General features: G+C 40.6%; 1 long non-coding RNA gene across 1 annotated transcript; it reads left to right on the forward strand.

The window, feature by feature from the left end:
- Nucleotides 1–21,943: 21,943 nt before the first annotated feature.
- LOC124266920 lies at nt 21,944–24,034 on the forward strand. Its single transcript, XR_006895896.1, has 3 exons — nt 21,944–22,062; nt 23,296–23,297; nt 24,004–24,034. It is a non-coding gene; the product is annotated as an uncharacterized LOC124266920 (long non-coding RNA).
- The last annotated feature ends 33,845 nt before the right edge of the window (nt 24,035–57,879 follow it).

A 57,879-nucleotide genomic window follows, 5' to 3' on the forward strand; every position in this document is an offset into this window, starting at 1 on the left:
CGCTGGTAGTGTCGGAAGAAAGTTGTGATGAAGAATGATGATAAAGATGATGATGATGATGATGATGATGCAACTCAACCTGGACTGATCCTTTTAGGTCTCATAGCCTTCCTGGTTTTAATCTCCTGAACCTCAGTCTAATGCACATTTGCTCCGTTCTACAACACGTCGGTCCGAAGTTTCCACGTAAGTCAGTGTTTTTTGTATTTTTCAGTTCTTTCTTGTTAAAAATCTAATCCTCCTCTTACAAACGTTTACAGTATTGAGGATAGCTGTTCAAGACCTGAATCGATGCATCCTATTCATCAAGGCCCTTCCGAAACACAGAAGACAAAGAGTTGCCCTCCATTAATGCTTGTTTCAAGTGTTCACAGTTTCAACCTAATAATCAATTACAGTTGTCTGATTCTCACTATTTCCAACAAGCCTGAAATAGACGTCTTCGCCCACGCTGAACGTCTTGTGATGTTTAACGAACAATGACCTTAACGAAAATCTCACTTCAATTGGATACGGAGTTCAAGAGAAGGTTAGAGCTTCGTCGTGTCGAAAACTAATTATAATGATTACTTATTAGCAGTATGTATTTGTTATATTGAGAGGGGATTCAGGTCAGAGAAGTACGTCTGGCTTGTCGACAGCCTATGACATCTGGTTGGAATTAAGCCAAGAGCTATGTCTTACAACTGGCCTGCAGCTTGACATCTGAAAATTTCTAGGACTACCAGAATTTTCATTACTTTGTGTATGGTAGATGTACTGATATGTACCTATAGGTTCTCAAAAACATTTATCATTTAATGGATGGTAGACGTAACTGTTAGGGTTGAAGGAATAATATTTTGTGTATCTATTTATGTAAGCATTAATTGGGAGTGATTACAATGAAGCACACATGTGGTCTCACCTTAGGCAAGTCAGTTTGTTCAAAATTGCCTCTCTTCACCCAGCAGTAAAATGGGTACCCGGTGGGATAATTCATATGACTGTTAACTTTCTAGCACCTCACAGGCAGTTATTCGGGGTATAAGTGGCCATATTGTTATTGTTGTTATATGTCATTTTCAAATAATTACGATAAGAGTAACATATCAGTAATACATGACACAACTTAATGAAGTATATTTCACTTATGTATTCGATGACATTAACCATTTAAGTTTGTTATGTCTGCTGCACGTTCATAATCCAACCAGGACCATGTCGTGCTCGTGCTGAACGTGCGTTATCCAACCAACCAGGTGTTTATCGAGGCAATTAGCTCGTGTTGCACGTGCATTTTCCATCTAACCAGCAGAAGCGCATCGACGGTTCCTCGCCGTCAAATTTAGTTCGTGGTGCACGTGCTTCTTTATACAAAACGTGTATTTGTCAGTGAACTGCTTCAGAACACGTTTTTATAATGCGGGGGTGAACGCTTTTGAGGTGGACTATATTCATTCCCTGTTGTATATGCACTCTTGGCTATCTGTCAGGCTCCAATAGGTTCACATGTTGGCTTCACCCTACCGGGTACCCATTCCACCTGCCAAAGGGGACACGACTTGTTTGACGACGAAAGCCCTGGGAACTCTCAAACCTGTTCAGTGCGATCACGCATGCGCGACTCGCCGTCGCCTGCATGACTTCCACGTTTCGTAACCTGCATGTTTCGCTCAGAGCCAAGTCCAGAACCAACTTTTGCCAAGCAACCATGCAGTCCATCTGGGAACGATCTGAGCCCTTGCAATCAGATTTTACTTTCTGTCAATGTATCCAGGCATTTATTCCTTTATTCAAATATGTATTAAAGGACACTAGTCAATTCGAACATGCGCACATCACAATGAAACTGAAATATACACCGTGTCGATTACCGTCAGTGAAATGACCTTAACGAAGGTTGGTTGTCACTATTTGTAATAATCAGGAATTTGGCACGTTTCGAGAATTCTGTATTTTTCTTCAGTGTGAAAGGGTAGCTTCTGTTTCTGCAGCCACACATACTTCGACTCTTATCATCGTTCGTGTTGCATGTGGGGCGGTGGGGTAGCATAGTGGTTAAAACGTTCGCTCATCACGCCGAAAACCCGGGTTCGATTCCCTACATGTGTACAATGTGAAGCCCATTTCTGGTGTCCCCCGCCGTGATATTGCTGGAATATTGCTAAAAGCGGCGTAAAACCATACTCAATCAATCAATCGTGTTGCATGTCCCTCCTGCGGACACGTACACTTAGATGTGGTCCCCGGAATATAGATATGCCTTCAGTTGCGTAAAAACATGTCTCACGATCTCACGAGTATTTATATAGAAACCCTGAAATCTGTTGAATATTTAGATATCCTCAAACCTCTCAGAGCTGAGAATGTGGCGAGCCAAGTCTGAGGTGAGGGGTAGAGTGAAATGGAGGTGATTGGTTTATTAAATATACACTAAACGCCAAAAGAAACGTTTCCCTCCTTCTTTAATGACGGAGGTACCTGTTTTCAGCTGGCGTTGTGATGCGTGGACGTCCACTTCTTGGTCTGTCTAAGGTGATCCCAGTCTGTCCGAAGCCCTGAATAAGTCTTATAACCGTGATACGGTGGCACCCGAGGGCGTTGGCAAAATCATTGTATGTAAATGTAAATACTGCTTGAATATTGCTGCGTTTTGGCGATTGATATCGCTATGTATAAACAGAAAATGTAAAAATGTTACTTTGCAAGCAAAAATGTTAACAAAGATCATTTTTGATGTTCCTAAACATTTTTTCACAATATCAAATACACGTTTTACTTGTTTTCACTCATGCAAATCAGCAGAAAATGTTTTAAAAGACTGAAGTCATAGCAATGATTAGTTTACAATTCTGCACACTCTACAACAGTTGTTTCTTGATTTAATAGTTGAAAAATGGTGACTTTAAATGTATTATCATTGTCCCAAAGCAGAATTTTATTTCAACCTTTCTTTTGGACGTCGAAATCACTATTATTTCGGCATGGACGAATATAGGACAATTTAACTCGATGCATTTCACCAAAATATGAATGCATTTGAGAATTTGTTTTCTTGATTTGCATAAAGCTGTGTTGTTAAGCTTTCTTGTAAACTGAAACCTTCGCAAATATCTTTGATAGTTTTTCAGTAATTCATAAAGGTAGGAGGGTAACGTTTCTTTTGCCGTCTAGTGTACTATGCTTACAGACTCCAGAGACAGGCACCCCAGTACACGAACCTTTAAGACCCACACACCCCAACACAAACCACCCATGCAACGCATTGGCGACACACCACCCCTGAACACCTCCCGCCCAACACTTCTTCCAGTTGGGGCGGTGGGGTAGCCTAGTGGCCGCTTTTAGCAATATTCCAGCAATATCACGGCGGGGGACACCAGAAAATGGGCTTCACACATTGTACGCATGTGGGGAATCGAACCCGGGTCTTCGGCGTGACGAGCGAACGCCTTAGCCACTAGGCTACCCCACCGCCCCTCATTCTGTTGGAAGACTGTCTAATATTTCTTCCCATTTAAATTGACCATTGGTTTCATTAAAACAAAATAAGTATTGTGATTTCTGAAAATATTTACTATTAACTTATTTGGAAATATTAAAGGCGAAAATAGGATAGGCAACTATGTTTCCAATTTATCTTGTCATATATTCAAACATTGCTCTTTTAAGAACTTATGTAAGAAAATCAACATATTTTTTTACTATTGGAACATTGAATCCTCCATATTTAGCAGTGGTGGTAGCAACATTTGTTTTTAAGTCTATCATTCTTACTCTTCCAAATAAAATCAAAGCATTTCTTCTGAAATAATTGAATCATAGCATCTGGTGGGCTTGGTATAGATGAGAAAAGATGATTAATTTTGAACTAATCAAACTAGACGTGGTTTCTCCACAATAGGTTTTCTCCAGTTCATGACAAGCAAACATCCACAGGTATGTGATCGTGTAGAGTAATCAGCTTGAGGAGGTTACTTCACCCTATCAGCCACGCTTTCCCAAAATGACATAACAACTTCTTACAACCAAAGTAAAAGTGTAATTCAATGTCCTGTGCAAGGAAGAGTTTGTAGGTTTCCAACACAGATTGGACGTGTTACCTTATCGATTCCAACCTTTAAGTGCAGAAAGCCTGTTCCGGAAACCTTGTTCCAGTGTCTCAGCTAGATATTTCGATGTGTTGGTATTGTAAGCCTCACATTCCCTGGGGTTCATTTGCCTCCGGATGGCGTCCCAAGTCGCCTGTGCAGGTATTCACTCCGGCTCCTTTGGTTTTTATAATAGGTTAAAATTGGTCTTCACAACCCATGCTTGTCGTAAGAGGCAACTAACAGGATGGGTGTTCAGGCTCGCTGACTTTGTCGACACCCGCCATCGTATTCCAAGTACGAAGATCGATGTTTGTGTTGTTGATCACTGGATTGTCTGGTCCAGACTCGATCGTTTACAGACCGCTGCCATATAGCTGGAATATTGCCCATTGCTGCATTAAACAACAAACAAACAAAATGACATTCACTGGAGTTGATTTGCCTACGGATAGCGTCTTCACTGTGCAGGTCTTCGTTCTGGTTTTACATTCTCAGTGTCCATGACTCAATTAGTGAGTGAGTGAGTGAGTATGGGTTTACGCCGCTTTTAGCAATATTCCAGCATTATCACGGCGGGGGACACCAGAAATGGGCTTCACACATTGTGCCCATGTGGGGATTCGAACCCGGGACTTCGGCGTGACGAGCGGACGTTTTAACCACCAGGCTACCCCACCGCCCGACTCAATTAGACGTGTCGGGATCGGATGATAATGGATTAGTTCGAACTCGGGTTTCACCCAGATTATGATTCTAGGTTTGTTGATTATCACATCTCTGCCATTATCCAACATCTCCCAGAAGTATCTCTTTTGGGTTCCTATAAAATTATGTTTGTTCGTGCGTTGTTAAATGCTGTTGAAACATTGTTTACTTGGCTGACACGACCTGTACCTAATCAATCATGACCCAGACACACCATTCTTTGGCGTTATGGGTTGCACTGCTGTACGAGTGGTATTGTTGGAATATTGCTAAAAGTGGCGTACAAACTTACTCACTCACTCTTTTTTGTGTAGCGCCGCAATCAACAATATTACTGCTATATACGGGCTACACAAAAATCCAGTCGGAACCAGACATTCCAGTGATTGACATGGTGAGCATCGGCCCATGTATGTGTACAGATGTATACAGTCAAACCAAGTCACTGAAACTGACCACCGAATCCATATCGCCTTTTACGACAAGCACTGGATTCTGAGGACCTGATTTCAAACTATTTCCTACGGCGGTGCTCCAGCTTTACCCCGCGTTACGAAATCAATGAAATACTATTGCTGTTAGCTTTAAATCAAACGACGACACAGCAAGAAGCACAAAAATTGCGCTTTGACAGGAAGCATTTGTGCATTATGTTTATGACACCCTTTATGAAGGTTGCTGCTCTCTAATTTATTTGGTGGATGACAAATATGCGCTAACCCATGACTGATTGTGATCATATATATTTACAAATAGACATCATGTTTCGACAACCATGATTTGTCAAGAAACAAAATGTAAATTCACTTCCCAGTGTGCATCAGTGATCTAAGGTCTTTCAATGGTCTCCTTTTTCCGTTTTATTTTTTACCATTTTCACAGAATTCGGAATTAATTGCTACTGAAACAGTTTGCTGTGAATTTCGAGATAAATTGGAACATACTGCCTGTTTGTTCTGTCTTGTTAAGTATAGGTTTTATATGTCAGCAGATATATCACTACAGCAACAACAGCGTTTTTAATGAACACAAGAAGTGCAGTGTCTGCTACTCCTCCATAGATTATTGTGATACAAATCTTTTTATTCACCAAACTTGACATGAAGTCAATTTGGACAAAATAAGAACTGACCTTTACGGTGTCTGTGACATCGTAAATACCATTCAGGACATAGTTTTTCGCGTTTTACTAGACACGCACCTTTCTTGCTACTCTTGCGAGATTCTCACAGATCACAAAGTATGCAGACCACTAACAATGATGTATGTTTGCTTCCTGTCTCTCGCCAACGTCAGTCTCTGTGTTGAAGACAGCTGTTCAGCAATACGTGGAATTTCAACAATCTTTGGCACAATGATGAACGTGCTGCTTTACGTGCACCCATTTGCCACTGATACAAAGTAATGCAGATTAGAAATTGCATCACCATTTTTTGTGGTGTGGGCTTGGCTAGTTCGTTTTGGATCGTTGTTGTTTTTTTTCGTTCTTTTACCTTTGTTTTTTTTAAACAAACAACTAATGGGTGGTGATGTTATTTTCTCTATTCTCCCACGTTATCTGTATTCCTAAGGTTTGTCTCACTTCACATTTCTTGACTCAAGTAGCCCACGGTTTCATATTGAATTGTGTTTATAGCATAACAAACACGCTTGATGCTGGGATCTTTGCTAGAGACACTGATCCCAGACACAAGACCAGCAGGTTTCAGCATTGTTCATTGTATCTGTCAAACATACAAGGTATTGCAGAACCGGATACGGCTAATCAAGGAATATCACATTCAGTAACTGCATTCTTAAACCATATCTCGGATAAGGGCAAACTTCAATAAATCGTAATCAAGAAATCAATGTATGGATACAAGTCTAATAGGTTTCAGCATTATAGACTGGATCTATTAAAATACGAGTTCCTACAGGCCGAAATATGTATTATCAAGGAATATGAGAAAAACGTGTAATATCTGCATTGTGAAATCCTGTCTCGTACTGAGAATATCTTTATTCATTCCGAATGATATTGAGAATAACCTTTTTTTAATCGCAATGGTACAAAAACCCGTTTCCTTGCTGTGACACCCATCGTCTACAGACAATCCCAGTGCGTGATGGTGTAGCAACAGCGACTACAGGTTCATCCGGGGACGCTTCAGTGGTTGCTAATTGTCTCGCAGTTGACGGAAATCTTGCTCAAGGAGTCTGATTTACAAACTTCCAACACGATTAAATTTTGCTTACTATACCATCAATGGAATTGCCCGTGTTAGTCCTCACAGAGGGGATTGTACTGCTAATAGGTTTATAGTTCGGTAAAGGTCCAGTTATAAAGGGGCAGGCAGGAAGGACTTCAGAATAAGTGTCACGTTCTATCAACTTGGAAACACGAGGGGGAATATTTTTTTCATTATTTTCTTAATTTATTTTTTGTTTTATAGTTGACTTTGTGCTGTCTTGAGCCTTCACTGCACGGAGTACTACTATAAAATCATTGTTTGAACTGATCGGATATTTGGGATCACGGGAAATGATCGTTTCAACACGAAATATGACAACCTCATCAGCAAACACGACTTTTTCTTAGAAATAGTTGTTTTAGGTCTTCATTTAGAGTTTAGGCTTTAATGCGTCAGTATTTTTTCAGTTATCGTCGAAAAATCAAACTGTACATTTCATATGGAGTTGTGTTGAAACTGTCCATTGCTTTGAATATTTACGTTGAAGTAACGGTCCTTGTAGTTGCATGGAGTTTAGAGCATGTTTTTCCGGACGGTCTTATTGCAAACCACACAGCGTTGTGTCATTGTGAATGTACAGTAACCATCTATCCCCATCAATAAATACTGTATATCATTGACACAGAGAACACTATGCCATAGTCTTGAGTTCATAGACATATTTTATTATATTCATTTATGTACTATTGCTAATGTTTGCCAAAACACCAGCGCTGTCAGGATTCACTCAACAGAGCAACTGCTACTTCAATGTTATTTTAATGACTGTATGTGTGACTTCATGCGGATATTTGATCAATTGAGTTTCAGGATTGCGACTGAAAAGCTATTAAATATTGTGATGGTAGTTTTGTTAAAGGTCATAGCCCGTGTTAGTATCACAGAGGAGATTGTGCAGCTGATAGGATTATTCTTCAGAACACGTGTCTTGTTCTTGTAACTTGGAAACACGAGAGGAAATATTTTTTTCCATTATTTTCTTAATTTATTTTTTGTTTTATAATTGACTTTGTGCTGTCCCGAACCTTTATTGCACGGAGTACTTCTATAAAATCATTGATCGGAGATTTGTTCGATCGAGCTTCTCAAATGCAACTTAAAGGCAATTTACATATCGTGATGGTTGTTTTGTGTGTGTTTTGTTAAAGGTCGTGGCTTGGTTTCATAGTTTTTAAGTTTAGTGATTGGCATTGATTCTCTGGTGTGTCAACATTAACACTCCACATGGGTTGTGGAAAGGAGGCCGAACGATAGATTAAGGGGAAAATGTGAAACTCTGAGAAGGGTAGTGGGGGAGATGTGGGGAAGTAGTAGTCATGTTCCCCAAAGCACTGGAAAAAAGTGTTACTGAGTGAGGATAATTTGGCTCCGGTCTTGAGAGTGACAATCTCATGTCAAGGGACACACTTCAGCTTAACTTGTCGAAACCACATAAGGAATCGAATCAATCGTCACACCCGCACCAACCCGTAACCCCCGAGATAATATCTGTTTTTAAATGTGCAATTATAAATATATTTTTGAACGTCTTTGGATAAGGTCAAGATGAAGGTCGCCTTTAACGACTCCTTTAAAAAACATTCCCATCTATCAATCACTAAAAAACTCTACTTTAATTATTCTACTCTTTAACCATGACATTTAGTCAAATCAATACTGTATTAAGAAACATGACATAACTTTCTCCAGATATCGATAGTGTATTCCCCTGTCCATATTTCAATTCACTTGGTATTACGGCCAGTCAAGCTAATGTCCAATTTCAAAAGGAATAAATTCAGGCAAAAAGTTTGGGGTTTATTGGTCTGATTTAGAATTCAAACCATATTTATTGATTGGAGTTGCTGGCGCATCTAATGATATATTAAGACACATGAATGAAGGCCTTGCTGTATATATCATCGACGGATTGAACCTCAGGGGACAAGAAATCCGACTGTGAGCAACTAGTACTGTGTGCTGGTTACTGTATCTAGACTAGGACACAAGGCTGGTCTGGGAACGTCTGGCATATGCCTAGTTAGTTAGAGAAAGTTATTTGATGTTTATCAACGGGGTTAACTCTTGCCTTGGTCAGATTCACGTTACATCTCACATTGCATGAAAACCAGCAGTCATGTGAAGATCAGTATCACCCTATATCCCAAGCCTCGGCCTGTTTTGGACGCTTGACCACTGTTGGACATTACCATCACTGACTTTGCCTGTACCGTAGTCACTGCTTTTATGATATATTGCCATTGTTTTTTTTTACCGCCACTATTTTTCGGAACTGCCATTGTAATTCCTCTTTTGTGTTTTCGATTGATTTGCACACTTACTAACAAATTACAATTGCCACATATATCGTATTGCTTTGGTGATGGTTATGAATCAACACGCAACAGTATAACAAGTAGTGAGATTACTAAGAATACATGTATTGTATTGTATTGTAAACTCAGCTTGATCTTTCTGCATCTGCATTTATTGAAGGTCAGTCTAAAAAATAAATGTAACTCGAAAGTCTAATGGTAAGTCATTTAAATAATTTTGATAATGATACAATAAGCTAAACGATCACTTAAAGAAATATTTTCAGTTATTTTGTCGCCTGCCGCTCTCTGGCTTGTTAAGGTGCGACACACTCTTGCTGTTATAACTTTACCGACCCATATATGTCTGTATGAACTTCATGTCACCTACGGTTTTAAGATATATTTATTCAGACGAAAAGTACATAAAACAGTAATTCTGTAAATGTAGATGAGTATCGACCAGTATTGACTTGTCCGTGTAAAGTCTGGCGTGAGATTACAGAAGTGGACACAAGACAATCAGACTCCAAATTGAATACATCTCTGTAAATATGGCTCAGCATTTTTCAGGATTTCTATCGAATGGCTAATTCTTGCGCACTGCCCCACAGGAAGTTGTATTTTTGTAAGAACTGAATATCTGAAGTGGAAACCATATCTATCCAGGGGCATCGCACCAGACTAATGTCGACACTGACAACGCAGGGCAGACAGCAGTATTCGTGTCAATATTTAATCAAATAAACCACAAAACCGAGTCTATAATCATGAGAAATCTCTGCTCTATTTTTCTCTGCCCATTTTCCCCCATCTACATCGTGAGCATGTGTTTAGTGAAGATCATACAAGCCAAAACGAGTACATGACTGAAATAATTCTACCCAACAACATATAACCAATCCCGAATGACATCGATTTGTCTTCAGGAATAAACTTTCTTCACAAGGTTCAAATGTCCGATACTAACTGATACTGTGATAACAAATAGGACGGACTTATCGAATAACAACACAAATCTGAGCTGCGATCAGACCTCACCTCCACAGCTAATAATTTCTGAAGCTGACCTTCAAGATTGTATGGTGGTGGAAGATGCTATGTAACGTCACTCAGTCACTCACTCTTTGACAAAGCGTCACGTGAGCATGTTTGTAACATCCCACGGTAACACAGTTCATCATGACGTATGCATCAGGATGGAGGCATGAAACCTAATCTACATCCTGCAAAACCTACGAGTGTTGTCCTTAATGGTTAATATTACACATGTCCACATTCTTTGAAACCAGAACAGTTCCAGTACAGATGAATTCAATCAGTTACCGATGCTGGTTCCAAAACTTGAGTGGGTTCTCCCTCTTCACGGGCTACCAGTCATAGAAAGGAAAAATCAATTCGTTCAATACACCACCACCGTGTGATTAGGGTTTGGTAACAAAAGATCTCGCAAAAAAAACAAAAAAAACCCCAAATATACAATTTCCTAGTGCTATTACAATCTCTTATTTCTTGTAAATGCATGGGGTGCTGAACTGAACTTGCAATTGAAAAAACAATTCTTCCTCCGTTCAAAAATTACATTAATTTTCTTTTTATCCCCCGCAACACGTTTTGCGGGGGGTATTAAAATGGACTCCGTCCGTGCTTGCGTGCGTGCGTCCGTCCGTGCACTTTTGTCTTTTCCGGAGCAGAACTCTAAAGCCGTTCACTATTTCTTCACCAAACTTGGCACATAGATAGATCTGGTGGTGTACTGGTGCCTTTTGGTAGTTTTGGAATTCTGAATAAAATATTTTTGGCGTTTCCATGGCAACAAGTTTGACTTAGACTGAAATTAGTGGTAGTGCTCTTTTCCGGAGCAGAACTCTAAAACCGTTCACTATTTCTTCACCAAACTTGGCACATAGATAGATTTGGTGGTGTACTGGTGCCTTTTGGTAGTTTTGGAATTCTGAATAAAATATTTTTGGCGTTTCCATGGCAACAAGTTTGACTCAGACTGAAATTAGTGGTAGTGCTCTTTTCCGGAGCAGAACTCTAAAACCGTTCACTATTTCTTCACCAAACTTGGCACATAGATAGATTTGGTGGTGTACTGGTGCCTTTTGGTAGTTTTGGAATTCTGAATAAAATATTTTTGGCGTTTCCATGGCAACAAGTTTGACTCAGACTGAAATTAGTGGTAGTGCTCTTTTCCCGAGCAGAACTCTAAAACCGTTCACTATTTCTTCACCAAACTTGGCACATAGATAGATCTGGTGGTGTACTGGTGCCTTTTGGTAGTTTTGGAATTCTGAATAAAATATTTTTGGCGTTTCCATGGCAACAAGTTTGACTCAGACTGAAATTAGTGGTAGTGCTCTTTTCCGGAGCAGAACTCTAAAACCGTTCACTATTTCTTCACCAAACTTGGCACATAGATAGATCTAGTGGTGTACTGGTGCCTTTTGGTAGTTTTGGAATTCTGAATAAAATATTTTTGGCGTTTCCATGGCAACAAGTTTGACTTAGACTGAAATTAGTGGTAGTGCTCTTTTCCGGAGCAGAACTCTAAAACCGTTCACTATTTCTTCACCAAACGTGGCACATAGATAGATTTAGTGGTGTACTGGTGCCTTTTGGTAGTTTTGGAATTCTGAATAAAATATTTTTGGCGTTTCCATGGCAACAAGTTTGACTTAGACTGAAATTAGTGGTAGTGCTATTTTCTGGAGCAGAACTTTAAAAACCTTTCAATACTCTCCTTCCACTTTTCTATATACACACTTACGTATTTGACATAATCATAACTGGTAGACATAATCATGAAGAGTATTTTGCCATTGCGGGGGATATTGATGACTTTGTCTTCTTGTTAAAGGTAAATTGTAATCCACTGGGTAAAGAACGCTGACAGGCAAATTACCAAAATGTAATGCAGGCCCCGGACTGAACATCGGTCGTTTTTTCAGAATTAATTATTTCTGGTGGAATATAACTTTTCTTCTTGCAGATACATTTCAAGGAGTAAGCGGCTTGTGTGTGTCACTTCAACACTCATTAAGCTGATAAAACATATAACTGAAATACTGTTGGAAGTTGTTGCCAACAGCGGGTAAGGGATTTTAGTTCCAGATCACTGCTTCAAAACAAACATCTTTTCTGTGAAAGTTAGTGCCGCCAATAAAGAAAGTTCATCCCACATTTTCAGAGCATCCATTTTATCAATGTTATTGGGTTTTTTGAAAATTTCGAGTTATTTTTGCAGTTTGTTTCTTGAACGTTTCGTCTTTTCAAGCAACCCCATTTCGTTAAAATGTTGCCAACCCAAGTCTAGTATTGAATTTGTGTCTATCGGTTGTAGTCAGTCAGATTCCATTACATTCCTCCTCAGAGCAAGATCTTGAAACACTCTCGCTTCTATAAGTTGACGAAACATGCAATGCGGATTATGCAGACAACTGATAAGTTTCGTTTTCTTTCAATATAGAATGATGTGATTACCCCTGCGACTGTAAACTTCAACAGATAACTCGACATAGAATGAAAATCAATATTTGTAATCAGCCAACGGCGTTTAAAACCAACATCATCGACGATGGATCTTTCTACATGGAGGAATTTAACGTCAAATATAATACCTTTCTATGTACAACGCTAATGTGTCGTTCAAGTCGATTTATGAAGCACAAACCACAATTCAACTCGGACTTTATACGGTGCAGAATCCAGCGATCAATATGACCAGTCAATTACCCCTTGGGATACATATGATGCTTGGTCTTCTCCGATACTGAAACCGTGCATTGGTGTATTCATAGTGTATAAGGGGCGGTGGGGTAGCCTAGTGGTTAAAGCGTTGGCTCGTCATGCCGAGGACCCGGGTTCGAATCCCCACATGGGTAAAATGTGTGAAGCCCATTTCTGGTGTCCCCCACCGTGATGTTGCTGGAATATTGCTAAAAGCGGCGTTAAACCAAAACTCAGTCAGTCAGTCATAGTGTATAAATAGGCGAATTAAAGAGTCTGTCGGACACGATAAGTGTCGCCTATAACGGTCGTTGGATTAATAGTTCTTCCTGGGAAATCCAGCCGGTACTCTTTGTCACAAGCGTCTCCATGAAGATTCAGGTTAGAATTGATCTTCAGCAAACCATGATTGCTGGATCCGATGGTCAGGTTCGTTGACCTGGTTGATGCATGTCACCGACTATTGCTTTGATCAATGCTCAATCACGGACCATGACCAACTAAACGTTGTTAAGAAGAATACTAGAAGGACTATTTATAACACAGCTCTGGCTATTATATACTTACATAATTCCGTTGGATTACAAACGGCCCGTCTGATAAGTTGACGATATACACGTTCAATACCGATAAGTTATTTGTAGCATTTTTTATTTGTTAATCCCCTCCTACCTCATACATACCCCTATACGCCAGACCTCTTACTCCCTGACCTCTACCCCTAGCCTCCTATACTTTTATTACACAAACAGTAATGGCTGTCCCGATACTTTATTGTGAGTGAATCAGTTAGTAAGTATGCAAAGGGTATGTGTGACGTTGACAAATTTGGGAAAATATATTTGACGAGAGGAGAGATTTAGAAATGATATCAATTAAATAGACGAAATCATACACGACATAAGATAGCAAAGATAGAATTGCAAGGTTACACACAGACTTCAATACGTTACTTTTCACTGAACTGACAGCTCACGTCTTTTTATGTCTAGATAAATACCCAGGACTAGAATGAAAATGCTGTTGTTTGGTAAACGCATAATTGACGTATTAGAATATAAAAAAGGAAAAAACTCCAAAGCTATGACAAGGAGTATCACACTAAACCTGTAACCACAAAGTAGAAACGCAAGGTTTAATTGGTTTCTGATGAAAACACGAATGGTTTTCCATCAGTCTGGAAACAGAAAAAAATAGTTTATTTTCTCCTTACTGAAAAATAGATTTGTTTAGCTGCAATACGTGAAGTTCAATACCGATCCATCAGCACCACGGTCTGTAGTCGCAGACACCTCCACAGACGCCATCTTCCTACCGGGTGCCACCACTCATTTCCCTAATGTTCTAATTATGACAATCTGTCTTTGAGGGTAGTTAATTCGGCTGAGTTGGCCAGACTTTTCACCGATAAATGTGGTGGAAAATATGACTGCATTATCCAGATTCCTTCATCCTAGCTTTGACCAAGAAACAATAACGAACTAAAAAGCGTCCAGCACAACCTACAGTATATTCCCAGACAAAATCGTCATTTATGGAAACTGTCTACTGTAATGATTCACCTGTCAAACAAGGAATGCCTTAAAAGGTGCGATGTGGTAGTGGCGATGGTGATGGCGGATGTTGGCTAAGCTCTTGATAGTGGTGGTGATGGTGGTCGCTATGATAGTTGGTGCCAACGGTTACAGGAGTAGTTTTGTGAGGGGTTGTGATGACTGACTGACTGAGTTTGGTTTTACGCCACTTTTAGCAATATTCCAGCAATATCACAGCGGGGGACACCAGAAACGGGCTTCACTCATTGTACCCATGTGGGGATTCGAACCCGGGTCTTCGGCATGACGAGCCAACGCTTTAACCACTAGACTACCCCACCGTTTTTTTTCTGGTTTCATTTTCTGTGTGGACCGCTCACTCTTTAAGATTTGCCCCGTTTTGGATCTGAAGTTTCTACTTGATTCAGTGTTTTCTTCTTTTTGTCAGTTGTTGTTATTTTAGTTAAGAATCTAATCCTCCCCTGGCAAACGTTTACAGTATGGTGGGTAGCTGTTCAAGACCTTCATCGCTGCATCCTATTCATGAAGGCACATCCAAAACTCCAAACAGAAAAAAAACTGTCCTCCATAAATCAATGACTTTCAAGTATTCCATTGTCGGTATTCTTCGTTCTCACAGTTTCAACCGAATAATCAATTAGAGTTGTCTAATTCTGTCTATTTCCATCCAGCCTGAAATAGACACGGCTTCGTCACTGCTGAACGTCTCCTGGCGTTTAAAGAACAACGACCTTCACGGAATTTTCACTTCAATGTGACGCCGAGTTTAAGAGAAGGTGAAGTCTTCGTCGCATCAAAAATTAATGATTATAACCATTAGTAGTTGGCCTATGTATTTGTTATAGCTGCGAGGGGATTTAGGTCAAATAGGTCTCACTTGTCGACAGCCTGCGACTTCTGATAGGAATTAGGACAAGATCTTTGTCGATTAGGGCGTTCCGATATTTCAACTGTGGAACACATCTTTACGGGACATTGGCATGGGACGTTGCTCATGTTCTCAGTCACTGATTTTCCTGAGCCAGAAACGAATATTCATTGTCAACGGAACGTAATACCTGATATAACTTGTTAACTTATAATTCATTTATGCATTTGATTACGTTATTCATCAATAAAGTTTGATTGACAAGTACACGTTGAGAATCTTATCTACTGCACGTCTGTATTCTAACCGGCCACGGACCGCCTCCGTGGTTAGAGCTTCCGCCCAGAGAGCGGAACGTCGCGAGTTCGATCCCCGACCGCGTCATACCAAAAGACGTTAAAATATGGTACTTGTTGGTCCCTGCCTGGCGCTCGGCATTAATGGGTACAACAAGGACTGGTCGGCTCGGAGTCAGTATAATGTGTCTGAGTAGGGTATTCATACTTCACTGCGGCATGGTATCTCAGTGGGCTAGCACTATAAAACCAGCTTAAGTCTGGGCTAGTACAAGCAACCGCACATACACATACACACGCATGCACGTCGTCATATGAGCGAAATATTCTCAAGTACGACGTTAAACCCAATTTCACCTCACCCCTAACCGGCCACAAGCATACAGACAGATACTGCCATGCCGCCGTCTATTGCTCATGCTGCACTTGGTGTGTATCGAGACAATTAGCTCGCGTTGGACGTGCATTTTGTTTGAAAAGTGCGTGGGGGTAAACGCCTCTGAGCTGCATGATATTCATGGAATGGTTATTGTCCCCCGCCGCAACGCGGAACGGGGGACTATGTATTCAACGGCGTCCTTCCGTACGTACGGACGGACGCCGCTGAATACATAGTCCCCGTTCCGCGTTCGTACGTACTTCCCGATTCTTGTTAGCGTGATATCTCATGAACTGTTGTACCCAATGTCTTCAAATTTGGTGACAGCCTACTTTGGGGGATTACAAAGACACCAGACGATTTGGGTGACCTTGACCTTATTTTCAAGGTCACCACGACACTGACCACTTTTCAAACTATTGTTAACGTGATATCTCATGCACTGATGTACCCAGTGCCTTCGAATTTGGTGACAGCCTACATTGGGGGATTACGCAGACACCAGTTTAGTTAGGTGACCTTGACCTTATTTTCAAGGTCTCCACGACACTTTGAACACTTTTCAAACTCTACTTGACACGGCATATCATGGACAGTTGTACCAAATGTCTTCAAATTTGGTGACAGCATACATTGGGGGATTACGCAGACACTAGTTGATTTTGGGTGACCTTGACCTTATCTTCAAGGTCACCACGACACTTTTCACACTTTTAACTCTTGTTAACGCGATATCTCATGGACTGTTGTACCCAATGTCTTCAAATTTGGTGACAGTTTACATTGGGGTATTACACAGTCACCAGTTTATTTGGGTTACCTTGACCTTATCTTCAAGGTCACCACGATACTTTGACCGCTTTTTAAAGGCGATATCTCATATGTTGACAGCCTACATTGGGTGATTATGCAGAGACCAGTCATTTCAGGCATCCTGTATGTGACCCAAAATATTTAAAAAGTAGTAAATATAGATATTCCATTCTTTAGCGGCGGGGGATATTGCCACATAAGTGGCAAACACTTCTTGTGATTTGCATTCTCAGTTTCCATCTTTCTAAGTCGTATTTTTTTATTTCGCCAAGCAACATGCAGTCCATCCGGGGACGATATGAGCTGCTTGCATTCAGATTTAACTTTCTGTCTATGTATCCAGGCATGCATTCATTCAAATATGTATTAAAGGACACTCGTCAAGTCAAACATGCGACTGTCACAAAGCGTTGATTTTTGTAATATTGAGGAGTTTTAATACTTTTGGAGAATCTTGGGTTTTTTTCACAATAATGGCGCATCTTCATTTTGAAAAGATAGTTTCTGATTCTGTAGGCCTCTGTTTATCATATTTCCTGTCCCCGAAATACAGTTATGCCTAAAGTTAAATGCAAGCACATATTGTTAGCTCAGGAGTTTTCAGAAACCCTGAAATCTGTAGAATATTTAGAAATCCTAAAACCTCTTAGAGCTGAGAATGTGGCGAGCCAAGGCTGAGCATCGACCCATGTGTCCATGTATCTGTATAGATACGTACAGACAGACCAAGTCATTGAAATTGACCATCCACTCCATATGGCATTTTACGACAAGCATTTGATTTTGAGGACCAGATCTCAAACTATTGCTCCAGTGAAATTAGCGATAAATCCAACTACAACAAAGCAAGAAGCACAAAAAACGCTCTTTGACACGAAGCCTTGTGGTTTGTTTTTATGACACCTTTTACAACAGTTGCTGCTCTTTAATTTATTTTGTCAATGACAAATATTTCCTCATCCATAATTGATTTTGATCGTATATTACAAATAGACATCATGTTTCGATAACGATTTGTGAAAATGTAAATCCACTTCCCAATGTGCATCAGTGATCTAAGGGCTTTCAATGGTCTCCTTATTTCGTTTTATTTTTTAATTCGGAATTAATTGCTACTGAAACAGTACGCTGTGAATTTCGAGATAAATTTGTTCTGTCTGTTAAGTATAGGTTTTATACGTCAACAGATATATCACTACAGCAACTACAGCGTTTTAATGAACACAAGAAGTACAGTGTCTGCAACTCCTCCATAGATTATTGTGAAATAAATCTTGTTATTCAGCAAACTTGACATGAAGTCAATTTGGTCAAATAAGAACTGACCTTTACGGTTTCTGTGACATCGTAAATACCACTCAGGACATAGTTTATCGCGTTTTACTAGACACGCACCTGTCTCGTGAGACTTGCCACTCTCGCGAGATTCTCACAAATCATGAAATATGCAGACTACTCACAATGATGTATGTTTGCTTCATGTCGCCTTCATTGGGATGTTTGAAGGACATCGTGTCCAGGCATCACTGAATCATCATTATCAGTCTCTTGCCAACGTCACTCTCTGTGGTGAAGACAATTGTTCAGCAATACGTCGAATTTCAACCTTCTTTAGCACAATGATGGACGTGCTGCTTTTACGTGCACCCATGTATCATTTATATAAAGTAAAGTATATAGAAAACATCACTGCACACCATTGTGGGGTGGGGGTTGGCTAGTTAGTTGGGTTTTTTAAAAAAAAGTTTGGCTTCCTTTTGTTTGTTTGGTTGGGGATTTTTTGTGTTGTTTTGGGGGTCTTTTTTGCTTTCGTTTATGAAAGATAAAATAATAATAATAATAGATAGTAATTAATGCAATCAATGGAATGGCCCGTGTTACCCTACATGCAGTAGATTGTGCTGCTAATAGGATTATAGTCTAGTAAACGCAGGGTTAGAGCGAGGACAGAGACGGGCTCCCAGAACATGTGGCACGTTCTATCAACATGGAAACAAGGAGAGGAAATATTTTTTCCTTTATATTCTCAATTTATTGATTTTTTTGGTCTCATAACTGACTTTTTAGTATCATGGTCATTTATTTACAGCTATACACATTTGAGACCTGATCGGAAATTTGATTCATTGAGCTTCTGGTTTGCGACTGAAAGACTAGTAATTACTGTGATGCTTGTTTTGCGTGTGTTTTGGTACGGGTCATGGCCTGGTGTCACTCACTGGGGTCAGTGAGTGACATAGATTCTCTGGCGTCAACGTTAAAAATATACATGAGCAGTGGAACTTTGCCAAGATATAGTTTGAGGATCAAATTTGAAATTCTGAGAAGGGTAGTGGGGAAAATGTGATCCAGAAAGCACAGGAAAACAGTGACGATCGGGGACACATCACATTGGCTTCACGTTTTGAAGCCACATGAGGAGTCGAATCCGTCGTCACTCGCGACTTATGCATATATGAATATTCACTTGAACTTCTCAGGATAAGCTCAAGATTAAGTGACTTTTAAAAAATCCGTTATAAAGCATTCAAAGTTTTCAATCACTGAGAAATTCTTCGCAATGATCCCACTCTTAAACTCTTCAATGACATGATTAGAAACGTTAACACTGTATAAAGAAACATGTCATAACTTTCTCTAGCTGTCGGTAGAGTTGAGTATTCCCTGTCTATATGTCAATTCCCCTGCTATTTCTGCCAGTCAAAATAATGCAGAATTTCAAATGGAATCAATTCAGAAAAACTACTTTGGGTTTTATTGGTCTAATTTAGAAACCATTCTGTGTGATTGGAATAAATGGCCTATAAAATATATTAAGACACATAAATGAAGTCCTTACTGTATATATCATCGACAGATTCATCCAAGAGAAACTACAAATCACACAGAACTGTTCTCATCGACTAACAACTCGTCTTTGAGGCATGCAAGACACAGATTGTCCGAGGTCAAAATATGTTCCGTTTTCTATCACATCCTTTACGGAGAGGGAGTAAAATTTTTATTGTACGATTTTTAACGTTTAACTCATCCGTGTAAATAGGTCCATGTAAGGTGTCTTTCTCGGTAAACAATTGACTTGTCCTTGCATGTGTTTGTGATGGGAGACACCTGTCTGAAGCATAGTTTCGCGAACACCTGATATAATCACTTCCTGACAGTGTTTCATAACACATGCTGGTGATCTTCATGCAATCTGATAGAAATATGTGTGATTTACCGGGTCTAGGCGCAGTTACTCAAAGTTCGCCGGGAAAAAGCTTAAATATTGTTGGAAATGGCTAAAAGCTGTACATTAACTTGCTCAAGTTCTGTGGATCGTGGCTCCCATTTTAATAGAGATCCAATAAACATCGTGTGGGATCTGATCGAGCGATATCCGGCGGTCTGTAAATAATCCAGTCTGGACCAGACAATCCAGTGATCAATATAATGAGCATCGAGCAACTGAGATACGATGACATATGTCAACCAAGCCAGCGGGCCTGCCCTCCTGACCCCGTTAGTCGCCTCTTACGACAAGCATGGTGTTCTAAACCGGATATTCACGGGTCCAAGATTATTAGGACAATAGTAACATGTGACCTTATTATCTCACAGACACAATAGATTAAGTATTCAGCGGTTACCTATAATATTAAATGAGCGAGTTTTGGGAATCGAAGCGGCCTCCAGCGTGACGGGCGAAAGCTTTAATTACCAGGTATTTGGTTTGTTGAGTTGATTACCGCTCATATTACAAAACATTGATTTGCCTGGTCCAAAATCGCTTTGATGAGGCTTGAATATTGTTGGATAAGCCTAAAACAACATTCACACAACAATTTTCTGTGAACCATGACTCCCATTTTACTGGTGATTGAACAACAATTGTGTTCGATCGGGTTTTTCACACATATGGTTTGACATAACAAGACATTGATATGTGTGGAACAACTGCCGGACACAAGAACTTGTATGTTGACTTGAAATTATTATGAACAATTACAAATATTATCAACAGTTACAAGAAAGAAACAGTAGCCCAAACACTGAGACTTGAGGTCCCAATACAACAATGAATAACCTTTGGTTGTTTGCTTCATGTTCAGCCATCTTCAAACATGGGTGTGTATTTTCTTTTGTCCTGCAGTCTGCCTGACCGTGCAACAGGAAGCGGAAGTCTGATAACAGACGCGCATGCCCTACATAGCAGCCTAAACTCCGGGTCATGGTGACCAAGAATCGTCACAAGATCCGTATTCCGACCAGTTTACAACTTTTACGATCGTTTAGTTTATTGCACGGTGCCAAGAATCGTGGTCTGTTTATCATTTTATTCAATAAGTGTAAAATTACCTTCTTGTTTCATTGTGGGCATCGAGCGAATACCAAGGAATGGAAGACTTAAATTAGACTGGACCTTAACATCCCACATATGGATTGGACATTCAGTGGTTTCCTAAAACAAGAACTGGGTAGAATTACACAAGCAGTTTATGTCTCTCTCCCTGCTGAAGGGTTGTCCTTTGGGAATACTGTAAATTGGAGGCATTACTTCCAGTTTGGATCAAGTCAATGACGACAGTCGCCATGTCGTGGGAAGGGATTGTGATTCTCAAAGGGTACAGTCGGATTGTGTTTGTCCAAATGGACGGCGTGCTCTGTGGTATATTAATATTTTTAAAGAACCTAACGGGTAACAACTGGTTTATATTTGTATCTACTGAGTAAAAAGTATTTTATTAATATTTAGTTAATATTTAACGTCACATCGGCAATATCTCGGCCATATCGTGACGAAAACAATTTATACAATAAAAAGTTAAATGAGAACATTTGACATTGAAATGGAAAATATGTACGTTATATAAACATGTCGACGAAGAACAGTAAAACAACTAGAATATCACAATTGCAACTAAACCTAGTGTGGAAAGTTAAAACTGATAGCACTATTTGGACAATACAATATAAAAACAGGCTATATATCGCCAACACCAGAAGGTAGATCACCATACCAGGGACAATGGGGACTTACAGTACCCTTGCTACCTGCATGGACCCTAGTTGGATTTACACCATCCCTTCAGCTGCTGGCGATTGTAAGAAACGTTAGCCAAAATTAAAGTTTAAATTGACTATAATTATATATTAAATTGACTATAATTTTATAATAATTTTACAAAACTTCAACCTTTGACCTTGAAACTCCTTCAAAACGAATGCCGATTTCCGGAAGTAATCTGGATTTTTATAGCCAGACGGTGCATGCTCCTTGCTGCCCAATTTCAACTGGAAGGTGGTTTCTGTCGCGTTGTGGCTATGCCTTTTTAATCCTTGTAAGAAATCTCATCAAAATTAACCTTTTTTGGTGAAGTCGATTTTTACTTGTGCAATTGTGTAAACTCGTGTTATCAACACTTTTGTTACATATTTTGAGGATTGTTTGAACACAACTTGTAATTAATAGATTTTAGAATAAAAGTGTCAATTATATCAAATCTTTCTTGTTGGTTGGTTCTACACCGAGATTTTTGACGGATTGATTAACGTATAGTTTTAACTTGGGAATCAGCACGCGACAGTAGCACAAGTAGTGAGAGTACAACTATTGAGAATACAAAGATTGAAAGTATAAACTCAGCTCCACCTTCATCTACATATTAAACCTCTACATCTAAAACATATTTTCAGTTATTTTGTCTCCCGTCATATAGCTGGAATATTGTTGAGTGCGGGCGTTCAACAAGAGCCAAATCTTTTGTCGCCTGTTGAAACAAACTTTAATCTAATAACTTTATCGACTCGCATATATCTGTATGGATTTCATGTAAGCTACCCGGAGAGCGGAAGGTCGCGGGTTCGATCCCCGACCGCGTCATACCAAAAGACGTTAAAATATGGTACTTGTTGGTCCCTGCCTGGCGCTCGGCATTAATGGGTACAGCAAGGACTGGTCGGCTCGGAGTCAGTATAATGTGTCTGAGTGGGGTATTCATGCTTCACTGCGGAATGGTATCTATGTGGGCTAGCACTATAAAACCAGCTTCAGTCTGGTCTAGTACAAGCGGGGCGGTGGGGTAGCCAAGTGGTTAAAGCGTTGGCTCGTCACGCCGAGGACCCGGGTTCGATTCCCCACATGGGCACAATGTGTTTAGCCCATTTCTGGTGTCCCCCGCCGTGATATTGCTGGAATATTGCTAAAAGCGGCGTAAAACTCAACTCAGTCAGTCAGTCAGTCCAGTACAAGCAGCCGCACCTACACATACACACGCATGCACGTCGTCATACGAGCAAAATATTCTCAAGCACGACGTTAAACCCAATTTCACCTCACCTCATGTAAGCTAAGATTTTAAGATGTATATTATTCAGACGAAATTACACAGAACTCAGTATTTCTGTAATCAGTATCGACTAGTATTGACTTGTCTGGCGTGGGATTACACAAGTGGACACAAGACATTCAGACTCTAAATTGATTACATTTCTGTAAATTCGGCTTAGGATTCTTTTCTATCAGGAATAGTTCTTACGCAATGCCGCAATGGAAGTCGTATTTTTTGTAAGAACTGAGTCCTCAAGTTGAAATAACATTCTATACAGAGGCATCGCACCTGACTAGTGAGTGAGTAAGTTAAACTTTTACATCGCATCGGCAATATTACAACCATATAGCGATGAAAACAAGGTTTAAAATATCTGTCGATAAAGGACAGTAAAACCAACTAAACTATCACAGATATATATTTAAAGCTAGTCATGAAATCTACAATACTTTAATTGACATTAAAATGGAATATATTATAAAAACGACGAAGGACAGTAAAACAACTAGAATATCACAATTATAACTAAAACTAGTATGGAAATCTTAAAACTAATAGCACTATTTGGACAATACAATATAAAAACAGGCTATAGATCGCCAACAACTGAAGGTAGATCACCATACTAGGGACCATGGGGACTTACAGTACCTTTGCTACCTGCATGGACCCTAATTGGATTTATGTCATCCCTTCAGCCGCTGGCGATTGTAGGAAAAGTTTAGCCGAATTTTAAAAGAACAAAAATACTACGATTAAAATTCCGATAAACTTAAATTTCACTTGGAAAGTGTTTGGACTTACGCACCCTCTCAGGAGGACAACAATTTTAAGAAGCTCAATCCCCTTTGAGGGTACAGCCACTAACAATCGCATATGCTAATTTATGCTACCGTGTTTAAAATACCATTTATCTATTTACAAACATATTATTCAAAATGTATCTAATAATTCCATTTCCTTTAAAAATTCAATGATTATATAATAATTTACGTTCAAAAGATCCTTAACTGTTTTAACATTGAAATGTGTATCCTTTGTGATGGAACGCACCTGCATAATTTCAGCACCGACAAATCTGGGCTGAAAGCAGTATCTGTGTACATATTGGAACGTAAGTCCCGAAACATTCAAAAGAAATTTATATTTACCAGCTGTTTTAAATGTAGTATTTTTGTCATTTAATTCAGGCTAAATTTTACTTCCATCGCAAGCGGCTGAAGGGATGATATAAATCCAGCTAGGGTCCATGCAGGTAGCAAATGTACTGTAAGTCCCCATGGTCCCTGGTATGGTGATCTACCTTCAGTTGTTGGCGATCTATAGCCAGTTTTTATATTGTATTGTCTAAATAGTGCTATTAGTTTTAAAACTTCCATACTAGTTTTAGTTATAACTGTGATATTCTAGTTGTTTTACTGTCCTTCGTCGACAGGTTTTTATAATATATTCCATTTCAATGTCAATTATGTTCTCGTCACGATATGGCTGAAATATTGCAGATGTGACGTTAAATATTAACTCACTCACTCTGTGTACATATTTACTCGTCTCAACGCCACAAAACTGCGTCTATAATCGTGAGAAATCTCTGTTGGAAGGTGTCCATCTTGTGACATAGACTACATTATGAGCATGTGTTTATGAATCCGTGAAATACTGATGACACCAGGTGTCCACAAGGATGGTGTTTGTTTTAATATATGGCATGCCGTATACGTCTTCTTACATTAGTTAGATGAAAATATATTGATATGTACGTCATAACGAGGACTAAATATCTGATATTGACGACAGAGAACAAATTGAAGTCAAGCATGTTGATCAAAAGCACTTTTTCCAGCACACCATTTTGAACGTAAATTTTATGAAGACTAATGACGGTTTCACGATAACGTTCCTACTTCCAACATATTGTTTGTTCTTTTGCGCTGCAACAGTTTTTTTTGTTTTTTTGTTGTTGTTTTTTTATTCATTCAAAATCAGTAGATACATGTATACAAAGCACATGATGCAACAACACTTGTACACCGTAGGAGAGAAATTCATATGGGTTGGCATTACACATATTGGGATCTTCATTAGGCTGGGAATGTGTGCAGTAGAGATGACCATTTTCTGTCAAATTGTAATATGTTTTGATTCTTACTGGCAATAAACTTTTCTGTCTTGAAGATATCACTCAATATTTTTACAAATGTATCCAGTGATAATTCATTTTTTTTAATACTTGATATATGGATAATTTTTTTACTGGCAAGAAGAATGTGATTCATAAGGTCGTTATTATATCCGCCAATTAAGACTGTATATTTTGTCAGGGTAAAATTTTCTGATGATTTATCTTCAATATATTCTTTCACTTTCAGCCAGAACGTTTTCACACATTCACATTCCCAATAAACATGTATCAAATTTTCTGACATTAAATTACAAAATGAGCAAATGCGCTGCAACAGTTCAGTTTTATTAAGGATGTCACTGGTATTGGAGCTTACAATGTATGTGTGTTCAATGCAATAAGTCTGGTGTTGACGCCTCAGCTGTTGCCACCTCCATCAGCCAAGCTATCATGTGTACGTGACTGAAACAATACTCCCCAGCAACAGGTCTTTCTGTATGTTACATATAACCAACCCCGAGTGGCATTGATTTGTCTTCAAGAACAGACCTTGTTTACAAGGCAAGGATTTGACCGGTGAATGTCTGATATCATCTGATACTGTGGTAATAATTAGGAATGAGTGCTCCCACGGCCAGGAGGACTTATCGAACAATAACACAAAGCTAAGTTGAGATCAGGCCTTAGCGGTGACTCCACGACGCCACTACTATGCAGCTGATCAGTTCTGCAGCTGACCTTCAAGATAGCGGGTCAAGGTGACGTCATGGTGTTGTGGAAAATGCTGTGTGACGCCCTGAAGGATACAAGATGTTGCGGCTTCGTTTGTGTTGATATTTTGTTTGTTTGTTGTTTCAAGATACAGGAAACAGTAGTCCAGCTGTTTTTGCTACCTGAAAATAATCAACAAACCACTTCAGATGGACATAATGTACAACGTCCCACGCCGTCTGGAAACCAATAAGGACACCAAGCACCCAATGCGACATATATACTCTCCCAAAAAAGAAACGCATATAGAATTTCAACTGTATTTTTATGATTATTTTGAAACATCTTGTAGGCTTTATGAGTCAAGGAATATAGCGAAATTGCACACTGGGAATGCAGACTTATCCGTCTTTGGCACCAACTCGAGGATAGTCAGTTTGAGTGTCACATGTCACGTTGGTGCACCTTTGGTGGCGCTGAAGTCAATACCTCGTGTGACCACCGTGGGCATCCAGAACTGCACGGCATCGCCTCGGCATCGAACGAATAAGTCTCAGAATCTCGTGTTGCCCAATCACAGCCCACTCTGCCTGTAGTGCCTGTGCGAGTTGCTGAAGTGTCTGGGGCTGAGGGTTACGGCGTCGCACCCGTCTGTCCAGGACATCCAACAGATGTTCGATCGGGTTTAAGTCTGGTGATCTTAAGGGCCAGGGGAGCACATTGATATTGTGGTTCTGGAGAAGTCTCTAGTGTGACGTGCTGTGTGGGGCCTGGCATTGTCCTGTTGAAACAACTCCCTCTGGCGATCAATGATTGGAAGGAGGTGTTGGCGTAGGATTTCGTCACAGTACCGTTGAGCTGTCAGGTTGCCCTGGATCATCACCAAATCACTTCTCCTACGGCAGGTGATCTCTCTCCCCACATCATAACACTGCCCCGGCCGAATCTGTCAACCTGGGGAACGCAAGCGTCGGCGAAACGTTCACGTCGACGTCTGTACACCCGCATTTTCCCATCGCGTCGTTCCAATAGAAATCTACGTTTCTACGCCAATTCGGTAGGTTCCAGGCCTGAACGTTGGTGCACCTTTGAACTCGATGTTGTTGTCGAAGCACGGGGCTAAAATAAGGTCTTCTGGTACGTAAACCAGCCTCTCTCAACCTGTTCCTGACGGTCTTTGCAGAAAGCCTCCTCAATCCGAGTATTTGTCGAGCGGTACTGGTCGCCGTAGCTGTTCGATGACGCAGGTGATGTACCCGGATGTAGCGATCCTGCGCCGCAGTGGTCGCTAGAGGTCGCCCACTACGATATCTCTCCAGGAGCCGTGAAATGGTGCTTTGATGAACAGTCATGCGTCGGGCAACGGCACGTTGAGACTGGCCAGCTTCAAGCAAACCAATGGCGATATGACGGTTGGCTTCACTTACATGTGGCATTTTGCGTTCGTCAACAATATTCCAAATACAGTGCATAATCGACAGACAGCGATCAACCTTTTATACCCATCATTGAGACTATCTGATCCCCAACTTTCACGTGCAGTGCACGTGAATTGTGTATTCTGTGACACTACACGCCGAAATTGAAAATCATGCTGTTAAATACAGGTATTTTTACGGATGGTGCGTTTTGTTGTGATGTTTCAAAACATAAACACCATAGGACTCATAAACAGAGCAAAACCTTTTGTAAAATGAATCACGTTTTAATTCATTGCTACATGAAATTGCTATTTTCATGATGCGTTTCTTTTTTGGGAGAGTATATTTTAATATCATGGCTATATATCATACACAAATACATATTTTTCATCGGATATCGAGACTTGGATCTGGGGCATTTGGGGATTTAACGGTTTATATATGTGATTGTATATGTGATGATTCGACCACAGTGACATTTAGTAAACATTTACGACCTACGTCAGACGTGCATTTCTTCTCCTTCAGCAGAGATTTCTCACGACTATGGAAAGGGATGTCGCTTATTATATTCGAGCATTAGGATTACAAAACCTGATCTCAGGTTCGGTCTATATATAATCTAAGTTAAGTGTAACCATAAATAATTGTGTTTGAACTGCTTCACTTTGGATGTCCGTCCAGTTAGCCAGCACGGAGTGACGTGGCAGAAATACTGCATTTAATCCAACTCATTCACTCAAGGTGTCATTCATTCAATCAAATTATGACTCAGGTGTAGAGGACACCGATATTCACTCTGCAGAGTTGTGTCCCTTTGGCGTGTCAGAGAGCGCTAAATGTCGCATGTTCGGAAAGGAACCAATTAAGGTATTTGGTGCAACAAGCACTTTGGCTACCAAACCACACTGAGACATTTGAAAAGTTTCTTTCTTTGAAATAAATTAACGACCACAAAATCATAAAAATGAATTAAATTAATTGGTCCCAAACTTGAGAGGTTTCTCCCTCTTCACAGACTGCCAGCCTCAGAAAGGGGCAATCAATTCGCCGAGTAATACGGTTTGGGAACAAAAGCCAAGACCTAAAACACATGTACAATTTTCTGCTATTGATTATCTCTCATTTCTTGTAGATACACGTGGTGCTGAACGGAATTATCATTTGAAAAACACTTCTTTCTCCGTTCAAATTTACAAAAAAATATTTTACAGGTGACATGTAATGAAGGAAATCAATGCTGTTGGGTTAAGAACGCTGACATGTAAATCACCTATATGTGCTGCAGGCCATCATTAAACATGGTCGTATTTTCAAAATGTATTATTTCTGGTGAAATATATCTTTACTTCACGCAGGTAATTTTCAAAACATTCACAAGGGATGAAAACAATGAAAATGTATGATACCACAGCGCATGCGGTGTTGGCACAGGGGCTCCCTTTTTTTTTAGTGTTGTTTAACGCCACAACCAGCAACGTTGAAACCTCCTCTTGCCTTGTATTTCGCAATCAACAGTCCGAGTGCTCTGCTGGCCGACTTCGCCGCTGTTTTCGCCATTGTGCTTTCGTTTAAATAATGTTCAGTGAGAAGCAGTCCAAGATAGTGGTAAGAGTCCGCCATGGTAACTACATCACCTCCACATGAGAATACAACCTCTGTTCTTTGTGTCGAATGTCCTCGAAAATGTACTACTTTCGTCTTCTCCATGTTCATATTCATCTTATACTTGATACACCATTCCCTAAGACAGCTGAGTAAAATGTTCTGGTCTTCTGCTGTATCTGCCAGTAACGCCACATCATCTGCGTACGCTAGGATGCTTAAACACTCAATAGAAACACCCACTCCTAGCGCGTTCACAGTCTTGATCAGGTCATTAATGTAAAAGTAGAGGAGATAAAATACAGCCTTATTTTAGCCCCCTACTGACATCGAACCATGACGTCTGTAAATGACTGACTTGCAGTGCACGCTGGACATGCTGATGTAATGACTGGATAGCTGCAAACATCCTCCCGGTGACGCCACTTTCTTTCAATCTTTCCCATAGTAGTTGTCTGTCTATTCCGTCATAGGCCTTCCTAAAGTCGACAGATGCAGCAAAGGTGGGCTTTCTAACTAGCCTCTGGGTCTCAATGATGCTTGTAATTGAGCCAATATGATCAACAGTCGATCTTCCGCGTCGAAAACCATTTTGCTCATCACAGAGAATATCATTTCTTTCCGCCCACGAGTAGAGACGCTCGTTGAGTGTAAAGAGAAACCAAGTTCCTTCTGTATTGCAATGAGTGCGACGTTTCGGCGTAGGTACTAACGGCGCTGTCAAGCAAGTGAGTGAGTGAGTGAGTTAAAATTTAACGTCACATCGGCAATATTTCAGCCATATCGTGACGAGAACAATGAATTTTATACATAGTAAGTAATGGTTAACTGTAAAAACCTGTCAACGAAGGACAGTAAAATAACTAGATTATCACAGATTCGAATTTATAACTAGTAATTAAATCTAAAACATTTCAACTATAGGGGACAACACAATATAAAAATAGGCCATAGATCGCCAACAACTGAACGTAGATCACCATACTAGGGACGTCAAGCAAGTGATACAAAAAGTTGAAACAAGGAGAATATATACAGCGCTGCATAGTGAGTATATACAATTGAGAAGGTTGATGGGTTTAACCTCACTGTGCCTGCACACTGTATGTTGTTACGATGGATTAAAAGATACAGCTCACTGCATTTCTGGTTATGGCCTGTGTAAATTAAAGTTGGACAAGTGAGGTATGGACGGATTACTGGCGGTTGTGTTTGATTTGGTGGCAGTCTGTAAATAATCAAGTCTGGACCAGACAGTCCAGTGATCAACAGCATAAGCATCGATCTATGCAGTTTGTATTACGATTAAATGTGTCAACGAAGTCAGCGAGTGTGACCATCCTATCCCGTTAGTCGCCTCTAACGACAATCATGGGTTACTGAAGACCACTTCAAGACCGGATCATTACGGTTAGCTAGCCTTATCATGCCGAAGGCGCGGATTCGATCCACATGGAGACACTCACTCACTCAATGTCTCTGGTTAGAGCTGACTTGAAAGACTGACTGACTGACTGAGTTTGGCTTTACGCCGCTTTTAGCAATATTCCAGCAACATCACGGCGGGGGACACCAGAAATGGGCTTCACACGTTGTACCCATGTGGGGATTTAAACCCGGATCTTCGGCGTGACGAGCCAACGCTTTAACCACTAGACTACCCCACCGCCCCCTGACTTGAAAGAAGACTGTGTGATCCCACTGTGTGAGCCTGGTGTTTTCAATCAAACCCCCAACCCCAATACCGTTGGAATGTTGCCAAGCGAAGACTATTTGAGTGTGCAAGTGGTGTCCTTTCGAATGAAGTGGAGAGGTCTTCAGTCAGATCCCATCGCATTCTTCCTTAGAGAAAGATCCGTATCATCTTGAAACACTCTTGCTCCTATACGTTGACGGAAGATACTAAGCAGAATATGCAGAGAGTTATCAATTTTCTGCCACATTGGTTTGCTTTCTATATGAAAATGAATATTTGATTCGATTGCCTGGTCTTGTGTGTGTAAATTTGAACTCGATATGAATAAAACTCAATATTTGTCATTAACCAACGCCGTTAAAACCAACATCGTCGACGATCGATCCTTATACATACAGGAATTTAATGTCAAATATTAGCCCTTTCTATATACAATGCTAATGTGTTGTTTAAGACGATTTATGAAGCACAAACCACACCATTCGATGCGGATTTTATACGGTGCTAAATCCGGCGATCAAAATGACTAGTCAGTTAACCCCTTAGGATACGGATGATGACTGATCATCTCTGATAGCTGTTGCTAAAACCATGTATGGGTGTATTCTTAGTGTACAAACAGGCCAGTTAAAGAGTCTGTCCGACACGGTAAAAGACACATGGAACAGGTCTTGCATTGACAGTTCTTGCTGGGAAATCCACCTGGTACCCTTTGTGACCAGCGTCCCCGTTAAGATGCGGGTCTTCAGCAACCAATGTTTTACGTGATAGGCTATTAACGGATCGGACTGTCAGGCTTGCTGACTTGGTTCATGCACGTCATTGTATCCTAATTGGCTTGATCGATGCTCATGATTTCATTCAACGACCTTGGCGAACTAAACATCGCTTGGGTTGCTGAAGACTTGGTGACACGTCTTGGTCACTTGTGATCCAGTGGGGGCGGTGGGGTAGCCTAGTGGTTAAAGCGTTGGCTCGTCACGCCGATGTTGCTGGAATATTGCTAAAAGCGGCGTAAAACCAAACTCAGTCAGTCAGTCAGTGATCCAGTGGACTTAAGTCTTCATTGAAGGTTTTGTCTCTTACCTGCCTGATTGTTGGTTCGAACTCCCGATTCGTTGTTTTTGCAGGATCATACCCGTGTTCGTTGATTTCACTCTGATCTGATTCCCACACGCAATCGGGGGTCTGGAATACTGAGGCAGACCAGCTTAACCCAACTGACACTCAAGATGGTGTCAAGAACACATCTCTGTTCGACGTTGTCTTGAGTCCTTAGAGCACGTCTTAAAGATACATCTCCATCTATTAACCTAGATATGACAATGACACATTCATGCATTACGGGGTTGAACTGGTCCAGTGTTATGAGACTTATGTGCTATTTCAGAAAGTAAGATTCGTTGATCTATCAGTCTGCCAAAATAGATCAATACTGTCATGAAAATACACAGCGATTTAGAGAAATGTGTATCGATCCCAACGCCACCTTGGTAATAATAACAGTGAGTGAGTGAGTTTAGTTTTACGCCGCACTCAGCAATATTCCAGCTATATGGCGGCGGTCTTTAAATAATCGAGTCTGGACCAGACAATCCAGTCATCAACAGCATGAGCATCGATCTGCGCAATTGGGAACTGATGACATGTGTCAAGCAAGTCAGCGAGTCTGACCACCCGATCCCCTTAGTCGCCTCTTACGACAAGCATGAGTTACTGAATATCAATATTCTAACACGGATCTTCACGGGTTGGTTTTAACAACAATCAGAAGAAGAAGAACGAATGCAACAATATCAGCACATAACAGTATAAATCATGGAATGCAAGTCAAGTAGCGTACATCGGTATTTACACGTTTTATGTTTCTTCCTAGATTAACATCGTGAGACGTCACTGAACTCTACAGTCGACACTGGCTATAGGTTACATTTCTAAGTTCTCGATTTGTAAACATTACAACTAGAACATACTCGACATTAATTAGGAATGTTTGTTTTCGTCCAATATTCAATAGCATGCAGCCAATATGAGCAAAATGTTCAATTGCATGCAGCCAATATGAGCAAAATGTTCAATTGCATGCAGCCAATATGAGCAAAATATATAACAGCAAAGTGATCCAGACTTGACTGTGTCGAACGATACTTTACACTGAGCTGAGAGCTCACGTCTTGTTGTTGCTAGATACCCTGGACCAGAATTCAAATGATGTTGTGTGGTAAACGACTTGCCGAAGTAGTCCCTGGAATATGAAAATATGTCATGGATTTATACTTATCTTTGAAGAGCATTTAGAAGTGAAATGCATAAGAAAAGCAAGATTTATGGATGTCAACCACTGAACTGCCAATACACACGACATTTCGGACTGTATGCTTGCTTCCTTCATCAGCTTTTCTTAAGCAGTTATGCTAGTTTAATATAACACTAAGCCTTTAACCACACAAGTAGCAACGCAACGTTAATATCTTTCTGATGAACACCCGAATGATTTTCCATCAGTCTGGAAACAGAGTAAACACTATTTTACTTTCTCCTCACTGAGAAATAGATTCATTTGACTGCAATAAGTGAACCTCAGAACCGATCCATCAGCACCGTGCTTTGTAGTCACAGACACCTCCACAGACACCATCTTCCTGTCGGGTGCTACCGCTCATTTCCCTTATGTTCTGATAATGACAATCTGTCTCAGAAGGTAGTTAAGTCGGTTGAGTTGGCCAGATATGTCACCGTTAAATGTGGCGGAATATATGATTGCATCATCCAGATTCCTTCATCCAATCTCTGACCCGGAAATAATAAAATACTGAAACTTGAAACACCACCTTCCAATATATTCCTAACAAAAACTTCTGGAACCTGTCTACTGTGTGATTCACTTGTGTGACAAGAAATGCCTTAAAAGTTGTGATGTGGTAGGGGCGATGAGGACGGCGGATGTTGTTGACGTTGGTGGTGGCGAATACTATGGTGGTGGTGATGATAGTGATTTTGGTGCCGATGGTAGCGACAGTTTTGCTAGTAGTGTTGGGTTTGTGATGAAGAATGCTGGGATGATGATGGACTCAGGCTACTCTGGACTCACGTCTTCTCATAGCCAGATTTTTCAGGTGTTCTACACCTCGGCTGCAGGTAGTTGTATGCTATTTTCAAATCGGTACGATTAGGGCGTTCTGACGTTTCAAATGTGGAACAAGTCGGACTGCGGGAACGCTCTTTTATGGGACATGGGCATGGGATGTTGCTCATGTTTTCAGTCCTTGATGTTCCTGAGCCAGAACGAATATTTAGTGGCAATCGAACGTAATATCTGATATAACTCGGTAACGGTATAATTCAGTTAGGTAATTTATCATCTGAGTCTGATTTACGCGTTTAGAATCTTATGTACTGCACGTGTGTACTCCAGCCGGCCACACGCAAACAGACAGATGCTGCCATGCCGACAATTATCGGCATGTGCATTTCTTAAGTGTCCAAAGGTAGCTTCTGATTCTGCAGCCACTCACACGTCCACTCTTTATCATCATTTGTGCTGTATGTCACTACTGCGGGCTAGTACACTAAAATATTGACCCCGAAGTATAGTTCTGCCTTTAGTTCAGTAAAAACATGTCCTATTAGTTCACACGTATTCAGAAACCATGAAATCTGTTAAATATTTAGAAATCTTCAAATCTCTTCGACTGAGAATGGCCAGAGTTAGGGCTGATAGAGGTGAAGGGTTGAGTGCAATAGAAGTGATTGTTTTATTAAATATATGCTTACAGACCCCAGAGACACGCACTTGTTGCAGTCATGAAATAGTGGTGTAACCCTCCGTAATTAACCACAGGCTACGGGTTGTGAGTTTAATATCTTTATTCCTTAGCAGAAGATGAAGACACTCTGTAACAGCAATAATTACAATTATTGTATGTGTAAGATAAAAAATATCTGATAAACGTATGCCTTCATAAAGATTTAAGTAAACCATGTACCTGTCTAATATAATCTCAAGCGGGTAACGATTTATCTTGAACATATTGTTGTGAAATCCTAGTGAAAGGGAAGGGCGCTTACCTTGCTTCGTAACCGTCGATTAGTGGGGAGATCAACATAGAGTTCTGCGTAGTATACGTGTCCGTTGTCGTCCGTGTCTAGTCTTGATCTGCTAACTGTCACTTGTCAGATTTGGCGGGAAAGTTGATCACGTGCCTCGATCACACCCGGAAACATAGGAGTATCACTGGATGGCCAATCCGATGCAACCTGATGTACGAGTGCGGAAGCACCGATCACTACATTTTCCTCCCTCTTTTCTGGACTTGCACCCTCACTAGGACTCCAGTGAGTCTGGCTAAGGGAGGATCCAACAGGTGACCTCACCAGAACATCAGAAAATTCTTGCAGGGTTGGGCAGCAGTGTTGCGCTATCAACCGAGACAGATTTCACGAAACTCATGATTATTTTATATTATACATTTGAATAAGAAAATCCCAACCAGATTGTTTGGTGGCAACCGAGTCTGTTCACATAACTTAATAGATGAATTAATTAGTCTAATAGTCGTAGAATCTAAGCCGGATTGATGGTCTGATTTTCAGTCTAGATCAAGTCAGATAACAATATTCTTTTATGGGAGTCCTAGAATCTGGACCGGATCGGTGGACTCAGTTCCAGTCCTGACCAAGTCAGATTATGGAATCCCATTTCGCCGAGTGTTCATTTTACACCATGTAGAGCTGCCTAGCATTAACGTAGGCCCGCTCCAGGACATTGGCTGTGGTACTTTGTGGAGCTTCGGTCACCAGAGTTGCAACTTCGCCAAGTAGTCTTGGACTGTTAATCCCTCGGAGACTTGGACAAGGCTACAAGTAGGGGGCATCCGTTTCCAAAACAAACCGTTTGGCATTGACGAACCGCAGGGCAGACAGCTGGTGTTTGTCAAACTAGCTACCATTCCTGTGTATCCGAACCACGTCTCCGGGAAGTTCAGAGTCCAAAGGGTCATTTCTTTAAAGGATCCCGAAAAACAGTGCAGATGGAACTTTTGGTGAGGAGGACTATTAATTCCAGCTACATGTGCAATCTTAATTCACTCCTCAAGTGGGGCCCTTTGGTACCTGTCTTCTGTTGTCCCCCGGAGGTGGAGGATAATGGGTTTGTTGGTGTCTGCAATCTTGAAGAGATTCTAAAACTTTGCCCTGTCATTCCCAATTCCCTGCTGTGAAGTCAAGACCAACTTCTCCAAGGGCGATCACAATCTTGCGAGGACAGCAGACCCTGAAATTTGTCCAGTTAATTAGAGTGATGGGAACTCACATTTTAGGGATGCAATCCAATGGCGATCTTCCAAAATTGATGGAAGGTTGGGTCTTGTAGCCAAGTTTGGGGGATCGCAAAACACTTGAACTGCTCTTAATAAATCAAATGAAGATCCATCTTGCCGTTGGCCTGCTTGATCCAGAACTTATTCCAGGGATGTGGCAGCATCCAGGTGGAGCCGGCTGCGCATTCTGTCCGGATGGAAGTGCGTGTCCAAACCCCTGGAAAGTCCCTATGGAGTTGGTGGCTTGTACCTTGTTTGTATTGACTGTGGAGATGGACTGGCCAGTGGCAAGATGGTCCCAAAGTTCTTGAAAAGGATCCTGGCATCTGGGACGTAATATTTAACAAGGATGCCAAAATCCTCCAATGGGCTCTCCAAGGACAGGTTGACAGAGTCTAGCGGTAGCGTCCAACCTTTCATCTGGCACAGCTGGGAAATGTGCCCGAAGCAACTTCCCCTCAGTGGTATATCTTTAGGAACAAGGCTAATCCTTAAGACAAACTGATGTAATTCCGCCCAGGTAGCCCCTGTTCCCAAGATTTCTCGAGCAAGATTTGCTATTGCTGATATCATGTGGGATGCTGTTTCTGCAGATGTCGGTACCGAGTCATTAAGACAGTGTGGGAGATGAACTCTGTTCTTGACCGCATTCCACAAGACTGGAGGGACGTCTCTCTCTCTCTCTCTCTCTCTCTCTCTCTCTCTCTCTCTCTCTCTCTCTCTCTCTCTCTCTCTCTCTCTCTCTCTCTCTCTCTCTCTCTCTCCTCTCTCTCTCTCTCTCTCTCTCTCTCTCTATCTCTACACTGGAGGGAGGGAGGAGGAGGGGAGGAGGGAGGAGTATCGTCAGCTTTGGGTCGCGGCAGGCCTCCTGGAAGACAGACATAGTTCATGATGTCTATCCAAATGGGTGACCGGGATATATACAATCGAGGCCACCTGTCTATGGTCAGGGCTCAGACAGGGTCGTTTCCGGGGTGACTCCGCTTCATAGACGCTTTTGTTCGGCCTTCTTCTCTGATGGAGGGTGTGTAGGTGTCTGGGGCCTGTGACTCAAGGACCTTGAATCACGCTCATGAGCATGTTCCACTTCCAATCCATCATGTCCAGAAGAAGAAGGGGTTCCCCTGCTTGACCGGGACTCCGGGGATTCTGATGTTGCATCTCAAGTCTAGTATGCAGTGGATGGTTCTCGGTATTGTGCACCACGATGTTCTACAGATCGTCCACGTCTTTGGAATACCATTGTTCTGAAATGATAGCAATGTTCTACTTTAAGATAAATTGTCCCTTCTCGTTTGGCAGTGAGGACAGAGGCATTTGTCCAGAGTTTGGGCTATTTTCTTGGTAATTCCTACACATGCTCCGTGAAACCATTGGTCACATTGGTCACAGCCTATCATCAACTTTCCATCATCCGGCTTGTTACAGATACAATAATTGGTTTGATTGCTGAAGAGCCAATCCAAGGTTAGATCCTCTCGGGCCTCTGAAGAAATCCTGATCTTAGAAAACCTTTGGATCCAGCTTGGGATTACACAATCTCAACAAGGCTTGAGGCGACCATGATGATGTACTGATGTTGTCTTGGAAATCTTATTAGTTATTATTCCATGTCCTTTCCAGGACGGAGACAACTTCTTGCACTTCCCCACAGTAGAGGCAGTGTCCAGTATATACACAATTTTTCCCTCTTGAAACTTCTGGGACAGAATCCTCAAATCATAATCATGCATTTTTTTACGGGCCAACCTATCTATAACCGATGTATTATTATTACACGATCTCAACAAGGCTTGAGGCGACCATGATGATGTACCGATGTTGTCTTTGTTGTTCGAACTTCATATAATGTATTGAAAATCTTATTAGTTATTATTCCAGGTCCTTTCCAGTATATACACCATTTCTTCTTCCTCTTGAAACTTCCGGGACAGAATCCTCAAATCATAATCCCTTTTCATCTGGAGCTGAGTAGTTTGCACTTTTTTACGGGCCAACCGATGTACATCCCCAAGAGCTGAGGCAAGCTGACTTACATACGTTTCGGGGTCCAAAGATGGAGATTCCTCCCGTGTGGCACTGAAAACTAGCTCTGCATGTTGATTGATTTCGCTACATGGCATCAGCAAATTGGCGGCATATCCCGTTTATCTATTTACTGCAAATATCAATGCTCCTGCCAGTTGTGGTAGAAAATCGTCCCACCTGGTCCAAGAGGGTGCGATTAAATCACTCTACTTGTCCATTCGCAGAGGGTTGATATGGGGTTGTCATGGTTTTGTGTATCTGAAGTAGGGTGCAAAGTTCAGTGAACTATTTACTCTCAAAGTTCCTTCCCTGATCTATGAATACTTGGGAAGGACATCCAAATCGAGAGACAAAACTGCAGCCTAGGCTGTCACCTCAGCCGTTTGGGTCGCCAAAGCTATGCACTCCACCCATTTGGTGAACTGATCAACCATTATCAAAATGTATTGGTTACCCACATCGCTCTTGGGCAAGGGACCAATGAAATCAAGATGAACTCTTTCCATGGGTGCCCCTGCATGAAAGTTGATCTTTGGTGACCGGTCATGTCGTACGGGTCCTTTGTTTCGGCTACATGCTGAACAGGTGCTTACATAAGATTTGATACCCTGTACCATGCCATGCCAGTAGAACTTGGTTTTGACTCTGTAGATAGTTTTTCCATTCCCAGATGTACCGCAGCTGCTATATCATGGTGTAACCTTAGCACTTCTTGCTGTAATGATTTCGGGACCACCAGGGATGCCATGCCTCGTGTTGTCTTTTCTTTTATGAGAGGATCAACACGTAACAGTCCCTGACTGTCGATCCGAAATAAAGTCGAGACGGGAGAGACTCTCATTACGTAGAGGTTTACACATCCTCTGCGTATCTCTGGGAGCATGTGCGAGATCATCATTCAAATATCCAGAATGATCCCTGAGTGGCTGGAGTGGGTGAGTTAAGATTTAAAGTCACATCGGCAATATTTCAGCCATATCGTGACTAAAACTAGTTCTAAATGCAGAATACATACATATAATATATACAACCCTGTCAACGAAGGACAGTAAAAGTACTAGATTATCACAAAATTATTTAAAACTAGCTAGCAAATATCTTTAAAAGAAGAAAACTATTTTTGGACAATACAATGTAAACCTGAAGGTAGATCACCATACTAGGGTCCATGGGGACTTACCTGCATGGACCTTAGATGGATTTACACCATCCCTTCAGACATTGGCGTTTATGCTGAGATTTAGCCATACATTAAAATGACAAAAATACTCCGATTAAAAACCTGGTAGACTTAAATTTGTCAAATGTTTTGGGACTTACGTACCCTCTCACGAGGACAATAATTTTACGATACTTTAACCCCCTTTGAGGGTACAGCCACTAACAATTTAAGTTACTAATTAAAACTTCCAATCATAAAATATTTATCTATTTAAAAATAATTTAACAAATCTAATTCTTTTAATAATGCAATAATGAAATGACAATTTATATTATTAAAAAGATCCTTCAATGTTCGTGATTTAAAATAGTTATCCCTTATGATGGAATTTTCAACACACTCAAGCAAGACATGCTTGACCGTGAATCTTTCATCACAATGGATACAAAACGGAGGATCCTCAACTTTCAACATATATTCATGAGTATATCTGGTATGGCCAATACGACATCGTCGCATGATGACCTCTTCAAATCTGGACTGACAACCCAAGTAGGTGTAACCAGGTGTTTTATTGCATGTAATTTTCTGATACCTACTTGGGTGTCCCACTTCTTTTATCAGATCACGGATGTAAGTTCTAATGCAAGCTTTGTAATCAGAGTATGGGATGAGAAGTGGTGTCACAGATTTGTTGAGTGCTGCCTTAGCAGCAACATCGACCAATGAGTGAGTGAGTTAAAATGTATCGTCACATCGGCAATATTTCAGCCATATCGTGACGAGAACAATTAATTTTATACATAGAAATTAATGGTAAATTGTAAAAACCTGTCAACGAAGGACAGTAAAATAACTAGATTATCACAGATTCGAATTTAAAGCTAGTAATTAAATCTGAAACAGTTTAACTATAGATGACAATACAAGGTAAAAATCAGGCTATAGATCGCCAACAACTGAAGGTAGATCACCATAGTAGGGACCTTGGGGACTTACAGTGCCTTTGCTTCCTGCATGGACCCTAGCTGGATTTACACCATCCCTTCAGCCGTTAGCGGTTTAGACACATTTAGCCATATATTAAAAACACACATATTCTACGATTAAAAAGGTTGGATTGATTTAAATTGACTTTGAATGTTTTGGGACTTACGCACCCCCTCAGGAGGACCATTATTTTACAATACTTCAACCCCCCTTTGTGGGTACAGCCACTAACAATTTCAGATTCTAATCTAAACTACCAATAATAAAATATTTATCTTTTGATACTTGTGAGACCATTAAGGTACGATATAGTCACTGACGTGTGCGTTATTATCCGGTTTTCGATCATGTCACCGTATATCTGGGATGAACCTTTACATATTATATAGTAGGGTGTGTGGGTACTACACCGGGGCCTAGTTCATCGATTTTCTGACCCGCAGTAGGGGTCTATGGCTCTGAGTGGTATGTACGATGTCACATTAACCATAGAGGTATGTTATTTCTAATGACTAATTAAGTAAGATGTATTGTCAAGTCAAGTTTGGTGAATAACAAGATCTGCGTCACAATAATCTTTGGAAGAATTGCAGACAGTGTACTTCTTGTGTTTATTAAAAGCGCTGTAGGTGATCATGTTGAAGTAATGTACCCGTTATATACGAAACCGATACTTAACAAAATAGAAGAAACAGACATGATGATCCTATTTATTACCAAATTCACAGCGTACTGCTTCAGTAGCAAATATTTCTTTGCAAAACACGAAAAAAGAGACCATTGAAAGCCCAGATGAAGTCGGGGAAATGACTTTACGTTTTGTTTCTTGACAAATGGGTTTCTAACATTAAAACATGACGTCTTTGTATAATTTATGATCATATAAAATCAATTACGGTTGAGCACATATTTGTAGAATGTCATTCACCAAATATATTACAAAGGAAAACTGCAACCCTCGTAAAGGGTGTCATGAACACAAAGCTCAAAATCTTCGCGCCAAAGAGCGGTGTTTGTGCTTCTTGCTGTGTTGTCGTTGAATTTAGCGCATGTCTCAATAGTATTTCAATGATATCAAACCATGTGGGATGAAGTTGGAACACCGCCGTGGGCAATAGTCTGAGATACCTGGACAGAGTGGCCGATGCTCATTATATCAATCACTGGAATGCATGGTTCAGACACAAGTGATATTGTTGTGTGCGGAATTACACAACAAAAAGTGAGTTAGTTAGATTTTACACTTTTAGCAATATTCCAGCAATATCACCACCACCAGCAATGGGCTTCACACATTGTACCCATGTAAAGAATCGAACCCGGGACATCAGCGTGACGAGATAACGTTTCAACCACGAGTCCATCTCACCACCCCTACTCATCAAAGAAACAAACAAACGCATTATACCAAACAATGGTGTGTCTGGGTCAGGATCGATTACTACAGGAGACGTTTGGTGATGCCAGAGGTGTGATAATAAATAAATCTAGAAACACGAATTCGAACCTGTCTATTATCATCGGATCCTGACACGTCTGAGCCCTCGCCTGTTGCTGTGAGTCTGTAATGGCGCTGGACACTGAGAATGTTGTCCACCATAGGAGCAGGAGTGAAGCCCTGCGCAGGCAATACCGGAGGCAAATGAACCCCAGGGAATGTGAGGCTTCACATCGAAGGATCCAGCTGAGACACTGGAAAAAGTTTCCGGAACAGGCTTTATGCACTTACAGGTTGGAATCGATAAAAAAGCACGTCCAATCTGTGTCCGCTGCTTACAAACTCTGCTATGCATCGGGGATTGAATTACATGTTTACTTTGGTTGTAACAAGTTGTTATGTCCTTTCGGGATAGCATTGCAGATCATTTAGTTTGTTGCACGGTTCCATGAGTCGTACACCGTTAATTATTTGTTTAGAAAAGCCAAAGGAAAATGCATGTATTCTCATTTCAGTCAATAAGTGTAAGCTTACCTTATGATTTCAAGGAAGCCATCAAAGGAATATCAAAAGACTGGAAGTAACACGTGACCTTGATATCTCACATATGGATTGGGCATCCCGTGGTTTCCTTTAAAAAGAACTGGGTAGAAATACACAAGCAGTAATGTCTCTGTCACTGCTGAAGGGTTGTCCTTAGGGAATACTCATCTGTAAATTGGAGGTATTACTTCCATTCTGGATCAAGTCAATGATGACAGCCGCCATATCGTAGGAAGGGATTATGAATCTTAAAGGCACAGTTGGGATGATATTTGTCCTAATGGACGGCGTGCTCTGTGGTATATTAATATAGCTGAAGAACCTAACAGGTAACAATTGGTTTATATTTGTATCTAGTGAGTGAAACGTTTTTACCTCCTTTTATGTTACTTGTTCCACAAGATTATGAGACTCAATATTTTCTCTCACATGAGGGACAATTATCAGTCTCCAACTGAATAAGACAAGACTCTTTTACTTTATAAAAAGTACAGTTGGTGTAATGTGTGAGATGACACCAAGTGTGTATGTGTTGCCTTCGCCAACCATTGGGAGAAAATTATGGTACAAAAATTGGAAGCAAACGCGTTGAGAGTATCAGTCGTCAGAGTATTACTTGTACAAGAAGTGAGAGTAAAAGTGTCACTTAGTAGTGAAAGTAAAGGAATAACTTGTTCGAGAAGTAAGAGTTAGGGTATTACGAGAAGTGAGAGTAAAAGAATTAGAAACAGTAAAAGTAATGAGACTACATTACGTCAGTGTACACATGGTATTATTGAAGGTAGTCAGAGTACAAATATTTAGTCTTTAAAGGTCAATGAAGGTCTCATAAGTGTTCTGTGGTAATGCTATTGACAGAGTTGTATTTTTACTGCATTGTTTCTATTAAGATTCAGTAGAGGGCTGGTTACTATATTTCGACTAACTGGTCTGGAAACATGTAGCCCTATTACGGACTGTCACAGGATAGTCTGACCCAGTTAGAGAAAGTTCTGGAAGATTTGTTCTAAGATGCCTCGGTGAAAGATCAAAGGCCCCGACAGTACTTTATCATACGATAATGTGCACTTTTTGCATAACGTCACAATGTATTGGCGTCACTGTGCGTCTAGTCTGCTCCCTCGTATTCGAACACTTTTGCATTACGTCACAATGTAAGCGACGTCACGATGCATGCCAGTTGTCATCGCCTTGTGCAGCCTCCTACAGTTAACTACTCCGTTTGCATCCCGTTTCTTGGTTTGCAGTTGCAACACGCAGCTAACATCACTGGTGGAATCGTTACGTTTATGTTTTCCGACGTTTAAAATGTCTCAATTCGACTCAAAATATTACAGCGACACCGTAACGTTTGCAATAATGTTTACATTCCCACAATGGAATCGTGTAATGTCGCTTTACTAGAGTGAGTGAGTGAGTTTAGTTTTACGCCGCCGCAATATTCCAGCTATATGGCGGCGGTCTGTAAATAATCGAGTCTGGACCAGACAATCTAGTGATCAACAGCATGAGCATCGATCTGCGCAATTGGGAACCGATGATGTACTGACCACTCGATCCCGTTAGTCGCTTCTTACGACAAGCATAGTTGCCTTTTGTGGCAAGCATATGTTGCTGAAGACCTATTCTACCCCGGATCTGCACGGGTCCACTTGACTAGATGTTTGATTGGCATTTTAGTAGATGCTATTTGATGAACATAGAGAATTTTCTGGGTTTCATCTTCTTTTAAAACAATAAAAAGAAGAAACCCAGAAAATTCTCTATGTTAGTCGCTTGACTAGTCAGCTTCATCTGGATGTACTGATCTAAACTAACGTTGGCAGTAGAAATGCGACGTTCATATTGCCCCGCGTGGTTTATGTTAATCACGACGTGATTAAAATAATTAAGAGAAGATATTCAACCCGAACGTAAACCGTCATCAAACTGTTTATCATTTGTTTTTCTGGTAACGTTCGTCTTCACGTAGGGGGGCAGACACGTCATTAGAACCTGTGCGAGGATTGTTAATTTTGCTCACTGACACCGCTGTTTGTTTTCTGCCTTAGATTAATCGTAAATATCCATCGAAAGTATTAAAATTGGCATCTTAGAAAAGGAATACAGTTCGCTCTACCACCAGATATAGTTTTTCATACCATATTTTAACGTCTTTTGGTATGACGCGATCGGGGACCGCGTCCTCGTGCTTTAACTATAATAGTTCAGGGCGAAAGTGTGCTTTATTACACCATACATGGTGGTAGAGCGAACTGTATTTCTTAATTATTATAAGTAGGAGACCGCCTCCGTGGTGTAGTGGTTAGAGCGTCCGACCGGGCAGCGGACGGTCGCGGGTTCGGTCCCCGATCGCGTCATACCAAAAGACGTTAAAATATGGTACTTGTTGGTCCCTGACTGGCGCTAGGCATTAATGGGTATAATATGGTGTCCTATAATTGCCATCGTGTGGCGTGTGAAAAAAACAACTACGTCGTGGGCGACGTCGCCCATGACGTCGCATAGAAAAGACGACGTCGTGCGCGACGTCGCTTTGTAAAATATATTTTGGCTACAAAAATAACAGGCGACGTCGTGGGCTCGGAGTCAGTATAATGCGTCTGAGTGGGGTATTCATGCTTCACTGCGGCATGGTATCTCAGTGGGCTAGCACTATAAAACCAGCTTCAGTCTGGGCTAGTATAAGCAGCCGCACCTACACATACACACGCATGCACGTGAAATATTCTCAAAACCCAATTTCACCTCACCTCACCTATTATAAGTGGGAGCTAACTGAATGATCTACTTTCATCTTGCATTTCCAGCCTAGACCTATTTTGGAAGCCTGAACACTGTTTGATAATACCATTGCTGACTTTACTAGTACTGTGATAACTGCTTTTATATTATATTGCCTTTGTATTTATATTGCCAGTATATTTTGGACTGACTAAGTGAGTGAGTGAGTTAAGTTTTACGACGCTTTTTAGCAATATTCCAGCAATATAACGGCGGGGGGACACCAGCAATGGACTATATTTTTTAAGTGCCATCGTAATTCCTCTGTTGTGATTTGGACAGATTTGTACACTTAGTTGATTATATCAAATCTCTTTGTTGTTGGTTGGTTCTACACCGAGAGTTTTGACGGATTGGACCCGTGAAGATCCGGGGTAGAATAGGTCTTCAGTAACCCCTGCTTGCCACAAAAGGCGACTATGCTTGTCGTAAGAGGCGACTAACGGGATCGGGTGGTCAGGCTCGCTGACATGGTTGACACATGTCATCGGTTCCAAATTGCGCAGATCGATGCTCATGCTGTTGATCACTGGATTGTCTGGTCCAGACTCGATTATTTACAGACCGCCGCCATATAGCTGGAATATTGCTGAGAGCGGCGCAACCCTAAACTCACTCACTCACTCACTTGACGGATTGATTAACGTATAGTTTTAACTTGGGAATCAGCACGTGACAGTAGCACGAGTAGTGAGAGTAAAACCATTGAGAATACAAGGATTGAAAGTATAAGTTCAGCTCGACCTTTCTTCATGTACATATTAAGCCTCTAAAACATATTTTCTGTTATTTTATCGCCGACATTTTACTGGAATATTACTGAGTGCGGCGTTAAACAACAGCAACATCGTTTGTCGCCTGTTGAGACAAACTCTATTCTAATAACTTTATCGACTTGTATATGTCTGTATGAATTTCATGTAAGCTCAGATTTTAAGATATATATTTTTCAGACGAAATTACATTGAAGTCAATATTTCCGTAAATGTTAATCAGTATCGACTAGTATTGACTTGTCTGGCGTTGGATTACAGAAGTGAACTCAAGACATTCAGACTCTAAATTGAATACATTTCTGTAAATAAGGCACATGCGTCATTTCTGTGCGGGATACTTCATACTCAATGCCCCAAAGGAAGTTGTAATTTTGTAAGAACTGAGTCCTCAAGTGGAAACCATATTCTATACAGAGGATTCACACCAGACTAATTTCAGCACCGACTCAGGGCTGACAGCAGTATCTGTGTACATATTTAATCGAATCAACGCCACAAAACCGTGTCTATAATCATGAGAAGTCTCTGTTGGAAGGTGTCCATCTTATGATATAGACAACATCATGAGCATGTGTTTATGAATCCGTGAAAGTGATGACACCAGGTGTCCACAAAGATTATGTTCGTTTTCATGTATTGCATGCCGTATACCTCTTCTGACAATTTTCTGCTATTGATTATCTCAATTTCTTGTAGAAACACGTGGTGCTGAATATCAGTGCTATTTGGCTAAGACGCTGACATGCATATCAACAATCTGTACAACAGGACCTCATTGAACATAGGTTGTATTTTCAAAATAATACTTTCTGGTGAAATATATCCTTATTTCACGTAGTTAACTTTCAAAATATTCACAGGGGATGAAAAAAGTGAAAATGTTGTCAGATACCACAGTACATACGGAAGGCCCGGGTTCGATTCCCCACATGGAGACAATGTGTGAAGCGTATTCTGGTGCCCCCGAACAGGATGTTGCTTTAAATAAAGTGGAGTTAAACCTCACTCACTCTCAATGGACTTCAGCAATATTTCAGTTGTATGGCCACGGTCTGTTGATTGCTGAAGACCAGCTCTAACATCGTGGTACTGTAGGTACGAGTATCCTTTCTTTCTGTTATTCTTTCTGTTATTCTCTCTCTCCACACATACCTCTCCCTCTCCACACACTCTCTCTCTCTCTCTCTCTCTCTCTCTCTCTCTCTCTCTCTCTCTCTCTCTCTCTCTCTCTCTCTCTCTCTCTCTCTCTCTCTCTCACTGCGTCTGAGAAAATTGTGCGATGCAACTACGTTAGCCGGTTTGAGTGTCATCACACCACTATCATTAAGCTGATAGAGATTTTAACTGGAACATTCTTCGGAACCTTAAGCTTTGCCAAAGGTGGGTAAGGGATTTTAGTGACAGATCACTTCTACAAAACAACCATTTTGTTCACAACACATTTTCAGCGCATCCATGTAATAATTTTTTCATTGTTTCTTTTCGAACAATCACTGGATTGTCTGGTCCAGATTCGATTTGTTTACAAACCAAATCGTACACAGTGTCAGGATATACGCCAATAAACAGAGCGTTGATCATGACAAAACAGTTCTCTAATACACCTTGGTTGATTTGATGGCATGGCGGTGGAAGCGTCTGCTCGCTCGTCACACTGTTCGATTCAACATATTTATATAAGATATTTAGCAATATTACAGCAATATCGATAACATCGATATCAAAGCGAGAACGCCAGAAATAGGATTTGGTCAATTTCGGAACTAGGGCAACAGGCAAACACTTTAACCATTTGGATACCAAACCGCACTGACACAACTTAAATTCTTTGAAACAAATTAACGACCAGAGGATCATAAAAATTAATCAAATCAGTTACCGATGCTGGTTCCGAAACTTGAGTGGGTTCTCCCTCTTCATAGACTACCAGTCATAGAAAGGGACAATCAATTCGCTCAATACACCACCACCGTGTGATTAGGTTTGGTAACCAAAACCAATACCTAACAAAAACACATATACAATTTTCTGTTATTGATTATCTCTCATTTCTTGTAAATACATGTGGTGCTGAGCGGAATTAGCAATTGAAAAACAATTCCGCAGTTCAAAATTGCATTTTCTTTTTAAAGATGACTTGTAATGGAGGAAATCGATGCCCTTGGGTTAAGAGCGCTGACATACAAATCACCCATCTGTGCTGCAGGCCTTCTTTGAACATGGGTCGTGTTTTCAAATTAATGATTTCTTGTGAAATATATCTCTACTTCACGCTCTTAAATTATAAAAAAATCACAAGGGGTGAAAAAGGTGAAAATGTTGTAAAATACTACAGTAAATGCGGTATGGGCCGAGGGTTACCCTTATTGTGTCATAGGCCTATCTTGGATTCCTCACACGGAGACAATGTGTGATGCCCCCAGCAGGATGCTGCTTGAAATAAATTTGAGTAAAATCGTTCTTACTCCCTCATTCCTCTCGGTCGAACTCACTAAAAATAAGACTGTGTGGGACTGTTTTGGAGTGTCATCGTGCCCCAACAACGTGTCTTGTATGAACGGCTATAAGTGTGTCACCTCGGTCATGTTCAACACTCATTAAGCTGATAAAACTATAATTGAAATATTGTTCCGAGCCTTTGCCAAGGGCGGGTATAAGGGATTTTTGTTCCAGATCACTGCTTCAAAACAAACATTTTTTTTCTATACGAAAGAAAATGCCGACGATAAAGAAAGTTCAAAACACACTTCCAGAGCATCCAATTTTACGGTTTTCGTAAAAAGACCTATTGTTTTTGCAGTTTGTTTCTGGAACATTCCTCTTTTCGAACAAACCCAAAGACCCCATATCGTTGGAATAATGCCAACCGAAGACCATATTCCAGTATGCAAGTGTTGTCCTTTGGTTTAATGCGGTGAATTCTTCAGTGAGATTGCATCACATTCCTCCTTGGAGCAAGATCAGTACTATCTTGAAACACTCTCGCTTCTATAAGCTGACGAAAAATTCAAAACGGAACAGCCAACAATACATCATGTTTTTCTTGTTATAAAAAATTGAATGTTTGATTTGATTGTCTGTACACTTCAACAGCTAACTCGACATGAATGAAAATCAATATTTGTAATCAGCCAACGCCGTTTAAAAGCAACTTCGTCGACGATAAATCTTTCTACATGGAGGAATTTAACATCACATATTATACCTTTGTATTACAACCGTATTCATCGTCGATTTTACACGGTGCTAACTCACGATAATTAAGCCATCATAGGTTTTGTCCCTTTGCTGCCTGATTGTGGGTTTGAATCTCTGATTCCTTTTTTTATTTAATCATACCCGTGCTGATGGGTTTCACTCTGACTACCACACGCAATCAGGGGTTTGGAATACTGAAGCAGACCAACTTAACACAACTGACACTCAAGATAGTGTGAAGAACATTTCATCTCTGTCTGACACTGTCTTGAGTCCTTTATAAGAGCACGTTTCTTTAAAGATACATCTCCATCCATTAACCTAAATATGACACTGACACATTAATGCATTACGGGGTTGAATTGGTCCAATGTTATGAGACCGTAGATTTATGTTATTTCAGAAAGTAAGATTCATTGATCTATCAGTATTGTCATGAAAATACACAGCAATTTACAAGAATGTGTATTGATCCCAATACCACCTTGGTAATAATAACAATCAGAAGAAGAAGAACGAGGGCGACGATATCAGCACATAACAGTATGAATCATGGAATGCAAGTCAAGTAGCATTTACACGTTCTAGTTTTCTTCATAGAATAACATCGTGAGACGCCACTGCACTCTACAGTCTACGCTGGGTATAGGTTCCATTCTGATGTTACTAATCTGTTTTAAGTTCTCGATTTGTAATGATTACAACTAGAACATACTCGACATAAATTAGGAATGTTTGTTTTCGTCCAATATTCAAGTTCATGCAGCCAATATGAGCAAAATATACAAGTGCATGCAGCCAATATGAGCAAAATGTACAATTGCATGCAGCCAATATGAGCAAAATATACAATTGCATACAGCCAATATGAGCAAAATATACAATTGCATGCAGCCAATATGAGCAAAATGTACAATTGCATGCAGCCAATATGAGCTAAATATACAATTGCATGCAGCCAATATGAGCAAAATGTACAATTGCATGGAAACAAACCCCAAGCTCTGACAAGGAGTTTTGATAGTTTAATATAACACTAAGCCTGTAACCACACAAGTCGCAACACCAGGATTAATGGGTTCTGATGAACACCGAATGATTTTCTATCAGTCTGGAACAGAGAAAAAAGTCTCCTCACTCCTCACTGCAATAAGTGAACTTCAATACCGATCCATCAGCACCGTGTTTTGTAGTCGCAGACACCTCCACAGACGCCATCTCCTGCGGGTGCTATCACTCAGTTAACTCGGTAAGACCGAGAAAAGTGGTGGAATATATGACTGCACCATCCAGATTACTTCATCCAAGCTTTGACCCACATACAATAACTTACTGAAACGTTAAGCACCATCTTCCAATATATGCCAAAACAAAATCTTCCATTATGGAAACTGTCTACTTTATTGATACACCTTTGAGACAAGGAACGCCTTAAGCGTTGTGATGTGGTAGGGGGATGGTGATAGCGGATATTGGCTAAGTTGTTAACCGTGGTGGCTTTGACTATGCTGTTGGTGGTGACGATAGTGATTTTGGTGCTGATGGGTAGCGACAGTTTTGCTAGTAGTGTTTGTGAGGATTTGTGATGAGGAATTCTGGGATAATATGATCATCATCATTATCATCATCGTCATACAAAAATCACGAAATTGGAACTAACATGGACTCAGGTTTTAATCTTCTGAGTGAACAGCTCACTCTTTAACATTTGCCCCGTTTTACCAGACATTGATCTGATGTTTTCACTTGATTCAGTGGGGTTTTTTCTGTTTCAGTTCTTTTCCCTCTTGTTAAGAATCGAATCCTCCCCTTGCAAACGTTTGCAGTATTGTGGATAGCCGTTCAAAACCCTCGTCGATGCATCATATTGATCAAGGTGCTTCCAAAACTCAAAAGAGAAAGAGCTGCCGTCTATTAATCAGCGACTTGCTTGTTTCAAGTATTCCCTTGTCGGTATTCTTCGCTGTCACAGTTTCAACCGAATAATTAATTAGAGTTGTCTAATTGTCACTTCTTCTAATAAGTTTGAAATAGACACTTCTCCGTCACTGCTGAACGTCTCGTCGTGTTAGATCAAGGACCTTTACAAAAAAATCGCACTTTAATTGGCCGCTGTGTTCAAGAAGAAGAAGAAGAAGTTTATTCTCATAAATCACATGCTGTGACATAGAGAACATACAGATAATTTACACTATCAACAGAATGAGCTTCAAGAGAAGGTCGGGTCTCCGTTGTATTGAAGATTACTTATAATGATTAATCATTACCAGTATATATTTGTTATAGTTGCGAGGGGATTCAGATCAGATAGGTCTCATTGTCGTAAGAGACTATAAAGTGGATCGGTTGGTCATAAGGTGTGTACTCACGGTGCTATTTGTTGTAACAACTTGTAGTATACGACTTGTACTTGTAATAAAGATTGTATCGTTTCTTCGCAGGGTGCCGTTGTACAAAGCGATCTTTAAGGTAGTCTTAGCACTAAGGTTGTTTTGTACAATAGCACCCACGTTTCCTCAGTTGTGTCTCGGACATCATGTCAACACTGACAAAGGGATGTCACTCTGATCTAAGCGATCTGACTAGACGAGAGCCTGTGACTTCGAGCAGGAACTATGTCGTACAACTCATTCTAATAGTATTCGATTTTCATATCGGTAAGATTAGGGTGCTCTGACGTTTCAACTGTGTCACTGATTTTCCTGAGCCAGAAACGAATGTTCAGTTTTAATCGAATCCCTGGTGACCGCATTGTACAAGACCTACTACTACTACTACTACTACTACTACTACTACTACTACTACTACTACTACTACTACTACTACTACTACTACTACTACTACTACTACTACTACTGACCGCCTCCGTGGTGTAGTCCGGAGAGCGCCCGGAGAGCGGAAGGTCGCGGGCTCGATCCCCGACCGCGTCATACCAAAAGACGTTAAAATATGGTACTTGTTAGTCCCTGCCTGGCGCTCGGCATTAATGGGTACAACAAGGACTGGTCGGCTCGGAGTCAGTATAATGTGTCTGAGTGGGGTATTCATGCTTCACTGCGGCATGGTATCTCAGTGGGCTAGCACTATAAAACCAGCTTCATTCTGGGCTAGTACAAGCAGCCGCACATACACACACACACGTCGTCATATGAGCGAAATATTCTCAAGCACGATGTTAAACCCAATTTCACCTCACCTCACCTCGAATCCCTGGTACAGCTCAATATTGTACCATGCTCATACTGCGGTCCCTTTGATCTCAGTCGTGTTGTATTGTATAGTTACAGAACGGTTTTAAGCTGCTTTCGACAGCAACTCCCTGATTGGCTCTTTGCAATTTTAGCCACGCCCACGTTTAACAAACCTTATGAAAACTGTCTGTCCCAAATGGATGTAAACCTTCTAAGAAGACAACCAACATATGTTTTACTCGTTTAATGAAAATAATGACAACTTTGTCGGAAACGCGGTGACAAATACATCATTAAACCTTTATATCAGTCACGAAGAACTTATTTTTTTTCGGAATCGGGTGGTCAGGCTCGCTGACTTTGTTGACACATATCATCGGTTCCCAATTGCGCAGATCGATGCTAAGGCTGTTGATCACTGGACTGTCTGGTCCAGACTCGATTATTTACAGACCACCGCCACATAGCTGGAATATTGCTGAGTGCGGCGTAAATCTAAACTCACTCACTTAATTTTTTAATTACTTTCACAATTTTTGGTGCTCAATAATTATTAAAAAAACAGTTCTGGTAAATGTTGCACATTGGCCCGACTTCGACACCGATATCTGGGTCAATCACTCTAACACAGTAGAATTAGTTTCCATCATATCGGCAGCTTGTGAGAGAGTGATAACATCGATTGTATGATTCCAGAGTTTACCATCTTCAATTTCGTCAACTATACTTCCCATCAAAAGTTTAGACTCACTAGTGTAAATATAGCCACTTACTTCAGGCAACTGTTCTAACTAATTTTGTGCAAAATATTCAATATTGTTTAAAGGTACTGTTTACAGATGAACTGATGTATTATTGTAAAACAAATTCGTAACGCTGAAAGATTATTGCCACGATTTCAATAAATGATAAAAGTCAGAGAAAATTGGCGAATTCTTAACAAAATTTTACACCAAAACGCAACTGTTCACATGTACAATATTTGCACATTCTTTTCAGCAATTTGATGCATGATCCTCGTGCAATTCATCTGCATAAGGTTTGCAGTTGGTTCCCCCAAGTTAGTGGGGAAGTCAGTCTTCGATGTAACCATATGTATATACATAACATATAGTGAGTGTTTTAAGTAAGTCTAAACTTTTGATGGCACGTATATTTATGACAGTGTAATGTCGTCTATAGTATTATTCCACTCGAGACTAGACATGGAGGCAGTCTCAAACAGGATGATTTTCAATTGAAAAATCCCGCGCAGATTTCGAAATTTCAATGCAGAATGTGGGCATGGTACAAAGCAGTTACTTCATCCAATCACTCGAGAGTTTGGTCCAAATACACTACTGTTAATTGGTTAACACAGGCTGTTAATTGGTCGTTGAAATTTGGGTCTCGGGCTACGCCCTCGACAATTCATCAATCAATGAAATAAACCAGGCAGTGGTGTATTTGGACCAAACTCTCGTATTGGAATGAAGTAACTACTACAAAGTATATTTCCATTAGGTATTTGATGACGTTATTCTGAAGTTTGATTGGCAAGTACTTGGGGAGGATCTTATCTGCTGCGTATTCCAAGCAGCCAGAAGAATATCAACAGATGCTGCCATGCCGCTGTATATTGCTCGTGCTGCACGTGCGTATTTCAAACAGCCAAAAGAATACCGACAAATGCTGTCATGCCGCTGTATATTGCTCGTGCTGCAGGTGCGTATTTCAAGCAGCCAGACGTATATTGATACAATTAGCTCGTGCTGCACGTGCATTTTCCATCTAACCAGCAGACGCGTATCGAGTGTGCATCGTCATCAGATTGAGTTCCTGGTACATGTGCTTCTTCATACAAAACCTGCATTCGTCAGTGAATTCTTTTTGAACACTTGTAAATAAACACGTTTCAATAGTAGTGAGTGAGTTTAGTTTTACGCCGCTTTTAGCAATATCCCAGCAATATCACGGCGGGGGACACCAGAAGTGGGCTTTTCACATTGTACCCATGTGGAGAATCGAACCGGGGTCTTCGGAGTGACGAGCCAACGCTTTAACCACTGGGCTACCCCACCGCCCCTCATTTTGAGGATGTTATCCTCCCATGTACGCTTTCTCGAAAAAACACATAAACACTTCTTGCATCAAAAGTTTAAGTGTAATTCAATCTCCTGTGCATAGCAGAGTTTGTAAGCAGCGGACACGGATTGGACGTGCTTCTTTATCGATTCAAACCTGTAAGTGCAGAAAGCTTGTTCCGGAAACCTATTCCAATGACTCAGCTGGATACTTTGATGTATTGGTAGCGTAAGCCTCACATTCCCTGGGGTGCATTTGCCTCCGAATGACGTCCCCAATCGTCAGTGGAGGTCTGCCCTCTGGCTCCTTTGCTTAAATATGGTTTTATAGCCTTAGCGTCCGGGACTCAATTAGTGAGTGAGTGAGTTTAGTTTGACGCCACTTTTAGCAACATTCCAGCAATATCACGGCGGGGGACACCTAAAATGGGCTTCACACAATGTGCCCATGTGGGTAATCGAACCCGGGTGTTCGGCGTGGCGTGCGAACGCCTTTACCACTAGGCTACCACACACACACACACACACACACACACACACACCCCCACCGCCCCCGGGGACTCAGTTAGCTGTGTCAGATAAAGTATAGGTTCGAGTAGTATAGGTTTCCCTCTTTGAATGTTGTTTTACTGGATGAGACGTGCCCTTATCCATCCTGAAGCAGCCACACAACTGTTTGATATTATGAGCAAAAGGTCGTGTACAAACATCCCTGTGCATCTTGGACCGGCAGGTTATTTGTTTATTGTCTTGTAACGCCGCACTCAACATTATTTATGAGTAATGCAATATTGGACTGTCAACCAGACAATCCACTGATTGGCATCACGAACATAGGTCAACTTATTAGCGACCTACAACTAACCAAGTCACCACCAGGTCCATGTAACCTCTCACGACAAGATTTTGGGGACCTGTTCCGACCACGGGCGTGCGTGCTTCAGCGTTATCAAACACATTATGAGGTCGATGATTCATGTAACGCTTTCGAAAGCAGCCCTAAGTTGAAGGAAGTTGTTAAAAAACACCGTTTTTGACTTATGGCATCCTTTGCAGCAGTTGCTGCTTTCCTATTTACAGACCATCGTGAATGGTTTTCTACATATATGTTCCAACCAATGTTTCACTTGATGTTATTTAATATTACAAACAGACGACCTGTTTAAACCGATTTGTCATGAAACAAGATCAATTGTCATTTCCCCATGTGCAACAGTGATCTAATGGCTTTCAATGCTTCTTTGGGGTGTTTTGGGCCCAAAACGTTATCTTGGCCATGTAGAAATAAAAAAGGTTTAAAGTTACATGTCCACCTGACTAAACATTATCAGTTTCGGTTTTACTAAAGACATTTAAAATAAGTAGTGATTATATTTCAGAAGAGTTCTGAGCAATCTGCTACTACAAGAGCTACTAAAAAAGTAGACAATTAACTTGATTTGAAAAAGGAACATGCTGCTTGTTTGTTCTATTTTGTTGAGTCTGGGCTTTATATGTCAAGAGACATATCACTACATCAACAAGAGTGTTTTTCATGATCACAAGAAGAACAGTGTCTTCTGCTTTTCCATAGATTATTGTTACACAAGTCGTGTTATTAACCAAACCTGAAAAGACTTTCATTCTGATAAAAACAGCAATTTCACAATAAATATTATTAAATTAAACCTCACAAGAAATAAAAAACACACCCTTCTGTGCCCGTGACATCGTAAATACAAGTTGTTATATAGTTTACGGCCTCTTGCCAGACAAGCTCCGTTCTCGCAAGACTCTTGTCGTTCTCGCGAGAATTTCATCGTTCTCACTAGAATCTGGCATTCGTCAGGTCATGAAGTATACAGACCACTAACAATGATGTATATTTGCTTACTGTCGCCATGATTGGGATGTTTGAAGGACATCATGCACAGGCATCATTGCATGATCATTATCTGTCTCTTGCCAACATCAGCCTCTATGGTGAAGATAATTTTACAGCAATACTGTTAAATTCGGATCTTCTTACTAATAGGCATAATGCTCGCGACTATTCTAAATTGTCATCCATACAACTTTGGGATTTTCGGAAACCTTGAATACATTGAAGTAACGCCAATTTGAAAGGCTTGTTGCACACATCTTCATTGTCTGGCTGGGTGTGCAATCAAATATAAAAGAATAATGCATGACGTTTATTTTATGCCGCTTCTAGCATTATCCCCATAAGCAACAGGACAAAGAGGCAAATGGTTCAACGCAAAAACCAAAAATGATAGATGATAACCAATGTTCTTTTATTTCTATTTCAAAGTTTTTAGTGTTTGGTACGTTTAATTTATTAATTTGATTTATTAAGTTTTGAATCTTTCCATAAATCTTATATCAAGGAACTTACTGTTTCATTATGAATGGTGTGTTTCTCATTACAAGCAAGGCTGGCGATGGATTCTTAGTCAGATTCCATGGGGTTTTTTCAGTTATTGATTCAGACACAACATACTTTCTCTGCACTGGAAAGCTGAACAACCAATCCAATATGTGTTGTATTGTCGAGTTCACTTAATAGTGTTGTCATTGAGAGGCACGTAGTTTTATGCTACATCAAGATATTAATGTATGGATGCATGGTAAAACCGTTTCAGCATTAAAGACAGAATCTGTCAAAATACAAATTCCCACAGAACCAAGTATGGATTATCAAGGATAGATAATCAATCCTGATGGCATTGGTGGTAACCTTCAGTTCAATCGCAATGTTTTTGCTGGGAAACTAATCGTCTGTAGACAATCCCAGTACATGATGGTGGTGCAATGGTACAGGATCATTTGGTACCGCGACTCATGTGAGATAGGAGTTGATATAACTTGGTCGTCTCAGTCTTGCTCCAGGGGTCTAATTTACAATCTTCAAATACGATGTTTTTACCATACCAGTACTGTAGTTCCTGCAATCAATGGAATTGCCCATGTATTTCCTCACAGCGGGGGTTGTAATGCTAACAGGATTATAGTTCGGTAAACGCGAGGGCAGTTAGGGAGGATTCCAGTACACGTGTCACGTTCTGTGAACCTGTAAACCTGTCATATATATTTGTTTTGCAATTGAATGTGTGGCGTCGGGAACGTTCATTGCTTGGAGTCCAGGTTTAAAATTATTTTGATTCAACTGATCGGTGATTTGATTGACTGAGACTCTGTAATGCGACTGAAAGGCTATTAAATACTGTGATGTTAGTTTTGTCTGTGTTTTGGTGAAGTTCATGGCCTGGTACCAGTTTTAGAGTTCAGTGACTGAAATTGATTCCCTGGTGTCAACATCAAAACTCTTCTGGAAAGGAGACTAATCAATAGTTTGATAGTAAATTTGAAAGTCTGACGATAGTTGGGAAAATGTGCACTCAAAAACAAGTGTGTTAGCGGGTAGTTTACGCCGGTTTGGATACATATTCTGACATCTCATGTTCGGGCACACAACACATAAGTTTTACTTGTTGAAGCCACATAAGGAGCTAAACCCGGGACATAGTCATCATGAGCTGAAACCTTTTCCACTAAACATGACCCCATATAAATGTGATTTTGGAAAT

Source organism: Haliotis rubra, unplaced genomic scaffold (assembly GCF_003918875.1).
Source record: "Haliotis rubra isolate DU_JTF1 unplaced genomic scaffold, ASM391887v1 Scf100, whole genome shotgun sequence".
Lineage (NCBI taxonomy): Eukaryota > Metazoa > Mollusca > Gastropoda > Lepetellida > Haliotidae > Haliotis > Haliotis rubra.